Consider the following 72,089-nt stretch of genomic DNA (forward strand, 5'->3'; position numbering starts at 1 on the left):
ATTGGCCAACTGTCTGCTGGTCTGTTTCATTTAATTTTTTATAGGACTGCTACAACAACACCTTGGGGTAGCACTGTGGGAGGCCGTTTAAAATATGTTAATCAATTCACCCACCACTCCACTGTTCGACGCCCAAAAGCTCCAATAGCTGCAGCTGCGAGACAGGAAACAGATGCATCTGCTTGATAATGTTTGGTGTATACAACCCAACCCACCCCAACCTTCCCCTGTCCAATGAATTTCAAAAATATATTATTGAATCCGATTAGACAATTTAGCTAACTGCAGATTGATACTTAAGTGACCAAAATCATTTGTCTGGCACAAAAACCTGAGCTGAAAATCAATACTGATATGTTTCAATGGATTTGCTATTTGTCAAAATTATAATGAACACCACTATGGCAGTCTCCACACTTTAGCAGAAATAAAGATGGTATGAATGTTAAAACAAGCTATTTTTAAAAAAAACCTCAAAAATCATCGATCAACAAGGGCAAAATATTGCCTTTATATAGTACCTTTATGTAATAAAATGTCCCAAGGCACTTAAAAATGTCATTAATAGAAAACCTTTTTTGACACTGAGTCACATGAGGGTGAACAAACAATTCTTCAAAGAAATAGATTTTTAGGACCACCTTAAGGGAGAGAAAGTTAGAGAGATTTAAGGATGGAATTTCAGAGCTTACAACCAAGGCAACTGAACACAGAGTCTTCAGTGATAGAGTGATTAAAATCAGGGTGGAACAAGATATTAGATTTGGAAGAGGGCAGAGAGAGAGAGTTCAGGCCATGGAAGGATTTAAAAACAAGGATCATGACGTTAAAATTGAGGCACTGTTGGATCAGGAGTCAGTGTAGGCCAGAAGCAAAGGGTGAATGAGACTTGGTGTTAATTGAGATATTAAGTATCAGTCTTGGATGAGCATTAAACTAGTCAAGTCCAAAACTGATACTGGTATTAATTTAGAGTCTATTGTGTTGAAACATCTGTAATAATTTTTTGTATGCAGTAGGGAAACATCGAATGGAATCTTGACAGCTCCTTTCTGCTTTTATCTTTCAACTAGCTGTTCTTACATAGCACCTTTAATGTAACAAAATGGCCCAAGACCACTCACAGAAGGGTTATATGAAGCAACATTGACACAAAGCCACGTAACGATACATTAAGGCATTTGGCTTGGCTAAAAAGGTAGGTTTTAAGGAATGTCTTAAAAAGGGGAAAACAAAGCTAGAGAGACAGAGATGTTTGAGGAATTACAGAGCTTAGGACATTGACGGCTGAAGGCGTGACCACAAATGGTGGAGCAATTAAAATTAGGATGCTAAAGAGGCCAGAATTAGATTAGCATAGATATCTCAGAGGCTTGTGGAGCTAGAAGGGATTATAGCGAGAGTGAGAAGCAAGGAGCAAGGCCATTAAGTGGTCTGAAAACAAGGTTGCGAAGTTTCAAGTCGAGGTGTTGTTCAACTGGGGCCATGTAGGTCTGTGAGCATAGAATAGAATCCCTACAGAGGAGAAGGAAGTCATTCGGCCCATCGAGTCTGCACCGACCACGATTCCGCCCAGGCCCTATTCCCATAACCCAACATACTTACCCTATTCATAAATCAACGGGCCTTGATGAGAGGAAGGACACAGACAGCAGAGTTTTAAATGACCTCAACTTTGCAGAGGTAGAATATGGGAGGCCAGTGAGGAATGTGTTGGAACAGTCATGTACAGACATAACAAAGATATGGATGAGGGTTTCCATGGCAGATAGCTGAGGCAAGGGTGGTGTCAGGTGATGTTGTGGAGATGCTAATAGGTGGTTATAGTGATGGTGCAGAAATGTGGTCAGTATCTCACCCTAGGTTAAATGTAACGCAGTCATGCATTACATTTAGTAACCCTGACTTGGCTAGTCATTTGAATCTTTTCCAGTGGTAACTGTAAATGCAGTAATAGTGGATTAAAAACAAACAATATTCACCACCCGCGCACACTTTTGGAATGGGCATAGAAAATAGCAATGCAGGGAAGTTTCTCGCATTTTCAGCTGATCCCACTTTTCTCTAACTTTTAAGAACATAAGAACATAAGAAATAAGAGCAGGAGTAGGCCATCTAGCCCCTCGAGCCTGCCCCGCCATTCAATAAGATCATGGCTGATCTGAAGTGGATCTGTTCCACTTACCCGCCTGATCCCCATAACCCCTAATTCCCTTACCGATCAGGAATCCATCTATCTGTGATTTAAACATATTCAACGAGGTAGCCTCCACCACTTCAGTGGGCAGAGAATTCCAGAGATTCACCACCCTCTGAGAGAAGAAGTTCCTCCTCAACTCTGTCCTAAACTGACCTCCCTTTATTTTGAGGCTGTGCCCTCTAGTTCTAGCTTCCTTTCTAAGTGGAAAGAATCTCTCCACCTCTTCCCTATCTAGCCCCTTCATTATCTTATAGGTCTCTATAAGATCCCCCCTCAGCCTTCTAAATTCCAACGAGTACAAACCCAATCTGCTCAGTCTCTCCTCATAATCAACACCCCTCATCTCTGGTATCAACCTGGTGAACCTTCTCTGCACTCCCTCCAAGGCCAATATATCCTTCCGCAAATAAGGGGACCAATACTGCACACAGTATTCCAGCTGCGGCCTCACCAATGCCCTGTACAGATGCAGCAAGACATCTCTGCTTTTATATTCTATCCCCCTTGCGATATAGGCCAACATCCCAATTGCCTTCTTGATTACCTGTTGCACCTGCAGACTGGGTTTTTGCGTCTCATGCACAAGGACCCCCAGGTCCCTTTGCACAGTAGCATGTTGTAATTTTTTTCCATTTAGATAATAATCCAATTTGCTATTATTTCCTCCAAAGTGAATAACCTCACATTTGTCAACGTTATACTCCATCTGCCAGATCCTCACCCACTCACTCAGCCTGTCCAAATCTCTCTGCAGACCTTCTACGCCCTCCACATGATTCACTTTTCCACTTTTAACATGCATGTCAGTCATTGTCATCATTAAACAATGTAACCCGTCTCCTCAGTGGTCTACCATTTAACAGACCAGCCAATAGTTACAGTTACATCTACTTAACAGTTTATGGAGTCAGTGGATTTTAGAAATGGTTTTCTAAACATGTCATTTTTTCAAAATAGCGGTCACATTTTTATTTAATCAGATTCCATAGTTATCAAAATGAGCCTTTTGCACCTTTTCTGCTGAATTTAACTTGCATCTCTGGCATTGTTATGTTTTATTACCTGGAATGAAGCATTACATTTTCCACAAGCTTGAAATTATCAATAGAAAGGAACTTTGGAATGTCGATAATATTGCATCCTGATACAGACGTCTTGATTCTAGCAAGATAAATTAGCACCAAATATGTATTATATTGTGTGTATTTTTGTTAAGAAGTATATTTAAAACAGTTGTTTTTACTGATGCTGCAGATCACGTTAATCCTTTTTAACTCGACCCTTGAAGTCATCCATGGCGTTGAAAACACCAAAATACTGTCCAAGAAGAATTCCAAGTTTCACGGGAAGCAAACTATTAAAAAAAGAAGTCCGGTGACTACATTCAGATTTTATGCGAGCAACAATCAAATAAGAAAAAGTAAAACATTTCATGACTAACTTGGAATATATTTATCAAAGCCATAATTAAAACAGTAAAATATACAAAATGATTGGGTAAAATCATTTTTGCAAAATTTGTCTTGTTTGAATGGCAATCAGTCCTAAACTTATTAACTTTGACTATTAACTATGTTGGAGTTTGGGCCTAAAGATATTAGATTCTATTAGCTCTGACTATAGACCTCACTTTCTTAATGGTTTTGCCTAAATACCAATATCAGTATAGCTTAGTACGTGGCACTGGAAAACTGGGCGGAGAAATGGCAGATGGAATTTAATCTGGACAAATGCGAGGGGATGCATTTTGGTAGATCCAATTCAGGTGGAAGCTATAAAATAAATGGCAGAACCATCAGTAGCATAGACACACAGAGATCTGGGAGTACAGGTCCACAGATCCTTAAAAGTGGCAGCACAGGTGGAAAAAGTGGTGAAGAAAGCATATGGCATGCTCGCCTTCATCGGACAGGGCATCGAGTATAAAAGCTGGCAAATTTATCTTACAGTTGTATCAAATGTTAGTTCGGCACATTTGGAATACTGTGTCCAATTCTGGTCACCACACTACCAGAAGGACGTTGAGGCTTTGGAGAGAGCGCAGAAAGGCTTTACCAGGACGTTGCTTGGTATGGAGGGTATTAGCTATGAGGAGAGATTGAATAAAACTGGGATTGTTCTCCCTGGAAAGATGGAGGCTGAGAGGCGACCCGATAAAGTTTATAAAATTATGAGAGGTATAGATAGGGTGAACAGTTGGAAGCTTTTTCCCAGGGCAGAAATGACAATTACAAGGGGGCACAAGTTCAAGATAAGGGGGAAAAGGTTCAGTGGAGATGTGTGGGAGAAGTTTCTTTTTTTTTACAGGAGGATGGTGGGGGCCTGGAATGCACTGCCAAGTGAGGTGGTTGAGGCAGTTACGTTAGCCACATTTAAGACATATCTTGATAGGCATATGAACAAACTGAGAATAGAGGGATATAAGCGGTTGGTTTAGATAGGTAAACGTGATCGACACAGGCTTGCTGTGCTGTACTGTTCTATAATCAAAAGGTTATAGGTTTAAATGTAAATTTAAGGTCCAATCTCAATCTGGGCTGACCCCTGATTACAGCATTGAAGAAATGTTGCAATGTGCTGCCCTTCAGAGGAGTTACTGAGACTTGCTCAGGTGTTCACGTAGATGTTAAGATCCATCTCAATCTTCAAGGAAAACAAAGTTCTTCAGATATCCTGATTAACATCCCTATGAAAGTCAAGCTAACTAGGCATTTTTTCTGATTTCTATTTGTGGGATCTTGTGCACTAAATTGTCGCGATTTGTCCATAACAGTCATGAAATATCACAGTAATTATTATGCAAAGTATGCTTATTTGAAATATTTGAGAAATAGTATGAAATCAATAAAAAATTAGGCTTTTCATTTTTAATGGCAGTCAAATATTCTCAGGTGAAATAGTAATCACATAATTTTCTATGAGTCATTCACTTACCAAGGACACTGTTTTTATAATGAACTTTATGAAGCAGCGAGTTTAATTTCTCCAAAGTACATCTTTTTAATCTTGTGCATTTCTAATTGGTCAGTTTGGGAGCTTGAGTTTTTTTTTATTCATTCATGGGATGTGGGTGACATTTTATGTTTTACAGTCTTTTAGTACATTTCAAGCAGGTGTCTGTCGTGGTTGGTTTCTCTCCAATCTCATCCCATCCATTAGACAGACTTCCTATTTCCTTGACTGCATTCTCATTAATCTGCTTACCACCCAACTTGCTTTCTTGGCTCCCATGTGGATAGCTCACCATAATAAATTAAAATTGATGGAAGAGTTCATGGGGGAAAACACTCTGGAAATTATTTCAACACTTTATATCGTGAGGGCAGTGAGAAAAGTGGGAGGGGTTCCAACCTATGGGTCACAACCCCAAATGAGGTCACAGAGGTCACATTTGGGGTCATGAGCTGCCCTCCTCCAAGGCAAATGTAGAGAGAAGACTGGCCAGTCTGGAGACTCTGGCATGATAGCCCTGGAACCACTTGAGCAATGCCGCCAAACAGCAAGGGGCAGACATTGAGCCCAAGGCACTGTTGAAATTTAGAAGCCGCTTTTAAAGGTGAGTATCAAGCCAAGCTCCACAGTAATTCTCCTGACCCCAGCACAGATACTCGCATGTTAGAGCACGTAATGACTGAGTTTGAGAAAATTGCACCACTGGAAGTTGTACGAGGGGCTGAATAAAGAGGGTGAAAGGCTGGGAAATCATAGAAATCATAGAAACCCTACAGTGCAGAAGGAGGCCATTCGGCCCATCGAGTCTGCACCGACCACAATCCCACCCAGGCCCTACCCCCACATATTAACCCGCTAATCTACGCATCTATGGACTCTAAGGGGCAATTATTTTTAACCTGGCCAATCAACCTAACTCGCACATCTTTGGACTGTGGGAGGAAACCGGAGCACCCGGAGGAAACCCACGCAGACACGAGGAGAATGTGCAAACTCCACACAGACAGTGACCCGAGCCGGGAATCGAACCCGGGACCCTGGAGCTGTGAAGCAGCAGTGCTAACCACTGTGCTACCGTGCCGCTGGGAGCAGGCAAAATATGTCTATTCTTTATGCAAACATTGATATCCTACTAAAGCTGGCATTAGACAAAACTTGATGTAGAAACAAAAGACATTTTTAATCTACTGTGAAGGACCTGCAGCAGCTGGCAGAGAATGCACCATGATGCTGAATTTATGGGAATTCAAAGCAGACTGAATGCAGACTTCAGTCATTTGAGGACAGAGTACAAAATGAAACAGGTGCTGAACAACTTTCTCTCATGAAATATGCGATTGACAACACTGAGACTATGGGTACCCAGTTACATAATGTCATTGGTGTATTTGACAGACTAGATTATCACTTGGAAAGCATGTTGATGAGAAAAAGAAACATACTGACAGCTCTTTTACAGATCATTTGTCAACCAGCTGGGATGACTAGAACCAGCAGACGCCTCAAAAGAGTTGTTGGACATGGCTCCAGCTGTTGCAGGAACATTTCACGTGCCTTTCAGCCAGATGTCCAAGGCAACTACCATCCCAACAGCATCACAACACCCAACACAACCTGCACATCATAGTTGTTCCTCCCACTTGAGGACACTTTGACACAGCCTTGGATTACAGAGCAAGACAGCTACACTTCACCAGAGGAAACACTGATGTAGAGTTGAGAACACATAATTAGTGTAACAATGCAAAACAAATATTGACTATTTTTCTTCTACAGCACCAGGGACCCGAGTTCGATTTGTGTGGCGTCCCCATGTCTGCTTGTGTTTCCTCTGGGTGCTCCGGTTTCCTCCCCAAAGATGTGCGGGTTAGGTGGATTGGCTGTGCCAAATTGCCCCTTTGTGTCAGGGGGACTAACTAGAGTAAATGCATGGGGTTATGGAGATAGAGCCGGGTGGGATTGTGGTCAGTGCAGACTCGATGGGCCAAATGGTCTCCTTCTGCATTGTAGGATTCTAAGATTCTTTGTTCGCTAGGGTCCTGGTCCCGGTGCTTGTATGTCTCGTTTTTGTGTCAGAATACGTATTTGCTCTTTTGTTCTTATTAACGTTGCCTGATACAGTATCTAAAGGTCTTGCTTCATCAATGAGGGTCTGGTTGTTTCAGGTGAGTTCCTGACTCTATCACTTCATTAAGTTCTGCGAATGTGTTTTATGCATTCCTGACTTCTACTGTTTTATTAAGTTGCTATTGGGGGTAGGACTGATTCTGTGTCTTATGTCTCCCGTATTAGAGAGTTCCCAGCATGCTGTGGTGTATTGGCCAACTGTCTGCTGGTCTGTTTCATTTAATTTTTTATAGGACTGCTACAACAACACCTTGGGGTAGCACTGTGGGAGGCCGTTTAAAATATGTTAATCAATTCACCCACCACTCCACTGTTCGACGCCCAAAAGCTCCAATAGCTGCAGCTGCGAGACAGGAAACAGATGCATCTGCTTGATAATGTTTGGTGTATACAACCCAACCCACCCCAACCTTCCCCTGTCCAATGAATTTCAAAAATATATTATTGAATCCGATTAGACAATTTAGCTAACTGCAGATTGATACTTAAGTGACCAAAATCATTTGTCTGGCACAAAAACCTGAGCTGAAAATCAATACTGATATGTTTCAATGGATTTGCTATTTGTCAAAATTATAATGAACACCACTATGGCAGTCTCCACACTTTAGCAGAAATAAAGATGGTATGAATGTTAAAACAAGCTATTTTTAAAAAAAACCTCAAAAATCATCGATCAACAAGGGCAAAATATTGCCTTTATATAGTACCTTTATGTAATAAAATGTCCCAAGGCACTTAAAAATGTCATTAATAGAAAACCTTTTTTGACACTGAGTCACATGAGGGTGAACAAACAATTCTTCAAAGAAATAGATTTTTAGGACCACCTTAAGGGAGAGAAAGTTAGAGAGATTTAAGGATGGAATTTCAGAGCGTACAACCAAGGCAACTGAACACAGAGTCTTCAGTGATAGAGTGATTAAAATCAGGGTGGAACAAGATATTAGATTTGGAAGAGGGCAGAGAGAGAGTTCAGGCCATGGAAGGATTTAAAAACAAGGATCATGACGTTAAAATTGAGGCACTGTTGGATCAGGAGTCAGTGTAGGCCAGAAGCAAAGGGTGAATGAGACTTGGTGTTAATTGAGATATTAAGTATCAGAGTCTTGGATGAGCATTAAACTAGTTTTTCTTCTATTTGGTGATGGAAATTTTATTTGGGTGGCGCCATTGTAAGGTAATCAGTGCTGGGAGGGGGGCAGTGTGTACTGTTTCTAATTGTGTTGTAAAGAGTAGTCCTATTTGCTCTCTGGGTCTTCAAATAAAAGTAAAGTTTAATTATTAGTCACAAGTAAGGCTTACATTAACATTGCAATGAAGTTACTGTGAAATTCCCTTAGTCGCCACAGTCCGGTGCCTGTTCGGGTCAATGCACTTAACTAGCACGTTTTTCAGAATGTGGGAGGAAACCGGAGCACCCAGAGGAAACGCACACAGACACGGGGAGAACATGCAAACTCCACACAGACAGTGACCCAAGCCGGGAATCGAATCTGGGTCCCTGGCACTGTGTGGCAGCAGTGCTAACCACCGTACCACCCTAAATAAAGCAGGGACTAGGGAATGCTGCAAAATGGTCTGGATTATATACTAGTAAGGATGGTGAAGTTGTCAACATTTGGCATCATTACTCCTCTGAAACAGACACCGACTTCAGGAATCCGTGCTCCTGCGGTTAAACAGGGAAATTCAGAAGCTGTCAGTGATTCTACGCTTCTCCAGTAAGAGCTGTTGATAAATTCCACTTTTATACTTTTTGTCATTATGTAGAAACCCCAAAATAAGTTACATCCTGTTGAATGAGGCGTAGCTGGGTTCTTTAATGGAGCACTAAGTTCCTACTTATTGCTAAACATGCACATCGGCCTTGAATGAGCAATTTTACATTAGTTGAATGTCAAGTGTCTCTATGATTAAAAAAATCCACATTTTTAAACCTTTTTAAAAGTTTATGATATTGTGGCTGCCAGCTTAATCCCACATCACATCATTTGTTTCACTGATTGTTAAAACTTGAAATTAAAATTGAAAGGAGTCAGTGGTTTTACTTCCTTGCCTTCTGTCTAAGGAAATATTTCAATGTTTTTGGCTGCTTACGTTGCTTGATGATATCACTATTGCTGGATGCCCAGGAATCCCCTTGACTTGGCAGCAGATTCAAACTGAGAGCAGCAAAGGGGAAATTCACACAACAGAGTTTGCTACATTTTTTTTGATAGTTTTCTTCAAGGTTATCAGCAAGTGTTGTTACCTTGCTTCTGGGTCTGAACTCCATCTGATTAAATGCATCATGTTTCCAGATAATATTCATTAAGCTGCAGAAAAACATTTCTGAGGGTAGGAACTACCTAGTCATTTGAATCTTTTCCAGTGGTAAACTGTAAATGCATTAAGAATAACAGATTAAAAATGGATATGGAGCAATATCACTTCCTGTTCTTGTATTGGTGTTGACGCTTGCAGCCTGACTGTCTATTCCCAGTATTCTGCACTGAATATTTGGAAAGCCTGTCAGCTGCTAAAAGTTCTGGCTGATTCCAGTTACCGGCCTCATTTTGTTGCTCAGGATTGAATCTAGCATTGTGCCTGGCAATTAAAGAAACAATACTTGATGTAGTCTCACCACAGATTTTTGTTACACCCCTATCTACCCAAGAATGGTGAAAACCTTCCCTGGACTTAACAGTCCAGACATTAAAAGCCTAGGGGTAAATAACAGCTTCAACATGAAAATATTCAGAGGCAGTGGGGCTTATTTTCATTTTCTTTGTTTATTCTGTAGCCTAGCATTTAGTTTCAGAATTGAAAAATGTAAAACCATCCACTATAAATGCGGAATTCTGGTTTTTCTTGTGTTTAAATTTTCTATTTAAACTTCATTTGAAAAATGAAAAATTGTAAGCTATTCACTCACTGACCTCTCAGGTCAGAAGGGGGCAAGTGTGCATAGGAGTGGACCATGTTTTGTTCCATTCACAACTTCTCAGATAATGAAACCATCCATGTCCACATATAGCAAGATCTAGGCAACATTCAGGCTTAGGCTGATCAAGCCATGCAGCAGAAGTGCCAGGCAGTGACCATCTCCAACAAGAGTCTAATCATCTCCTCTCAATAGTATTATCATCACTAGATTCCCCCCAACATTAACATCCTGGCAGTCACAAATACTGTGGTACCAAGGACAGGTTCAAGACAGGGCAATCTGCAGTGAATAACTCCTTTCCTGTCTCCCCAAAGCCTTTTCATCATTTACAATGGAATACTTTCCATTTAAATGGATGACTGCAGCTTCAAATACACTCGAGAAGCTTGACACTATGCAGGACTAAACACCCTGATAAGGTAGAGGATGGGCTGCCAATTTAATCAGGCACAGGTTCAAGGCAAGAGGGGGAAAGTTTAAGGGAGATGTGGGGCGGGGGGGGGGGGGGGGGGGGAGGAAAGAGAGAGAGAGAGAAAGAAGAGTTTTTCATGCAGAGTGCGGTGGGTGCCTGGAATGCGCTGCCAGAGGTGGTGGTGGAAGCGGGCACATCAGTACCATTTAAGAGGCATGAATAGAGAGAGAAGAGGGATATGGACTGAGTAAGGGCAGAAGGTTTTTTTAAGTTTAGTTGGGCATCATGATTGGCGCAGGCTTGAAGGGCCATAGGGCTGTTCCTGTGCTGCACTTTTCTTTGTTCTTTAAATATTGATTCCATCCACCACTGTGCATTATGACCACAGGATTCAGCATCTACAAATGGACTGTTGCAACTCACCCAAACTACTTCAGCAGCACCTTTTTAACCCCATGTCCTCTACTACTTTGAAGGTTACGAGCAGCTGATGCATCACCTGCAAATTCTACTGCAAGTCACACACCATCCTGACTTGAAAATACATTTGTCATAACTTCTTCATTGCTGGAACAAAATCTTGGAATTCCACACCTTGTGGCATTGCATCTGTACCTAGAACACATGGACAGCAGTTCAAGAAAGCAGCTCACCACAACCTTCTCAGTGGTCAGCAATGCATGGTGGTTTTGCATGCCATGAGGAACTTTAAAAAGTAACTTTTTTGTTGCTTAATTAGATACAAAGACTTTCCTTATACTAAGCAACCATTTTTTTGCTGAGCGTAAGAGTATAAAACTGAAGAAAGCGAGCTCATGATCCCTGTCCATAAAATAAATGACCTAACAGCCATTCTTTTTGGTTTCACAAAATAATTCCTTGGAATAATTTAGTCACTTCATATGTACATCATCTGGAAAACAATTATGAAACGTATTACATGCGCGTGCATTCAAAGTAAATTAATTTCCATTTCATTCCATCTTCATTGCTGTGTTCATCAGGTTGGCAACTACAAGCTGTTTCTTATGATTGCAATTAAAACCCGACCAATCAGTAGTGCACAAATACAATATTCAATCATTAGTTCTTTGTCATACAGGAGCCTTTTTGTAGAAAACAATGTTATAAAAGCAGTTGTAATGGTAGCTATTCATCATATTGAAGAATTATGACTGCTTAAAAGACCATATAAAAGTGAAGAAAAATGCAGAACTACAGCATCATAGACCGAGATAAGATGTACTTACTTTCTAATAGCAAACAAAAAACTTAGGCTTCGTGGCATCACAAGAAGCACTTGTTCCCGTAAAATGGCATTAATAATCTTTTTGGCAGCATAGTTTGGATCTAAAATGGGAAGAAGATGTGGCCACCTGCACAGAAATGGAGTATAAATTATGAGGTAAATGCCTTAGTTCGATTGTTCACAATGTGTCTATCAAAAGATTATTATGCAGGTTTTCAAGAGTGAACGAGAAGTGGTCAGCCCCATTGAAAATAGTTCATTAGAAATCCTGCTAAGGCACATAGTTTAAAAAAAAAAATATTTCTTCAACATTGTTCATCAGGATTTCCCTGCAGTTGGATGATTTTGTTTGCCAGTGATAGTTATCAGTTGCAGCCAAATAGTAATAAATCTGTGGTGCTACTAGGTCAAAGAGTTTCAGTCAATGCAATACAGGCTCCTTGGTGGGGCTTGGTGTAAGCTATGGCTCAGCTGGTAGCACTCTCACAAGATTCTGCGTTCAAATCCCAGTCCAGAGCTTGAGCATCAAAATAAGAATCAAGGCTGGCACTCCATTGCATCAGTGAGGGAGCACTGCACTGTGCAAGGTGCTGCCTTTCGATAAATTGAGGTCCTTTCTGCCTGCTTGGGTGGATGTGAAAGATCTCATGGCATTATTTTGAGGAAGGGCAGGGCAGTTCTCCCCAGTGTTCTGGCCACCCCTCAATCAGCCTATATATATATAAAAGAACAAATTATGTGGTTATCACATTGCTGTTTGTGGGAGTTTGCTAAGTGCAAATTAGCTGCTGCGATTCCCACATTACATTTTAAACAGGTGAGAAATTTGGCAAGCTATCATGCCACCAGCAAAGGAAGGCTCTTCCTGCAAGCTTTCAAAAGGGAACTGGACTGGTTCCTGACTGATGCATAGATTGAAACATGATAAATGCAAGTGGATTAACAGTAAACAGATATATTTTGAGTGAGATCACCTGGACCATTTTGATCACTTGAGGGAATTGAAGAAGATGAATTTTAGAGATTTTTTTTCCCTTTTTGCTCTGGGGCTTTTCTGCCATTTTGCCTCGGGGGTTAGGAAGGGTCTAGTCATGATGCCCCAGGCATAATGAGTGTCAAACAAGCTTAATCAGCTGATGGTTTCCTGGCTGTAATTTTCATATATTAATTGAGTCATATTTTTAAGTTGCAAGTGAATTTAATACTAAAAATATTTTTAGAATGTATTTTGTCTCCTGCCTTTATAATCTTAAAGACCATAAGCCCACTTCAATACCACATCTTGCTTATCCCCACCCCCTTCCCCACCTTAACTGAGCACAAGTAAACATTCAAGTGCCCTAAAACCTATTCATCAACACAGCTGATTTTCTTGGTGTTCCCTCATAAGGCCGAAATGTTCTCCTGCGATACAGTACACTCATGCTGGGAGAGGGTCAGCATTTTGTACAGACCATCAGTGTGCGTTATATACCCTTCACACTAGACATTTAAAGATCCTACTTTCACCACAAAACATGGCACCAGATTGTCAAGGTGGGTTAGGTGTGTTTAGCAAGAAAATTTCCATATCTTTTCTCCATGCAGTTTCCTGTATTCCCACTGTGCATTTTTATTCCCCAGCCTAATGATTTTTAATTTTTGTATATGAAGAGATATCCTTAACTTTTTGGCTTAAAAGATCCAGGAGATTGTCTTTCACAGGGTGCAGACATTGCTGACTAGGCTAGCAATTATTGCCCTACGGGGGTACCTAATGGTCTACACCCTGGAGATAGCTGCAGAGATAGGGGATGTACGAGCTATGATTTTCCAAAATTCCTTATATTCGGGAATGTTCGCATTGGATTGGAAGTTGGCAACTGTTACACCGTTTTATTAAGAAAGGAGCGAGAGAGAAAGTGAACTGCAGGCCAGTTAACCTAATGTCAGATATTAGGAAAATGCTGGAATCTATTATTAAGGAAATCTTAACAATGCATTTAGAAAAACATAACATGATTAAATATGGTTTTACTGAAAAGAAATCTTGTTTGAAATATTTATTAGAGTTTTTTGAGGATGTAAGTAAGAGGATAGATAGAGGGAAAGCAGCGGATGTAATATATCAATATATTAAAAGAGTAACCATTTTTGTCAACGTTTTTGAGCTTACACTCATCAGGACATCCACAAGAATACAATGGAATAAAAATTAACAAATTTATACTGAATGAGAAGGGAGTGCTGATTGGTTGGCAAGTGAACTCTAATTGGTAGAGGCATGGCTATGGAGAATCAGCTGACAGTGACTTTAAATTTCAAACAATACTTGATATTGTAAGCAGGCAGATTGACTCAGATTGCCCAAGGCATTCCCTGAAGAATGAACCAGCAAATGGCTGTCATTTAGTTTGTTGAGGAGATTCAGGTTTAAAGTGTGTACATGTTCTGTCTGCCAAGAACAGGGCCCTATGTATTAATAAATGTAGCTTGCAGTACATGCAAATGTATCACACTGTTAGCCCCACTGACAATCTTAAATTGATTGTCAGTGGATTGTGAAGCAGAGTGCTTGGCAGTTACCGGCCAGTCAGTATTAACTGGTGCATTCTCCTCTCATACAGTATAAATTTGTTGATTTCCTTTACATCGTATTCTTTGTGTATGCTTGTGAATGCCGAGTGCAAGATGAAAAGCTTCGGCAGAAAAAGTCTCTTTCCTTCAGCAATACTTTTATTCTGTACTACCAAACAATTTGATGTAGTATACCTGGATTTCCCAAAGGCATCGAATAAGGTGCCACACAAAAAAATAATTGGGAAGATAAGGCTCATGGAGTTGTTGAAGTTATTGACTTTGCTCATAAGAATAGAAAAACAATATTTTTTTAAAATTCTAAGTATTGATGTTCAAAAGAGACTTGCTGTGCTCATACAAGAAATACCAAAAACTAGCATGTAGATGCATCAAATAATAAGGAAGCAATTTTTAAAAACATTTCTACTCCACCCTTAAAGTTGCAAAGCCAATGCTCAGAGTGGACTGGGCTAACCCAAATCCACTCCCTGCTTGCTCTAAAATCCAAATTCCAGTTGAATCCAATTTATGGTCCCCACAAGAGAGACAAATAAGATCCAAGCTCACAAGATAAAGCATTGCACCCTATCTTGGGCTTGATCAGACACTTGACTTTAGCCAAGGCAAAGGTCATTTTGGCCTTTATTGCAAAAAGATTGTAGTACAAGAAAAATTCATTTCCACACTTAGGAAAGCATATACTTTCACTGGAGGTGGTACAACAGGGAAGCTGAACTAAATTGGTCCTTGGGATTAGAGAGTTGTCCTATGATGAGAGGCTGTGTAAATTGGGCTTATATTGTCTGGAGTTCAGAAAAATGAGTGACAAGCTCGTTGAATCCTACAAGATTCTGAACGGGCTTGATGTTCGCTGAGAGATCATCTCCATTGGCCAGGGAATCGAAAGCACAGGGACATAGTCTCAGGATAAGGGGCCAATCATTTAGGACTAAGATGAGGAGAAATTATTTATCTCAAAGAGTGGTGAATCTTTGAAATTTCCTACTCCAGAAGGTTGTGGACTCCATTTTTCCATCTCAGGGAATCAAGTGATACGGGAAGTGGGTGGGAAAATTGAGTTGAAGTTCAAGATCAGCAATGATCGTACTGAATGGCGGAGCAGGCTGGGTGGGCCATGTGGTCTATTCCGGCTCCTATTTCTTGTGTTCCCTCGAATAGAAGATCCATCAGAAGTCGGTGTTCATGGATATATTTAAGCACACATTTAAAAAGAGTAAAAAATATTGAAATCGTAAACTCATGATCTTATCCATTGTATTCTGTTTATTTTATTCAGTTTTGCTGTACTCATTTCAGTCTTTTAATCCTATGTACTTTTAAACAATGTAACTTTAAAAAAAAATCCCTCATCACCAGAATTACTCCTTTTATTACCGACATTGGTTTCCTACCTCCACTGCCACATTTTCTACCTAATTAGATATTTTTATTTTGCCACTCCCTGGTTATGTCTCTTGCTTTGAGCATTTTGAATTATCCCATGCACTGGCAGCCAGTATATTTTCACTTGGTACAATTCAAATTCATTAGTAGGACTGATAATTTTTTATTACAAAATTACTAGAAATTAATCAGAATGCCACAACACTAAAATTTCAAGACTAAGTTTTAAATAACATTCAATCAATGTATTTTAAGCTCGAGTGAATAAAGTGGAAAGTAAAGATGACAAACGTACTGAATCAACCAGTCTACCTACTTGGTTTTACAGCCATCAAACATGCCAGTGTTTATGAAGTATGGGCAAACGATGGTAGTCTTGATGCCATTTTTCCCTGAAACTAGCAATTCTAGAGCAACAGACTGAGCAAAGCCAACTGCTGCAAACTTGCTTGAACAATAATCTGCAAAAGATGAAAGACACCCATTGTTCACTAAAAATACATGGGAATCAGTTCCACTCAGACAGAAGTCAGTTGTATAAGAATAATAGGGCAGTTTAAATAAATTTAAAGTGGATTAATGTTAGTTTCAGTGAGTGATTTGGTCCAGCATAAAATGTGACTGCTTCATACATGCATAATAATATTTGCACTTTTATTGTTTACTCTCTTAACATTTGTTCCCTCGAGTTTAATACTTTAGAGATAAACCTGGTGACGATTATAGTAACCTCACATTAAGCAAGTATGCAAAGTTCCTGAACAGAATTATTCATTTTATGCTCTGAGAATAAAAAGTTACGATGGTTCTAATTATTGATAACACACATAGCAATGATATTCAATATTAGAATTATTAGATGCCAGGTTATAGGAAATCTTCACTGACAAGCCTAGAAATCTGTGGGCAGCTATCAACAAGGTGAATAGTAAATATCGATCTTCCACTGTTGACAATAAAATCTGTGCCTGTGTATTATATGGTACATTGCTTCTATAATTATAATCCGCATATCTTTGAGAAAGCAAGAGTTTAACTCTTTGATATTAAATACTTCAAAAATAAGTACAAATTAAAATGTAGAAAACAATAGCAATTTAAAGCTATACATATCATGCTGCGTTGAACACTATTTTCAGTACAAATATTATGAGCACAAAATCTCCAGAAACCATAGAAGCTCCTCTTACCTGCCAATCCATTGACTGGAAACAATCCTGCTGAACTGGCAATGCTAACCAGGTGGCCATGGTTGCTGGCAATCATTGCAGGCAGGAACGCTTTATAGGTCTAAAAACAGTTAACTCTCAGAATTACTAAAAGCACTGTAGCCAGTAGCATATTGTTTTCACTTAAAACTACAAGGATAAATAAATGAGGAAGAGAACATAAAGACATTTTCAGAAACTACATTGACAATTTATTCTGCCTCCCAGAATAGCAAACTTTCCCAGATTATTTACATTAATTGCTGGTAAATGAAATAATCCAAAATCGGTGACTAACTGTGAGAAGTATAAAGCGGATCTATGGTCAGACACACTCCACTCTGAACCCGAGTGAATTTCTGTGGATTTCTCCTCAAAATCCTCCCTGATGATTCTTAAACAATGAACCACCTTGATTCACTAAACTCCGGCTTCCAGACGAGTGACTTCAAGTTCCGCTTCCAAAAGGCACACTTTAAAATCTTCATTTAAACAATGTTTTCGCTCAGCTGCTTCCATCAAGGATGCACTTCTAGGTTTTAAACCACCGTTACACAAACTCTTTGCTATTGCTTTTAATATAGATTCCCAGACTGTATTAAGATGAAACTTTTGATTTACCTCTGAAGTATGCTTTCCCACTTTAAATTTGGTCACTGTAGCGGTCTCGTTAACTCAGAACACTATCTGCTTTTCCCTTGAACTCTCCTGAACAGTACCTTGTTCAACTTCTTGGTATCTGTTCCCTTAACTTTAGTCTTTCTAAGATATTTTATCTGTCCCAATTCCCTGGTTGTCTGGACTTTATCTGATTCTTTAGGAAGTCTGCCTTTTTGCAGCCCCCTTGTCCATCTTTTCTTCTGGGTTCTGGCAGAGCTGGGAGATATTCCAGCTTCTTATCTTCAAGGGTGGCATGGTGGCACAGTGCTGAGCACTGCTGCCTCACAGTGCCAGGGACCCGGATTAGATTCCTGACTTGGGTCACTGCCTGGGTGGAGTTTGCACATTCTCCCCATGTCTGTGTGGGTTTCCTCTGGGTGTTCCGGTTTCTTCCCATAGTCCAAAGATGTGCGGGTTAAGTGGATTGGCCATGCTCAATTGCCCCTTAATGTCAGGGGGACTAGCAAGGGTAAATGTATGGGGTTATGGTGATAGAGGCTGGGTGAGATTGTGGTCGGTGCAGACTCAATGGGCCGAATGGCCTCCTTCTGCACTGTATGATTCTTCTATGAACTGCAAGGTATCCTACTAAAAACTAAAGTGAGAAAGCCTTCCTACCCTAAAGGTGTCCCCGGTGGCTAAGCAATGAGTTTATGCTTCTCCCAGCTTGTTTACTTTCCACACCATAATCCTCTCTAAGCACAACAGAAGCAGTTTTTTTCTTGAACCAAAACTCCTCCCAGATGCAAACACCATTGTTGAGCATGAATCTAACTATAGGTTTACCCTTCCTTACACAGCAACACTAGATTAAAATTATACTTTATTTCCAATATTTAATTATAATTATATAATTCCTTAAAACTATCTTTGTTATCCTGACAGTACTACAGAAATCCACTAAAAACACATACAATACTGAAAAGCAGGAATTACAACACAGACATTTTGTCTGCACTTTTAATCAAACAGCATCCAACTTTTATCCTACAATGCACTGCAGTTAAAACAATTAATCTAAAACTATTCACATGCTGGTTCCGCATTTTTGCACTGCTGCAAAGCAATTTGAAATGCACAATATTGTAAAACCAGTAGTATTCAGGTGAATAATCTAAATTTTCAGAAGGCATTAAAGATGGTACAAAAGATGTTGCTGAACATGATTAGGACTCATGGGATTGTGGGTAATATCTTAGCATGGACAAGTGCTTGAGACTCAGTTTATTATTCTAAACCTATGACTTAGATGAGGAGGTTGAATAAATATCTCCAACCTAGTTTTGTCTAAACTTAGATAAGTGATGAGAAAGATGCAAAGAAACAGGAAAGGACATAGACAGGTTAAGTGATTGAAAAGATGGTAAACAGAGAAATGCAAAATTATTCACTTTAGTAGGAAGAATATAAAAGTAGAATATTTTTAATAAGATGAAAAACAAAAAAATGCTGGTGCTCAGAGGGATCTGTATGTTCTTACATACGTATCTCAGAAAGTTAACACACAGATACAGTAAATAATTAGGCAGGGAAATGTTGGGGGTGATTCTCCTGGCCCACTGCACTGGTCGAGAGGTTCCAGTAGGGATTGCAACTGGTCCCCATAAACGGGGATCAGGCGTGACCACCCCACTGGTGGGAACAGCAGCCATTGAGGCCCCCCCAGGAGGTCAAGGGGAATACCCCTTGGGCAGTGCCAGTCTGGCCCCCTGGCACTGCCAACCAGGCACTGGGCAGTGCCAAGGAGGCGTGGTGAGTGGGTGGGGGGGACCTTCTGCACACTCTGCAATGGGATTGGTGGGGGAGGGAGGGAGAAGGCATTCAGGACTACACATGGGGGGAGGTGGGTTGGGAAGCCATTGGAGAAGCCGCCGATTGAGGGGCCGGTAAATGGAGGGTGGGGGGGGGGGGGGCATGGCACATACACTGGCCTCCACACAGAGATCGGCACATGCGCAGTGGTCCGCTCAGCGCATTGATGCTGGCCTACCAGCAGGATGAGGCACCCCCCCTATACTGGCGTGAAACCCACCCCCTCCTCCCCCACTGGCACTCTGTGAAGCACAGAGTGTGTGTGCCTGCGTGCAGCACAGAGGTGCCAGAGCTTCATTCCACCAAGTACACCTAAAAAACAGGCAGGAAGATCTCCCATTTTAACTTAAGTTTCTTTTGGGAGAATCCCGGCTGTTTTGTTCGTTCCATTGCAAGAGAGTTGGAATATAGGAATAACAAAGTTGTAGCTATTACATAGGGCTTTGGAGAAATTACACTTGTACAATTTTGGTTTTCTATCCTAAGGAAGGAAACGCCTTGCAGTGAGTGCAAAAATGGATCACTAGGCTGTTTCCTGGAAAAAAAAGCCTGTCCTATGAGATATTGAGTGGATTGGGCCGATGTTCTCTGGAGAACGAGAGATGATCACATTGGAACATACAAAATTCTTAGAGCGATTGACAGAACTGATGCTAAGCTGGAGTGATTATAACAAGGGGTCATAGGCTTGGCAAAAGGAATAACCATTTTGGACTGAGGTGAGGAGAATATTTATTCTTCATTCAGAGGGTCTGGGAACCTTTGGAATGCTCTGCCCTAGAGGACTGCAGATTCTCAATTGTTTATAGTATTTAAGTCTGAAATCAATAGATTTTTGGGCACTAACTGAATCAAGGGATATCAAGAGAAAGGGAAAGTGGAATTGATCGGTCAGTCATGATCTTATTGCTATTGCCTTCTCCTGCTCCCATTTCCTATGATCTTACATGGACCAAGCTAAAAGCAAGGCCACCTCCACAATGCTTTGGGCATTACATCTTCTGTATATACCTACATGGAACCATCCTCAGAAATAAGGATGGATTTTTCTCTTTATTGCGCCTGGGGAATCCGCTAGAGGTACAATTAGAAAAGTCTGCCAACAGCATGTCAGAGATTTAAGCACCTTTTTAAAACATCGGCACATGACCTCAAGCGGGGCCAAAATACACCAATGCAGTTGCTCGAGTCTGCCACCTGTATTAATTAATGCGTAATGGGAACTTCTACAAAAATTCAGATTGCATCTAAAGCAGTAGTTCTGAGCCACAATATGATTTGAAGCCTTCAAGAAAAATATTAATGAAGTTACACAGATGCAAAAGAAAAAATATAAATAGTCATTTTGTGAAATACACCATTCTATATTGCTAAATTTATGCTGCATATTAGAAATTGAGAAAATAGCAGCTGAAAAATTTTTGATATAGTCTTCAAAAATAGGCACTGAGCTTGTGGTTCAAGCAGAGAGCAAGGTGACTTAGATTCCCACCGAACAAAGCCTCACCTCCCTGATACTTTATTCACTGGTTTCCTCTGTTCTTATTCATGTTTTACCATTATGGTGGGGGAGAAATAAGCGGGGTTGAGGTAGCAAAAATATAAATCACTGTAACCTGGCGATACATGTTACACTTTAAGAAGCTTCTGAGGATTAATATAAAGAAGCCAGCAATCGGTGGCTGAAAACATGAAAGACTTACACGGGCTGCAGGAGCCACCGAGCTGGAAGTGGCAGACTTTAATTTAATCCATCAGGGTGTTCTGGACAGGGTGGTGGTGGTGGTGGTGGTTGGGGGGGGGGGGGGGGGGGGGGGTGAACATGTTAATTGAAGAATTTAACTCTGATTAATTCATTGCTCTTAAAGTTGCGAAAAGTTTGGACAAATCAGACTCTTTCTGCTGTTTATAGAATTTAAGCATGTGGAACAGATTACTGGTTATGGAACAAAAAAAAAAAATCGAAACTGAATTTAAGAAGGCACTCCACAGGGTTGTCAACAAATAGAATTTAAAGTTGTTGGAAATGTAGCAAGGAAATAATACTGTGGGCTAGGTGGACCAAGTCTTCTGCCTACTGAGTATTTCCATCACTTTCTGTTTTCATTCCTAGTTTTCAGCATCCTTATGCATGCTTTTGTGTTACAAGCATATTTTATAGGTTATGCTCTGGAACGGAATTAAAAACACTGGAGTCTGTTGAACCTTGTTCAATCTTCCACATGGGTTGTGCTGGATGCTGATCCCACCTTCAGCTTATGAATTAGGATGTACAGCATCTTATAGTATAAAAGTTGTATTTAAACTTACAATATGATTGATAGAAATTGTTGCTGTGTAGCCAAGGACAACAAAATTCATAGGCCTGGGAAAAATTGTCACCTTTGTCATTTATGTCTTATTCTTCCCTTCTCAAGGTCTTCCTCTATCGCCTTCAACACAAGGTCATAAGCCATTAAGAGCATCTTTAACATAATATACAAATTACAATCCCTTACTCCTGCCAGTTCCAAAATTGTTACTGCAAACTTAGGAAATGAGAAGGCAAATTAAACTGATTTAGTAAAACTAGCTCTTATGAATTTAAAGAAAACTTCCATATTGTCAAGATCTGGTGTTGAAATTGCAAAGCTATTAGCTGTTCTAATTGTGAAATGACACTTCCTTACATATGACTAGTTCCTTCTTTGTTATTTAGAAATATAAACAGGATTCAATTCAGATATACTTGTGGATATACTTACTCAGCTGAGATTCTGCAGCCATTCTGTGCAAAGAGAATAAAATAAAGCCAGAAATCTCCCATAATCAAGGAAGGAGGAGGAAAGTTAAATAGAGCCTTCTCATGGTGTTATTTAAGGATTATACATTCTAAGAAAATACATTTAAACTAAAAAGACACAGAATCTCAGAATTCACACTAAAATAGAATTCTATCTCCCTTTAATTTAAATATATTTTCATTAAGAGTTATTTTCCATGAAAGAAGCTATCCAACTTAGTCACAACAATCACATCACACCATAAATTTTGTCGCTCTCCAGAAGCATTTCTAAACTTTTCATAAGTTGATGGTGGAATCAGCATCCAGCACAACCCATGCAGAAGACTGAACAAGGTTCAACAGATTCCAGTGTCATTTTTTAATTCAGTTCCAGGGCATAGTCTATAAGACATGCGAGTAACACAAAAGCAGGAAATGGAGGATGCTGAAAACTGGAAATACTCAGCAGCTCTGGAAGCATCAGTGAGAAGAAACAGAATTACCATTTCACAGATGCTGCCTGCCAAACAGGAGAGTAAATCGGCTACTTTTGTTACAACATCTACATTTCCTAAGCATAATTTTTGATGTATTATTCTACTTGTGGCGATTTTGTCATGGCAAATTCTCGGGTAAATAAAAGGCCATCTTGGTTCCCACAACTGGACTGTTTTCGTAGAATCAAAGGGTTATGGAGTTTATTTACATCTATAGCCTGCAACCGGTGGCTTGGGGGCCCATCTGACTTTTGATTGCAGTCCACAAGACATCTTGTTGACCGTTGCCCATGCGCAGGATTGCCACATTCCGCTGATTTCCAAATATGTAGCTTTTCCCTGCTGGTGTGAAGTCATACGTATAAAGCAAGGGCAAGTGAAGTGAGGTGCTTGTTGATTGCACAGAACATTAACTCAGAGCCACGCACTCCCTCTGTGCCCAAAGCAAAAATATTTATTTTGTTTTTGCCATTTGAAGTTGATGACAGTTCTATTAATATATAAATGATCAAATATTTTCCATAACTTATGAAATAGTCAGTGTGTATTAAATGCATTTAATCTTATTTATGGGATCATGGTTTGTGAATAAGCCTGATTTTGACCTTTGGGGCCCACTGAGATGAAGGAGGGCCATTCATGTGGCTCAGGTTGCATATCACTGGCCTGTAGACATCAAAACATTGGAGTGAGTATATACATTCTGTGCAATGGGAAGTGGGCTAAGACTCTTTATGTTGTTTCTTTCCATTTTCTTTAGGAGGTTAGAAGCCAATTTTGGGATGCTCAGTCTCAGTTTAAAAGCAGTTTGAAATTAGGTCAGAGTCTTACGCTGGCGACCAGAGGTACTTTCTAATTATAGAGGGGACGCACTGCTGAAGGAAAGGACTACGGAGCTTTATGAATATCCAGTTCATAATTCATATGTTTTTGAAAATAACATAGGTTTGGGTCTTTAAAGTGTGAAATGTAAGATAAATGGAAAATCCTGACTGAGAAACTGGTAATATTCCTGAAGTGAATGCAATTCAAAAAAGCTGGGAGTTCATGTCAGTTGCCCATTGTTTACTTTACAAGGTCAGAGGGAGAGGTACATACTTGATGAATGGGGTTGATTTCTCGACCTCTTAGCCAGGATGCCTATTGTTATCTTCATAAAAGAAGCTAACAGTTAGCAATTTTAGGAAAGAGAGCCCCAAAATTCCATTAGAAATAGAAAATTATGCAAATAATTGCCTAGAATGAAGGAAAACTTTGGGATTTAAATGTAGTTCATTTGCATTTCTACCTAGGAACAGATTGGGTGGTGCCTTGATTATAGAAGGCTGTTTTATTTGTGTGCTAGCTGACAGAAGCAGGCAGTTCAGTGCTTTGGTGAAGACTGCATCACTGAATGACAGTCAGCAGGAAGTGATAGTTAAGCCTACATCTTAAGCAGAGAAAATACTAGCTTCATCATACACTGCACCGAAGACGGGTGGGGCTCTATCTCAACTTGAATTTCATGAGGGAAAAGCTGCTGGGAGATTTACACAGTTTGAAGCTAGAGGAGGATATCTATAGTGGCTTTCCAGAACCCTACGGCAGAAAGCAGTAGCAGAGTTAGCTTGGAAAGTTGTGGGAAGGCAGCTGTATATCTGTAGGCAACCCGAACATGGAGCTGAGACATACGTCGTCGTGAGGTTTGTAAAGGAAAAGGTCAAGGGTCGTAGAGCTGAAAAGTATCGAAGAACCCCCATTGAATCTTACCTCAGAAAAATAACTGGAATACCAAGGAGAATTAAAGTAAATTCTGGAAAGCTGTGGCATAAATTTTGGTGGTCCCAGGAAAAGTAAATGCACCTTCAAGATTTCATTAGATAAGGGAACTCTTGGCTGACGCAGGGAGTAAAAAGAAAAACTGAGTTCATAATATATCTGGTTGTAAACTATAGGGTTAAGTTAATGGGTTGCATTGCTTGATTGTTTTTGATGTACAAAAATGTTTGATTTTTGTTGAAAAGCACAAAATCTCGTGGCATGGTTTGAAAGTGAATTGATGTGTTCAGATTTATTTTCTGAAATATTAACAGTCCCCAACAGGATCATAAGAGTGGGAAATACATGCCAATAATATCTGTGCTCACAGAAACTCAAAACTATGTGTATTGTTTAATTATTTTCCAGCAGATAAACTGTTTTGGTTGGTAGTTTTTTTTTAAAAAAGGAATTGAATCCAGATAGCTTTCTGCTCTTTCATCGATGGTTTAGTGCTGGAACCAAAAGGGAGGACTCCTGGAGGACTTGGCAGTCCAGATCTGATAGCAGAGTGCAAAAAAAAAAGGACCTCAATCTCCTACAACAAAGGTAGGGACTTGACTTGGCTCCATTGAAGGGAAACATAAGAGATATGTGAATTAACCCTTTCATTTAAACAAGACATCCATATACTTTGGTGCAGCTGCTTCTGCCTATTACTATCCCAGTACCAGGGTGGTCTTGTCAATACTAACAGGGACAAAGAGAAACTTGCGTGTCAGCCCTTTCACCTGGCAAAATGATATGATGTTCAGAGATGATATTATCAGCGTTGCATTCCTTCTTGGCAAATTTAAACACAGAGAAAATGAGCATAAAATTCATTGGAAGTGTGTGTTCACTAAGAAAAAGTAAATTTGCCAATAATAGTTACCAAGACATTTTTGTTTAATTGACATCTTTGAAATCGATCACTGTTAATTCAATATGTCACAATGACTGGTCAGGTCACATGAAGTTGGATTTTCTAATAGTGCAAGATGTTTAACGACAGATGTTGATGATATAAATTCAGAAGCTTTCAGAAGGTTAGAGGGCTGAATTTGTAAAGACATGGTTCTGGAAGTTAGAATGAAGTTTTCAGCAAGAGTAAAGTTGTTGTAGATCCAAGTAGAGATTCAATTGTTCCAGCATGGAATCAAGTCAGATTTTAGTGCTTAGGAAATACGGTGGCAGTGGAAATGTGGATTTGCATACATAAACAACCAGCAATATAACCAGAACCTCAGTTGACAGGAACAGATGTGAAAAGGACTGATGCAAACAGAGAAACCTCTGCAGCTTTCAATGACGTCCCTTCTGATTCAACACCAAGAAATTGAAATTCACACACAGGTGGAAGTTTTGAATTAAAGCCAAAATTAAATCTGGCAGTCATTGCCCTCCTCTTTAAAATTAAAACTAGATTGTGCTGGAAAAATTACAAAAAGTTCTAAACAAATCTTTATTGATCTGGCCAAGAGTAAAATAAAATGCAAATAATACTTGTTTTGTAATTTACATTTTATTGAAACTCACTAATAACAGGCTGTACAAGATCGTCGCCTTCTGATTCAAAATCAACTAATTTGTAAATCAACAGTACTGAAGTGCTTACCCAAAAATGTGCCAGAGTGTTCACTTCCATGGTTTTCTCCAGCAAGGCATCGGGTGAATCCATAAATTTTTTTCCAGTGACAATACCTGCATTGTTAATCAGAATACTGACATCTCCAACCTCTCTTTTCACCTGTCAAAAAAACACATACACCACTAAATGAAACACACAATCCATTGGCCGGAATCTTATCACTGTTCACACCAATGGGATTTTCCCATCCTGCTGCAGTGAACGGAGATTTGGCTGACCACCAAATTCTCCAACCTCGCTGCAGTGGGAGCATGGCGTGAATGGCAGGTAAGATCAAGCCCATCATTTAACTCATTTGCACTCAAGTCTATGAAGGGGTACATTATATATTAGGTAAGGGGTACATCAAGTATATTTCCAATTACATTATCTTGTATACTAGAAATCAGAAATATAACAAAATTAAAACAAAGAGCCTTTCTTCAACAGCCTATCATCTTGAATCCAGGGTATTGAACTATCATTTGATATTAGCAATAGGTTAAGCATTTGAATTAGACAAAAATGAAACCTTTGATTGCTAAAATATGATTTAGGAACAGAGGAACGCAGGAATAGGAGTAAGCCATTCAACTCATGACTATTTCTGTAATTCAATTAGATCATAGCCAATCTGTGACCTAATTCCATATTTATCCCATATTCTTTGATACTTTTGGATGACAAATATCTTTCACAGATTTAAAGCTTACAATTGATCTAGCACCAATTGCCATTCATGGAAGAGAATTCTGAAGTTCTATTACTGGAGTGTAATTGTGTTCCCTAACTTGATTAGGTCCTTTATTCCTATAGTCCTCAACCAATATAAACAGATTCTCTCTATCTATTCTGTGCTCCAGTCCAGAAAGTCAGTTGGTGAAGGGTAGTACTGGAGCCAATCTTTACTCAGTCTAACATTTATTGACAGAGTGAGATAATGCAAGCATACTTCTAATCAAATGACGCTACTTTATAGGTGCTCAAGTGAAACCCAAATTAATGCCTACCACCTGCATATAATTAAATACAATTGATGGGAAGAGATTTCTCTCTTTTTCATCAAATAAAATTCGAGAGTTACAGGTACAGTGCCTCAAAACAGTCAACCTTGGGAGTGAGGCCATGCCGAATTTCAGGTCTTGCTGAATTTCAGGTTGGGCTGTTCAGGCCATGGGCAGTTCAGCCCAAACCAGGTTGGGTGGGGTCAAAGGTCACTAGAAGCATGGGAATCGATCAGCACGCAAAACAGATAAGCCAGGTTGGGAGGGGTCAAGAGTCGCTAGGAGCATGGGAACCGACTGGTACGCAAAACAGATTACTAGTCCAGTGCCACACAGTGCAATGCAGCACTTAGCCAAATAGATCAAGTAATTTTTTAATATTTTATTCAGTTAAAATTGATGCTTGGCGCATTATTAAAAAATTTGGTTTTCAAACAACTCCAGTTTTTGGACAGCAGGTTTGAGGCACTGCACCTGTAATATGCACAACCAAAATTTCAAACTAAATATAAAAAACCTCTTGTACAAAGAATCACTGTTAAAACTTCCCTCTCCCACTTCTAGGACCCCAAACAATGTCTTTGTACAAGAACTGTGCAACAATCAGACAGCTGATGACTTCCACCAATCTGTTTAATTTTAGAGATTTCCTTTGTCTCCAGCATTTCAACCCAGGAAGATCAATTGTAACATTTTCTCAACTTTCACGTTTCAAGAAACAATGATCTATCTAACATTATTTAAATAATTAATAAGAATTTTTAAATTCTCATATGGTCTAAATGTGTTGATGATTTCCCTTGCACTGTATTCTTGCAAATGTCTGTGGTACACTGACATTTTATTGCTCCACCACGACACAAGCACTTATCTAGTATAAAGAACAGAAAAGTGAATTATAGTAGCTTGCTTTGTGAAGAATTTACTGAAGCTCTGTCAATGGAGAAGCAGCTAAGCTAAAGATACAAGTGCATTTGTCATTTACATTACAGAAGGAGGCTACTCACACCCTCAAGTATCTGCTCGCTCCCTGTGGAGCGATCCAGTAAGTCCCACTCACTCGCTTGATTCCCGTAGCCCTGCAAATTTATTTTCTACAATTACCCACCCAATTTCCTTTTGAAATCAATATTTCTAGTTCCACCACCATCAGACAATGAGTTCTAATTGATTACCACTCACTGCATAAAGGTTCTTTCTTACATTCCCCCGAATCTCTTGCCCAAACTCTAAAATCTGTGTTCCCCTCGTCCACGTACCATCAACTATTGGTAAATTTTTACTTTTCTACCTCATCTAAAACGTGTACATCGCGAACAAATCTCCCCTCAATCTCTTTCCTCCTTGGAGAGTGAATCCATCCTTACGAACCTAACCTTGTAACTAATACCCTCCCATCCCTGGAACAATTCTTGTAAATCTCCTCTGCAGCCCCTCCACACATCCCTCCTAAGGGTGGTGATCAGAACTGGATGGAATATTCTTGTTGGGGCCTAAACCAGAGTTATATAAAGATTTGGGCATTATAAAGATCGTGGAGATTAACTTAGCTAACAATCAGAAACATAGTGTAGATCTTAATTCAGCCAAAGATTGGGCAGAATTTTACAGACTGGAAGATGTGGCAAGCCATTAAAAAAGCCCATCGACTTCAGCAGGACCAGAAGATGAGAGACCGTAAAATTCTGCCCATTGTTTTGACTTTCTGATTTTGCACAGGAATCTGAGCTAATGAGGATTTTTTTGGTTGATTATAACCCTAATGAGTTAATTCCTATGCAATTTTATTTGTATATAAATGTAGAATTACTCTAAAAATTAGTATTCATTATGTACTGACATACAGGCCAATCTAGAAAATCAGCAAAAGCTGAATAGTTTTAAATGAAGCTGGCACAGCTCCAAAAACTGACAACATAATTTTGGGCCTGAGAGGTGAGGACAATAGTTAAAATACGAGCTCGTGTCCTTACTATTCCTTCACTTGGAGAAATAAAAATCCTACAAGGAAAAAAAAACAAATATAGAAAGCTGAAAATTGCAGTTGAATTTTCGGAGAGGATGAGGATGGGGGTGATGGTGAAAAACATGTGGGAGCGTGCTCTTAGAAGGATTTGAATTGTTAGATTATTATGAATTCTGATTGATTTTAAGCACTTTTATTCTTAAAGCAACATTTAAAATACAAAGTATAAAAGTGAAATTGCAACAAAGCAACTTGATGGTAAAATCGGGCACAAAAGGTGGGATTTTCTGGTCATGCCTGCCCTGAAACCAGAAATTCCCACCTGAGGCCAATAGACGTTTAAACAATCCATAAAATTTTCTGTCCCATCCACAATAATTCCAGCTGCAGGCAGTGCTGGAAAAATTACCCCAAAGTATTTGTTTAGCTTCTCGTCATTTTCTTTCTCCCCAGTATAAATTCTCCTGTCTATGCCTGTGATTGATCCACATTTATCTTTGCTAATCTTTTCATTTGTACATACCTATGGAAGCTTTTACACTCTTTTTTAAAATATTTATCACCTATTTACTCTCGTATTCTATTTATTACTGTACTGATCCTCCCTTGTTTAATTCTAAAACGTTCCAGTTCTCAAGCTTATTACATTTTTTGATAACTTCATAAGCCTCCTCCTTTGAACTGATGCAATCTTTTAACTTCTCTTGTTAATAGTCATAGAGCCATTGAAGTTTACAGCATGGAAACAGGCCCTTCGGCCCAACTTGTCCATGCTGCCCCCTTTTTAAACCACTAAGCTAGCCCTAATTGTCCGCATTTGGCCCATATCCCTCTATACCCATCTTACAACTGTTTAAACGCTTTTTAAAAGACAAAATTGTATCTGCTTCTACTACTACCTCTGGCAGCTTGTTCCAGACACTCACCATCCTCTGCATGGGAAAGAATTGCCCCTCTGGACCCTTTTGTATCTCTCCCCTCTCACCTTAAACCCACACCCTCTAGTTTTAGACTCCCTACCTTGGGGAAAAGATATTGACTATCTAGCTGATCTAAGCCCCTCATTATTTTATAGACCTCTACAAGATCACCCCAAGCCTCCTACGCTCCAGAGAAAAAAGTCCCAGTCTATCCAGCCTCTCCTTATAACTTCAAACCAGGTTAGGAGGTGTGGGATAGAGGGAAATTTGGCCGATTGGATAAGTAGCTGGCTATCTCATAGAAGTCATGATGTGGAGATGCCGGCGTTGAACTGGGGTAAACACAGTAAGAAGTTTAACAACACCAGGTTAAAGTCCAACAGGTTTATTTGGTAGCAAAAGCCACACAAGCTTTCGGAGCTCTAAGCCCCTTCTTCAGGTGAGTGGGAATTCTGTTCACAAACAGGGCATATAAAGACAGAGATTCAATTTACATGAATAATGGTTGGAATGCGAATACTTACAGCTAATCAAGTCTTTAAGAAACAAAACAATGTGAGTGGAGAGAGCATCAAGACAGGCTAAAAAGATGTGTATTGTCTCCAGACAAGACCGCCAGTGAAACTTGGCAGGTCCAGGAAACTGTGGAGGTTACAGATAGTGTGACATGAACCCAATATCCCAGTTGAGGCCGTCCTTGTGTGTGCGGAACTTGGCTATCAGTTTCTGCTCAGCGACTCTGCGCCATCGTGTGTCGCGAAGGCCGCCTTGGAGAACGCTTACCCGAATATCAGAGGCCGAATGCCCGTGACCGCTGACGTGCTCCCCAACAGGAAGAGAACAGTCTTGCCTGGTGATTGTCGAGCAGTGTTCATTCATCCGTTGTCGCAGCGTGTGCATAGTTTCCCCAATGTACCATGCCTCGGGACATCCTTTCCTGCAGCGCATCAGGTAGACAACGTTGGCCGAGTTGCAAGAGTATGTACCATGTACCTGGTGGATGGTGTTCTCACGTGAGATGATGGCATCTGTGTCGATGATCCGGCACGTCTTGCAGAGATTGCTGTGGCAGGGTTGTGTGGTGTCGTGGTCACTGTTCTCCTGAAGGCTGGGTAGTTTGCTGCGGACAATGGTCTGTTTGAGGTTGTGTGGTTGTTTGAAGGCAAGAAGTGGGGGTGTGGGGATGGCCTTGGCGAGATGTTCGTCTTCATCAATGACATGTTGCAGGCTCCGGAGGAGATGCCGTAGCTTCTCCGCTCCTTCTTCACCGCACGGGACCTTCAACCGATGCTATACACTAGATACATCGATGACATTTTCTTCCTTTGGACTCATGGTGAACAATCACTGAAATAACTCTACGATGACATCAACAAGTTCCATCCCACCATCAGACTCACCATAGACTACTCTCCAGAATCGGTTGCATTCTTGGACACACGCATCTCCATTAAGGACGGTCACCTCAGCACCTCACTGTACCGCAAGCCCACGGATAACCTCACGAGCTCCACTTCTCCAGCTTCCACCCTAAACATGTAAAAGAAGCCATCTCCTACGGACAAGCCCTCCGTATACACAGGATCTGCTCGGATGAGGAGGATCGCATATGACACCTCCAGACGCTGAAAGATGCCTTCATAAGAACAGGATATGGCGCTCGACTCATTGATCAACAGTTCCAATGCGCCACAGCGAAAAACTGCACCGACCTCCTCAGAAGACAAACACGGGACACAGTGGCCAGAGTACCCTTCGTCGTCCAGTACTTCCCCGGAGCGGAGAAGCTACGGCATCTCCTCCGGAGCCTTCAACATGTCATTGATGAAGACGAACATCTAGCCAAGGCCATCCACACACCCCCACTTCTTGCCTTCAAACAACCGCACAACCTCAAACAGACCATTGTCCGCAGCAAACTACCCAGCCTTCAGGAGAACAGTGACCACGACACCACACAACCCTGCCACAGCAACCTCTGCAAGACATGCCGGATCATCGACACAGATGCCATCATCTCGCGTGAGAACACCATCCATCAGATACACGGTACATACTCTTGCAATTCGGCCAATGTTGTCTACCTGATACGCTGCAAGAAAGGATGTCCCGAGGCATGGTACATTGGGGAAACTATGCAGACGCTGCGACAACGGATGAATGAACACCGCTCGACAATCACCAGGCAAGACTGTTCTCTTCCTGTTGGGGAGCACTTCAGCGGTCACGGGCATTCGGCCTCTGATATTCGGGTAAGCATTCTCCAAGGCGGCCTTCACGACACACGACAGCGCAGAGTCGCTGAGCAGAAACTGATAGCCAAGTTCTGCACACACGAGGACGGACTCAACCGGGATATTGGGTTCATGTCACACTATTTGTAACCCCCACAGTTGCCTGGACCTGCAGAGTTTCACTGGCTGTCTTGTCTGGAGACAATACACATCTTTTTAGCCTGTCTTGATGCTCTCTCCACTCACATTGTTTTGTTTCTTAAAGACTTGATTAGTTGTAAGTATTCGCATTCCAACCATTATTCATGTAAATTGAGTTTGTGTCTTTATATGCTCTGTTTGTGAAAAGAATTCCCACTCACCTGAAGAAGGGGCTTAGAGCTCCGAAAGCTTGTGTGGCTTTTGCTATCAAATAAACCTGTTGGACTTTAACCTGGTGTTGTTAAACTTCTTACTGTGTTTTCTCTTTAGAGCAGAGGAGGTTGAGAGGCGACTTAATAGAGGTTTATAAGATGATGAGGGGGATAGATAGAGTGGACGTTCAGAGATTATTTCCTCGGGTGGATGTAGCTGTTACTAGGGGGCATAACTATAAGGTTTGTGGTGGAAGATATAGGAGGGATGTACGAGGTAGGTTCTTTACTCAGAGAGTAGTTGGGGTGTGGAATGGACTGCCTGCTGTGATAGGCAGTCCATTCTTGTTTAATAATATCCTTTCTATAATAGGGTGACCAGAATTGTACAGTTAACTATGTTGCATAACGTTTCCTGTTGGGTTTTTGTTCCTTATTAAAAGGGAACATAGGAATTAGGAACAAGAGTCAGCAATTCAGGCGTTTGAGCCCACTCCGCCATTCTATATGATCATGGCTGATCTCCATCTCATCCTAATTGCACTTCCCTGCCTTTTCCCCAAAGCCCTTTATCTCACTTTGGTCAAATATTTGTCTATCTCTTTCTTGAATCCATTGATTGATTCTGCATCCACTGCACTCTGAGGCAATGAGTTCCATAGATTCACAACCCTCTGTAAGAAGTAGCTTCTTCTCATCTCTGTCTCGAACATCCCCCCTTCTTACTTTACAACTATGACCTCTTGTCGTAGACTGTTGTAGAAGAGGGAACATTTGGTAAATATTTACTTTATCAATCCCGTTGAGTATTTTATATACCTCAATCAAATCCCCCCTCATTCTTCTGTACTCAAGTACAAGCCCAAGCTACTCAATCGCTCCTCATACGACAGCCCCTTCAAACCTGGAATCAATCTAGTGAACCGCTTCAGAACCGCCTCCTGTGCCACGACATCCTTCCTCAAAGGTAACCAAACCTGAACACAATACTCCAAGGGTGGTCTCACCAGTGCCTTATACAATTCTAATAATACTTCTCTACTTTTATACTCTAGACCCTTTGAAATAAATGCCAAGATTCCATTTGCCTTCTTTATAACATTCTGTACCTGCATACCCACTTCTTGAGACTCACGCACGAGGACATCCAGATCCTCTGCACAGACGCCTTTTGAATCTCTTTCCCATTTAAATAGAATTTGCCCTTTTATTTTTCTGGCCAAAACGAATAACCTTGCATTTATCCATATTAAACTCCATCTGCCAGATTCTGGCCCATTCCCCATGCCTGTCAATATTCATTTGTAAACATTTTATCTCCTCATCACAGCCTGCTTTCCCACCTATTTTCGCATCATCAGCAAATTTCTCTATGTTACACTCCGTCCCTGCTTGTAGATCATCGACATAGATTGTAAATAGTTGTGCTCTGAGAACTGAACCCTGTGGCATCTCGTTCAAACTTGATGCAAAATTCTATCATATTGTGGTCACACATCCCTCAAGGCTCCTTTACAACAAGACTATTGATCGACCCTTTCTCATCGCACAATACTAGATCTAAAACAACCTGTTTAGTGTCAAAGTAGGCTTACATTAACACCGCAATGAAGTTACTGTGAAAATCCCCTAGTCGCTACTCTCTGGCACCTGTTTGGGTACACTGAGGGAAAATTTAGCATAGCCAATGCACCTAACAAGCACGTCTTTTGGACTGTGGGAGGAAACTAGAGCACCTGGAGGAAACCCACGCAGATACAGGGAGAACATGCGGATGCTGCACAGTGACTCAAGCCAGGAATGAAACCTTGGTTCCTGACACTCTAAGGCAGCAATGCTAACCACTGTACCGCCCACACGTTTCCTAGTTGGTTCCTCAACATACAGTTCTAAAAAACGATCTGTATACATGCTAGGAATTCATCCTCCACAGAATTAATTCATTCCACTTGTAAAATGCTGGCTACGGGCACCCTAATTATGTTCCTGTGGCTATGGGGGAGGGCACCCTCATAGGTCCTGAAATTTCACAAATTAGCTTTAGAATCCAGGGTTAACGATTCTATCAGGTTCCTACCTCATCGTCTGACGCTCCAATGAAAACAATCCAAGTTTGTTCAACTTTTCTTCATAGTCCATATCCTCCAAACCAGGCAACATTCTGGTAAATTTCTTTGGCACCCTTTCCAAACCAACTTGTGAGGACCAGTTAGTTCAGATTTACCATTGTTTTCAAGATATTGCCTTTGCATATTTTCCAGGGAGGCTAAAATCGAGACTGAAATCATGGATTTACACCAAAAAAAGATGAGATAGTGGGACTTTTGACACAAAAATACATAAATATAAAAGCAAAATACTATGGATGCTGGAATCTGAAACATAAATAGCCTGCATGCATTATGTATTTAACCCCTCCTACCCCTGGGCAGCACAGTGGTTAGCACTGCTGCCTCACAGCACCAGGGACCCGAGTTCAATTCCCAGCTTGGGTGACTTTCTGCCTGGGGGTGTTCCGGTTTCCTCCCACAGTCCAAAAATGTGTGGATTAGGTTGATTGGCCATGTTAAATTGATCCTAATTTCGAGGGGATTAACAGGGTAAATATATGGGGTAGGGTGGGCTTGTTGTCGGTGCAGGCTCGATGGGCCGAATAGCCTCCTTCTGTACTGTAGGGATTCTATGATTCTTCTAGGCTCCTTTACAACAAGACTGTTGATCTACCCTTTCTCATTACACAATACTAGATGTAAAACAACCTGTTTAGTCTTCTTTCTAGTAAGTAATGCAGTTTTTTGTTTAAAGAGGGAAAGTCTTCCTCTTTACCTTGTCGGCTACTTGGTAGACAGAAGTCTTGTTGCTGCAGTCACACGTGTAGGTGTAGACCCTGGAAGCTCCACTGTCTCGGGCCTGCCGGGCTGTCTCCTGGTTGCCTTCCTCACTGATGTCCCAGAGCACGAGCGTGGAGTGCAGGCGGGCGAACTCGAGCGCCACGAGCCGCCCGATGCCACTGCCGGCCCCGCTCACCAGCACGATCTCCCCGCTCACATTCTTCCTCCGCACCGGCACCACCAGCAGCAGCAGCGCTTCCAGGCTATAGTACAGCGACAGGAACACAGTTACCAGCGACTCCAGGAGGAAATTCATTTCTGGTTCCTTCTTTGCCCACCTGCCTGTTGCGTCTGCGCGCAACCCACGGCGGAAAACCAGCGACCTTTGCCCGAAAGCCGACTGAGCAAATCAGCCGCTCCGCTGTGGCAATTCCCCTATCTTGGGCGGATAAGTTAAAGTTCGCATTCTGGCTTTGTCAATTAATTCACTGGTTGTCAGTGTCCCAATGCTGCCATCTACTGATTTCAGGAGCACGGCAGTCACACACTGTCTGCTCAGTGCTGCTGTGGTGATAGGTGTAAACAGATTAACAGCTCCATCGTTCTTTTCAAGATGTGGCTGGCGCTGGGTATAATTATAAGGATCTGGCACATATAGGGTTAATATGGGATTGTGTCCTGTCCCACCCACACAGTGATGCAAGAGAGCCCGTGACCTACACTCAAGTCAGTTGAGCGTTAGACAGAGGGTGGATTTAAAATTTATTTGTTAGTGTCACAAGTAAGCTCACATTAACACTGCAATGAAGCCACTGTGAAAAGTAGCAGCAATCATGGGATTTATTTACTTGACAAAAGAGCTTGTACTCTTTGGCCTTTTGGCTAAAGTTCAAGGGCAGGATTTTTTGGCCACGCTCGCCCCAAGACTGGAAAATCCTGCCTGAGGTCAATGAACCTTTGCGTAATCCATGTTCTGCCCGCTACAATTCCCGTGGCGGGCGGGATGGGAGAATTCCATCCCAAGTGTCAGATCAAGCCGAAGATGGCGTACAATGAATGCCCTTATCTTGTCGGCTTGGATCTTGTTTGTCCCTCTTGTGGGGATCGTGAATTGGATTCAATTGGATTTTAAATTTGGCTTTTGGTGCAAGCAAGGAACGGAATTTGGATTTGCCCACTCCGTTCTGAGCATTGGCTTTCTAATTTTAAGGATGGAGTAAAAAAAATTAAAATAAATTGCAAACAATTTGTTAGTTTGTAAAACTAACACCCTGGAATATGGTGCCAGCTTGTGGAAAAACCCAACACTGCAGAAAATACAGAGAAAAGCTACAATGTTGGAAGACTGTTTTGTTATTTATTTTCTCATTCTGACCTGAAAAGAAGCTTCAAAAGTAGAGGAAAAATCACCAGAAAAAAAAACTCTAAAGAAAGGCTTGGAAGCTGAAGGCAGAGATGTAAAATTCCTTAAAATAAAAGCAATGAACAGCAGATGCTAGAAATCTGAAATAAAAACAGAACATGCAGGAAAAACTTGGCATGTCTGGCAGCATCTGTGAAGAGAAACAATTTTCAAGCATTTCTTGTTTTCATTTAAAATTCGTTACTGTAGCAGAAGACTCCATTGTATTTCCTTTGGAAGTCCAGCTTCAAATCCCAGAGCACAGAGTCAGCAGACCGAGAAAGGGTGAGTTAAATCTTTTGAAATTCCAGACTGCAGTATGTCCTGAGAAATCATTAAAAATTTCAGAGTCAGAAATGCAAGTTGACAAAACCTGTCACTAAAAACCTGATACGGCGTATGAGCTCGCTCCAAACATTTTTATAAATAAGTAATTGAACACTGAAAGTGAATTGTGTCTTTTTAAACACAGCCACAGGCAAGAAAAAGTCAGGATTCAATAAATGCATGACTTTAAACATATATGCCAAGCAAGAGAGCTCTGCAGGCAGTTGTTCAGGCAGCCACTGTTGGAATTTCTTTTCAAGCTGTGTGCAAACTGGCAAGTGTGATTTGATTTGATTTATTATTGTCACATGTATCAGGATACAGTGAAAAACATTGTTTCTTGCACACTATAAAGACATATAAAGGGGGCATTCTCCCAACCTGCTGCACTGCTCTAGTAGCGCAACAAGTCAGGAGACATCAGCGGAGGCCATTTTGCGGGCCCCCCACTGCGCACCACGGCCTCTGCACATCTCTGGGGTCAAGATTTGTAGCGTTATCAGCTCTGTATCGGAAATCGGCGTGAAGCTGATTTCAATATTTAAATCCGGATTCCCAGCAATCGGGCTGGCCAGTGATCGGGAGGTCAGCAGTGCAGAGCCACTGCACATGTGCCCATCTCAGTGCTGACAGATTACCGCATGCGCAGTGGCCCTCTCAGTGCCGTGCTACCAGCCTCTCCAGCAGGAATAGGTCCCACCCTGTGATTTTCAGAGTGAATCCTGCTAGGACACTCTGCAGTGCTCAGAGTGTGGAAGATTCGTTCTGAAAATCCCGCTATAAAAATCAGCGGGAATTACTCCCGCTTTCACACGAATTGGGTGCTTAGAATTTGTTTAGAAGAATCCCGGCCAAATGTACCATTCATAGAGCACATAGGGAAGAAGGAAAGGATAGGGTGCAGGGTAGTATTGCAGTTACAGAACATTATTAGAAAGTTTAGAAGAGTTGGTGTTCAATTTTAAGAGCATAGAATGTGAGTAAAAGATGGATTTAGAGGGTATGCTGGGGACAGCTTGCAAGAAAAAGTGAGAGGGCATGGGATCCAAGGGGCTGCTGCCCTGTGGATCCAGAACTGGCGTGCCCATAGGAGGCAGAGTGTGTGTATAGATGGGTCTTTTTCTAAATGGAGATCGGTCACCAGCGGTGTACCCCAGGGATCTGTTCTGGAACCCTTGCTGTTTGTCATTTTCATAAATGACCTGGACGAGGAAGTGGAGGGATGGGTTGGTAAGTTTGCTGACGACACGATGGTTGGTGGGGTTGTGGATAGTCTGGAGGGATGTCAAAAGTTACAGAGGGATATAGATAGGATGCAAGACTGGGCAGAGAAGTGGCAGATGGACTTCAGCCCAGATAAATGCGTAGTGGTCCATTTTGGCAGGTCAAATGGGATGAAGGAGTACAATGTAAAGGGAAAGACTCTTAGTACTGTAGAGGATCAGAAGGACCTTGGGGTCCGGGTCCATAGGACTCTAAAATCGGCCCCGCAGGTGGAGGAGGTGGTTAAGAAGGCGTATGGTGTGCTGGCCTTTATCAATTGATGGTTTGAGTTCAGGAGTCCGGGGATAATGACGCAGCTATATAAGACCCTCGTCAGACCCCATTTGGAGTACTGTGCTCAGTTCTGGTCGCCTCATTACAGGAAGGATGTGGAAAAGATTGAAAGGGTGCAGAGGCGATTTACAAGGATGTTGCCTGGATTGAGTGGCATGCCTTATGAGGATAGGCTGAGGGAGCTCGGTCTTTTCTCCTTGGAGAGACGTAGGATGAGAGGAGACCTAATAGAGGTATATAAGATGTTGAGAGGCATAGATCGGGTGGACTCTCAGAGGCTTTTTCCCAGGGTGGAAATGGCTGCTACGAGAGGACACAGGTTTAAGGTGCTGGGGGGGAGGTACAGGAGAAATATTAGGGGGAAGTTTTTCACACAGAGGGTGGTGGGTGAGTGGAATCGGCTGCCGTCAGTGGTGGTGGAGGCAAACTCAATAGGATCTTTTAAGAGACTCCTGGATGAGTACATGGGACTTAATAGGATGGAGGGTTATAGGTAGGCCTAAAAGGTAGGGATATGTTCGGCACAACTTGTGGGGCCGAAGGGCCTGTTTCGTGCTGTAGTTTTTCTATGTTTCTATGAAGTAGCTTTGCTCTGGCACAATTTGTTTAAATGGGAAATCTATTTGGCTCCATGTGAATGGTGATGCCATCTTGAAAGTCAGAAAGCTCTTAAAGTGAACCTATACTTTAAAAAATTTAACCATGGATCAAAATTCTATTCATCCTGAACAATTTGGATTTATCCAAGAGCTAAATTAATGAGAAATTTGATGTCCTTGACAAGAGAACAACTTCATCACTATGAAGTGCATCGAAAAGTTAGTCATGGCACGAATCAATTCCTCCCGGACTACCTGGATCAATTACAGTTTGCCCACCGCCGCAACAGGTCCACAGCAGACGCCATTTCCCTGGCCCTGCACTCAACCCTGGAACACCTAGATAACAAGGACACCTATGTCAGATTCCTATTTATTGACTACAGCTCAGCCTTCAACACAATTATTCCCACGAAACTCATCTCCAAACTCCGTAGCCTGGGCCTCGGCACTTCCCTCTGCAGCTGGATCCTGAACCTCCTAACTCACAGACCACAATCAGTAAGGATAGGCAACAACACCTCCTCCACAATCATCCTCAACACCGGTGCCCCACAAGGCTGTATTCTTAGCCCCCTACTATACTCTTTATACACCTATGACTGTGCAGCCAAACTTCCCTCCAATTCGATTTTCAAGTTTTCTGACGACACCACCGTAGTCGGTCAGATCTCAAACAATGACGAGACAGACTACAAGAATGAGATAGAGAATCTGGTGAACTGGTGTGGCAACAATAATCTCTCCCTCAATGTCAACAAAATGAAGGAGATTGTCATCGACTTCAGGAAGCGTAAAGGAGAACATGCCCCTGTCTACATTAATGGGGACGAAGTAGAAAGGGTCGAGAGCTTCACGTTTTTAGGTGTCCAGATCACCAACAACCTGTCCTGGTCCCCCCATGCCGACACTATAGTTAAGAAAGCCCACCAACACCCCTACTTTCTCAGAAGACTAAGGAAATTTGGCATGTCAGCTACGACTCTCACCAACTTTTACAGATGCACCATAGAAAGCATTCTTTCTGGTTGTATTACAGCTTGGTGTGGCTCCTGCTCTACCCAAGACCGCAAGGAACTACAAAAGGTCATGAATGTAGCCCAATCCATCACGCAAACCAGCCTCCCATTCATTGACTCTGTCTACACTTCCCGCTGCTTTGGCAAAGCAGACAGCATAATTAAGGACTCCACGCACCCCGGACATTCTCTCTTCCACCTTCTTCCTTCGGGAAAAAGATACAAAAGTCTGAGGTCACGTACCAACCGACTCAAGAACAGCTTCTTCCCTGCTGCTGTCGGACTTTTGAATGGACTTACCTTGCATTAATCTTTCTCTACACCCTAGCTATGACTGTAACACTACATTCTGCACTCTCTCGTTTCCTTATCTATGAACGGTATGTTTTGTTTGTATAGCGCGCAAGAAACAAAACTTTTCACTGTATGTTAGTACATGTGGCAATAATAAATCAAATCAAAGGAGAATTTCTAAACAACTAGAAATTATCTATGTGCATTAGGAAAATGCCTGCTGGTTTTCCTTCATTGTACCAATAAAAACACTGCCGGATCTGCTTTTAGCTGAAGTAAAGCAGGCTTTGGTAGGATGGAGTTAACTGAAAAATACCAAATCATGGATGCATCATTTAGCCTGTGAATGCATTTGTTCAGCCTCCATAATTTCCCCTCTATAGCTCCAGCTTCCTTTGGAACTTTTAAGAATATTTTTTGAAATGTTTCTCTTGAAAGTATGATTCTTTGACATTAATGGATTTATATTCCAATGAAATGTCATTAAAAGTGCTAGGAAAATCCTCAAACTTACTTTTCCTGCTGTTGATGAGTCCACTCTAATTTCCTGGTCACCCAGTTGTTCCTCAAATTTCTGAGCTACACGTAAGGCTTTATACGTACCATATACATGCTCTGTACATATCTATCTGCAGAAGAACGCCGGCTGTGCTTTGTCTGGCACTTCCATGTCAATGTTAATTCTCCAAATATCAAGTTCTATTTGTTTTGCCTCCTTTACGATCTAATTTGTTAGTAACCACTAGAGCTTCTCTATCGTAGGGGCGCCTACTTTTTGTGTTGCTCCTCACCAGTTCTTTGGTCCTTGCCATTGTTAAATTGCATCCCCTACTAGATTTTCCTGTTCCTATCTGGACTACTACTACTTGACCAGTCTCTCCTGTGACAAAATTTCGTTTCACAAGTTCTTGTTCTTTTCCCTGGGCTATGGGCATCATTAGGTCCAGTGTCTGAACTTATACTACATTTCCTGGCTTTCCATATTTATACATCTTTCTGCCAATCCATTTTTTTGACACTTTGTCCCTTGCCTTGCACATTCAACCAGTTTGTATATTTCCCTGTGGTCTTTCCTGCTCTCCCTACGATGGTGGCTGCCCTCCACTCATTGGCCCCTTCTGGCATATATGTTCTAGTTCTAACTTTTAGTAGTCGATCTTTGTGATTAATGGCCCTATCCTAATCCTCACAATTACTTGGTCTACTCTCCATTAGCCCACTATCTGTCACAATCTGTTGTTTACATATCTGTGTATGAAATGCATGATGCATCTTAAGTTTCCATCATCCATCAATGTGTAATGAATTCCAGTAAGCCATGTGAAATGTATCCTTACAATTTGGTTACCATGTTGCAAGACTATCATTTTGACATCAGTGCCTATAACTTTTCCTGGACTTTCAATTGTTTCTGCCCTTCTCTTTTATAATACACCATGTCCCCGAGCTTAAACTTAATTTCTGATGGCCTGATTCAATACCTCAAAGCTCTCATTTTTTCTGAAACCTCTGCCTTAATAAATGCTCTCCACTCTGCATGCATGGCATGTTCTGCAAAAATTGAACAAATCTAATTTAACATCCCTCCAAAGCTTGGGGATGGTTCCACAATATTGAAGGTATCTTTGGATTCCTGCAATAAACTAATTGGTAGGGGTTGTAGCCCCCAAACATCTGAAGTGTGTTTTTAGCATGTATTGCCCATACTCAAGCAGTTGTCAATACACAATTTGGTTGTTCAGCTGAAATCTTCCAGAGCATTTCATCAATCGTGGCATGATTTTTCTCATATATCCCATTGCTAAAAGGACTTTCTGCTGCTGTGTGCATTGCTACAGTATTCAAATTTTCACACATACTCCCAAATTCATAGAAAATCATAGAAACCCTACAGTACAGAAAGAGGCCATTCGGCCCATCGAATCTGCACCGACCACAATCCCACCCCCCATATCTCTACATATTTTACCCACTAATCCCTCTAATCTACGCATCCCAGGACACTAAGGGGCAATTTTTTTTTTTAGCATGGCCAATCAACCTAACCCGCACATCTTTGGACTGTGGGAGGAAACCGGAGCACCCGGAGGAAACCCACGCAGACACGAGGAGAATGTGCAAACTCCACACAGACAGTGACCCAAGCCGGGAATCGAACCCAGGTCCCTGGAGCTGTGAAGCAGCAGTGCTAACCACTGTGCTACCGTGCCGCCCAATTGGTCCAATTGCTCCAGGTCCCTGGAGCTGTGAAGCAGCAGTGCTAACCACTGTGCTACCGTGCCGCCCAATTGTCTGGTGCTCACTATATTGTACTTATCTGGGAGGTATTAAAGTAATGAAAATTGTAAATCCGTTGGCAAATTCTGAATAATAAATCGGAGTCTACTCATGAACACCATGTCCTGACAAACCACATGAGAATCAATGCAGCATGAATGAGATTAGCTGAGAGTTTAAACATCTTTCTTTGAATGGCAGTGATTAAAACCAGAATATGAAGCTGTACAGGTCTACTCTGTAGATAACTGATTTTAATTTGAAGCTAAACCTAACCATGCAGAAATAACTTTACAAGGTTCTGACTAATTATATAATTATTTGGCAGGAAGACTGGAAAAACAGTGTACTATCTGTATAGAGAGAGATTGCACTACTCAGTATGGAGAAATCTGGTAGTCCTGTTTAATGAATCACAAGTTAGTCTGCAGGTACAACAAATGAATAGGAAGGAAAGTGGAAAGTGGGCATTTATTGCAAGGGAAATGGAACCTAAAAGTAGGGAAGTTTACTGCAGTTGCGCAAGGCATTGGGGAGACAACATCTGGAATACGGTGTACAGTTTTCGTCTCCTTATTTGGAGAAAAAAAAGTGTTTGAGGCAATCCCGAGTTGAGTTGAAGTTTACCTTCTAAATTCACTGTTAGCAAATTCTCTTCCCTTGTCCATTAAGAATATAGCTGGTGCTCCCAGCTCCATTCCCATCCATCTTTCCATCATCTTATTGATAATTACTTTTTTGTCTTTACTAAACATTACCATTAACAGACTTAATCTAGTTGCTAAATCGACAAAATGTGGAAGAAAGATCTTTTTACCTAACTTCATACTTTGCAACCCTTATTAAGTTTCATTAAAGTCTCTCGCCAGTGGAAGACGTACTACTGATTACGATGTCATTCTCCTGTATTTTTTACAATTATGACATTTTTCACTAACATCCTGGACAAATCTAGTGTATTCCTCATCCAATACCTCTGCATTCTTTAACAGAATCTTCAACTTATGGCTAGAGGGATGGTAAATTGTTGATGCAGTTTTGTAATAATTTGCTTCATCTCTAAATCGCTATCCCCATCTGCCATTAGTACCTATTTAACATTTTGTCTGGAAATGTTAGGCCTTAAAGGAATACAATAATGACAATACTGTATAAATTGCAAATCTACAGATATCCCAAAAACAATCACTTTATCATGCTCCATGTCCAACTTCATTTGGGTCTTTTTCATTAAATGCTTACTTAACAGTAAAGATATTTCACTCTATATAGCATAAGTACTGATAAAGTGATCTGCCCCTGCTATTTCACATGTAATTACAACACATTTTAGTGATTTTATTGTGTTACCACTATCAAACCTGAAAGTTTTCCTTACTTAAAGAGTCCATGTAACACTTTAGCCCATCCATTCTACATACCATGGAGGCACACCCACTATATAAAACTTCTTAATTGAACAAATTTTAGCCCTCTGGGTATACAGGCCAGCATTCCATTAACATAGTTGATTATTTTTTTGTATCTGTCCATGGCATTTTTTATGATTTATGCATATGGACCCCAAGTCTCTTTGGAACTCCATTACTTTTTCCACATGTTTCTTCCTCGGAGTGGGCGAGGGGCGGACAATGGAAAGGTCCATTGATCTCGGGTGGGATTTTACAGTTTCGGGAGAGAGAAGCTGTAAAATCCCGTCCTTCATCTTTGAACCTAGGGGATTTTATAAAAGCATGTTAAAAGTAAGTTGAATAGAAAAGGGAGATCAACAACACTACCTCCATATCTAGGAATGGGAAACAACAGCTATTTGTATTTATATGGTATCTTTAACGTAGTAAAATGTCCCTTCTCGGCCTTTTGGCTAAGATCAAGTGTAGTATGGATCGCCTGCACTTGGTTGAGGTCATTAGGTTACACTGAGGCTTCATGTGTTTCATATGAAGCAATTTTTAAAAGCGGCATCTCGGCCTTTTGGCTAAGATGCAAATGAGCTCAAGTCTTGGAGGAGGATCCTCCCCCTTCTCCAATCAGCTTGACTCATGTAGATCAGGCCTAGGACAGGGTGGTTTTGGTCTCCCGTCCTGTCTTGTCAGCCTGGATCTGAAATGTCTCAACTTGTTGAGACTCTGAATTGGATTTGATTTGATTGAATTGGAAAAGTATTTAAAAAAATGAAAAAAAAAAATGTCCCTCTTCTCGGCCTTTTGGCTAAGATCAAGTGTGGTCTGCCAATGCTGCACTTGGTTGAGGTCATTGGGTTGCATTTAAGCTTCATTTTCATATGAAGCAATTTTTAAAAGCGGCATCTCGGCCTTTTGCCTAAGATGCAAATGAGATCAAGCCTTGGAGGCGGAGACGTCCACCTACTCCAATCAGCTTGGCTCATGTAGATCAGGCCCAAGACAGGGTAGAGGATTGAATGCCCTGTCTTGTCAGCTTGGATCGGAAATGTCTCAACTTGTTGAGACTCTGAATTGGACTTGATTTGATTGAATTGGAAAAGTATATCAAAAAAATGTCCCAATAAGGGCTTCTCAGCCTTTTGGCTAAGATCAATTGTAGTTATGCGGATACTGCACTTGGTTGAGGTCATTAGGTTACATTTAAGCTTCATTTTCATATGAAGCAATTTTTAAAAGCGGCATCTCGGCCTTTTGGCTAAGATGCAAATGAGATCAAGCCTTGGAGGAGGAAGACCTGCGCCTACTCCAAACAGCTTGGCTCACGTAGATCAGGCCCAAGACAGGGGTTGCAGACCCTGTCTTGTCAGCTTGGATCGGGAATGTCTCAACTTGTTGAGACTCTGAATTGGACTTGATTTGATTGAATTGGAAAAGTATAAATAAATAAAAATGTCCCAACAAGGCACATCAAAGGAATATTCTCAAAAAGAATGACTCCAAGCCACATAAGGAAATATTAGAACAGATGACAAAGATTTTATCGAGTGTGTTAAAGAAACAGAGAGCGAAAGAGATAAGTGGACCCGGACTTGAATCCCGGACCCACTAATGAAATGTCAATGGGAATTTCTATATTGTAATCAGCTATCATCGCAGAGCTGATTACTCTGGAAATCTTAGTCGTGGAGACTTGCGGAGTCCGTGATGCCCAGCGGGAAACCTGTGAAATGGCCTCCGCTGATGTCTCCTGGCCCGTTGCACTTCTCAAGCAGTGCAGTGGGCTGGGAGAATCACCCCCTATATCTTTGATCCAGCATTAACTGCAATTTATCAGATTAGCCATCAGATTAAATCCATGATGCAACTCTCTGCTATAAAATACCACTGCAATAAAATCCTGGCTGGACTGAAAGAACATTGGGCAAAGCTCACTATTGATATTATTGTGCACATGAGCATAACAATTCCAAAAATATATTCAACACTTTGTGTTCTTGTAAATACTTTTGATGTTGAAAGAAGCATTTTTAAACATGAAATTGAGGTGACTGACAATGATAAATGTGCTCTATTCAACAGTGCTTGCACATATAATCAGTTGGCACAAAACAAGGGATACAGAGGATTAGGAAGGGTCATTGTGATCCATCTCTCAAATCCCAAAGTTCAAAGTACTATGCTACATATGCCAAGGCATGCTGAACAAATAGGAGTTAAACATAAATGTATTTGCAATCCCAACTTGTCTGCCAATTTCAGGTCTGATAAGGTCTGAGATTCACAACAGAATTTGTCTTTGTTTATATGATATTTTAAAAAGTGTTGTTGGCTTGTTTAACTGTGTTTGAGTGTTTGGCTATTAGTTAACTCTGTTATTACTGCAGTATTACTACTTTTTGTGTACAGTGTGATGTTGAAGTGTTTGTTATTGTGTTGTTGGAATTGTTTCAGAAGTAAATATTTTAAATACATCAATGTACTGGCGGATTGGAGTTTGAGACTATATATGTAAAATAAAACCTTTGAACTTTTGTTGCTCTAAGGCTCTTATTATATGTTTAACTGAAGGCCTCTATCATTTCACATTACCTTGCATTGAACTAAGATTTATCTATGAATATTTGAGCATCGGGTTACTGTTTAAATCAGTTGTTTACTTAATTTTCAAAGGCAGCATCATTCAGATTGAATTAAGAATTAAGCAGAAGGTTTGTTCAATGAATGGTTCTACTCAGACCTAAAATTAATCTTATGTTTCTAAAATTTATCTTTATATGGTGTCAAAACTATATTTACTTTTGACAACGTTCTAATTATTATTTGGCACAATATTTTCATTACTGTGAGAGATGTGGGAAAGAAGGAGTGTCTGAAGAGTCTTTACTGAAGATAAATAATCATTTATGAATATTGAACAAAAGGAAAAGATTAACAGACTGAAAGTTATCAGGTCTAAATGTTATACGTGCCAGAATGCTGACAGAATTCGGACAGGAGCTAAATAAAATAATTAACCCTAATTTTACAAGAAATTAACTGGAAGGTGTAAAAAGTTACATCTAAATCATTAAATAAAATCAATTCTTATCTAAATAGATCTAGTAATATATAAGATTGTTCCAAAAAGTATTTTAATTATTGAGTGAAAGAGCCCTTGAAAATATAATTGCAAGATTCCCTTTTGTTAACTCAAGAAAGGAAGACTTGCTTATACCAAAGCTTTCCTAACTTCTACTAAAGTACTTTATAGTTAATAAAGTAATTTTGAAATGTCATCAGTGTTGTAATGTAGGAAACATGACAGTCAATTTTCACATACAACAAGTTATCAATTTGAGAATAACCAGATAATCAGTTTTTAGTATCGTTGGTTGAAGGTTAATATTGCCCATTATATCATGAGAATTCCCTTGCTCTTTGAATAGTGCCTAGGGGTCTTTACATCCAAAAGACAAGACCTTTAACAAGCAGTCTCGTGGGCCCTGCACTGAAGTGACAGCCTGGATTATCTGTTCAAATTTCTGAAGTGGGACTTGAACCTATAACTTTCTGACTCAGAGGCACAATGCTCCCACTGAGCCATAGGAGTTGTTAATATTGTTCAAGAATATTACAATATTGTAAATGTTCACAGAGGCAAACAATTTCCAGAATTACACAATATCTGATGAACTTTTCAGTTAGAAACATAATTATTTAAAAACATCCATTCACTGTTTTCCAGATCATAAGACCATAAGACATAGGAGCAGAATTAGGCCACTCGGCCCATCAAGTCTGCTTCGCCATTCAATCATGGCTGATTTTTTTTTCTCATTCCCATTCTCCTGCCTTTTCCCCATAACCCCTGATCCCCTTATTAATCAAGAACCTATCTATCTCTGTCTTAAAGACACTCAATGATCTGGCCTCCACAACCTTCTGTGGCAAAGAGTTCCACAGATTCACCACTCTCTGGCTGAAGAAATTCCTCCTCATCTCTGTTTTAAAGGATCGTCCCTTTAGTCTGAGATTGTGCCCTCTGGTTCTAGTTTTTCCTACTAGTTGAAACATCCTCTCCATGTCCACTCTATCCAGGCCTCGCAGTATCCTGTAAGTTTCAATAAGATCCCCCCTCATCCTTCTAAACTCTAACAGGTACAGACCCAGGGTCCTCAACCGTTCCTCATACAACAAGCTCTTTATTCCAGGAATCATTCTTGTGAACCTCCTCTGGATCCTTTCCAAGGCCAGCACATCCTTAGATATGGGGTCCAATACTGCTCACAATACTCCAAATGGGGTCTGACCAGAGCCTTATACAGCCTCAGAAGTACATCCCTGCTCATGTATTCTAGCCTTCTCGACATGAATGCTAACATTGTATTTGCCTTCCTAACTGCCGACTGAATCTGCACGTTAACCTTAAGAGAATCTTGAACAATGACTCCCAAGTCCCTTTGTGTTTCTGATTTCCTAAACATTTTCCCATTTAGAAAATAGTCTATGCCTCCATTCTTCCTTCCAAAGTGCATAATCTCACACTTTTCCACATTGTATTCCAAATACTACTTCGTTGCCCACTCTCCTAACCTGTCCAAGTCCTTCTGCTGCCCCCCTGCTTCCTCAATACTAACTGTCCCTCTACATATCTTTGTATCATCTGCAAACTTAGCAACAGTGCCTTCAGTTCCTTCCTCCAAATCATTAATGTATATTGTGAAAAGTTGTGGTCCCAGCACTGACCCCTGAGGCACACCACTAGTCACCGGCTGCCATCCTGAGAAAGACCTCTTTATTCCCATTCTCAGCCTTCTGCCAGTCAAACAATCCTCTATCCATGCCAGGATCTTACTCTTAACACCATGGGCACTTAATTTGATCCTTCCATTAGTTTTGACTGTCTTGGATAGAACAGTAATTAATGAATGAATATTAGTGTATTGGACCTCAAAAACTGTATTTATTATATAGGGTACAAAATTCTGGTATTTATTTAAACTTTAGGTGATTATTTAAGAATGCATTAATAAATTATGAAGCATTTACCACAGACAACTCCTCTTCAAAGGCTTTATAGCAGTTGTTTTATTCAAGCCTGTGTATAGTAGTACTGTTAGAACACAAAATGACAAGGGAATAGAAATGATATTGAGAATCACAAGTTGCTAGACAACTTTGAAATTATGCAAGAACACTGGGGGCGATTCTCCCAACAGTGCTGAATTGGTGAGAAAACTGGTCCAGATCACGATGGTTTTTTCAGTGCTACTTCAGACCCGAATCTCCTCACTCTGTGCAATGCAGGGGTCACAATCGTGAATATTATTAAAAGCTCAGAGGCCTATTCACACCAAAGAGTCTGAAATCGGCGGGATGAGCGGGAACCTGCGCATGCGCACATTGCTGGGAGATCGCTGAAAAGACCCCCCAGCATCCAGATCACTGCCATCCAACCCCCACAGACATCGCTGGCCTCATTGTTGTCTCCCACACCCCACACCCCCCCCTCCACACCCCACACACACATCGCTGGCCCCCGCAGCCCCTCCACAGACATCGCTGGTCCCCACAGCCCCTCCACAGACATCGCTGGCCCCCACAACCCCTCCACAAACATTACTGGTGGCCACAACCCCGCCACAGACATCGCTGGCCCGCAACCCCCATACAGACATCGCTGGCCCCCCCTCCCCCATACAGACATCGCTGCCGCGCCCCCCCCCCCCGCCCCAACACACAGACATGGCTGCCTGCTCACCCCATGCCCCCATGGATCCGGATAATGTGGGTACCCCATCCCTCCATCCCTTGAACATGCTCGCCTCCCTGCTGCCCTGCAGAGAACTTGCGTTGTGCTGACATGCACAACCCCAGCTTGTGATCATTCCCTCTCTTGAATGGGAGCCCTGAGTATGGCACCCGTCCTGGACACAGCAGCTTATTGAATGGCAGCCAATCAGCACCCGAGGGATGAATGAACTCAATTGAAAGGAGCCTTCAAAATTTCTCACAAGTTTTGTTGCCAACGGGCCCTTGACTGGCCACACTCACTGCACTTGCACTCCCCCTAGTAAGCCAGAGCTGTATATAAGCTGCAGGAATGGACACACAGCCAGTCACGCCACAAAGATGTCTGTGTGCAAACCTGCACCCAGATTTTCAGAGGCCGACCAGGAGCACCTGTTAGATGCCATGGAGGAGAGGCGTGAACGGATCTTCCCCGACCAGGGCCCTCGCCCAAGGGGTGCATCCGCCATGGCATTGTGGGAGGAGGCGACAGAAGCGGTGAATGCCAGGAGCCTGACACCGCGCTCTGGCCAACAGTGTTGGAAAAATTATACGACCTTCTTCGAGCAGCAAGGGTGAGTGAACATCCCACTTGGAACCCTGCACATGCTTGGCATGGATCTCCAACCCTGCTTAGACACCTGAAGGGCATGCAACAAGTGACCCTTCCCCCAGAAATAGAGTCTAACCCCTTCCCCTCACCCCTCAACGAGCACCCTTCAGTGGTGACCGCTTTCCCTGAAACTGCCAGCACAATGCCCAGGACACAGGCACACATTGTGCACCATGCACTGCTTGCTATCCACCTTATGTTCCCACAGGAGAAGAACATTCACAATGTACATGAGACGACTCAGACTGGTGGTGGTGTGCCTGACCTGCGGCAGCTGACCAGCATCGTAGAGCGTGCCATGGAGCTGGCAAGGGGTGATGGGCCATCACGAATGGGCATGGGCAGCCAGGTCGGCTTCCAGCATGCAAGTGAGCAGAACTATACACTCAACCTAGTGTGTTCTTTATTGCAGCTCTGGACTCAGAAGAACCCGGCCCTTATGGTGTTGCCACCGCCCCCACTGCTCTGGAGCAAACTGCCCACGACCCCCTGGATGACACCTCAGAGGGAGGCACTGAGGAATCCTCCGAGGGCACCGGCATGTACCACACAACCCACCAACACAGAGACTATCACCACGGTGCGTACTTTTAGTGTTGAGGCTTCTGGGTCACGAACTGGTGAGCACATCACAGCCACTGATGCACATTGGGTGGAGGCGGGCACATCCGAGGGCTCGGGCACACGGAGGTCTGCTGGAGGCCAGGATTCAGCTGTCCCCAAGCCAGCTGCTGGGCCTCTGGGTTTGTTCCTCCCAAGGCTGGTGGAGATGCATCAGGAAACCCGGGAAGTTGTGGAAGGGCTGTCAGCAGCCATGTTGCGACTGCAAGGCTGTTTAGGAGAGTCAAACAGAGTGCTGTTGCAGGGGGTGGTGCCGACACAGCGTGAGACCCAGGCCAACACTGCAAGGGTGGCGACCGCAGTGGAAAGTCTGGCTCAGGAGTCTGTCCTCATGGGTGACAGGGTCCAGGCCATCCTAGAGAAACAACGGGCCACGGGCGAGGAGGCACAGCGTTCAATGGCCATGGGTGTCCGGGGCATGTGGGAGACACTGCTGGCCATGGCTGGGACTCTCGCTGGCATCCTGGAGACACAGCAGGCTGTGGCTGTGAGCCTCGACAACTTAGCCCAGACTCAGAGGGCCAAGGCTGAGGGATCACACATCATGGGGCAGACGCATCTAGACCTCCAGGACTGGCAGAGCCAGGTGATGGTGGAGCTTCTGGAGCTCGGTCCAGCTACCCTGGTGTCCCATGGAGTGCCCCCGTGGCCTTTGGACATCCGAAAAGAGAAGGAAGGGCTTGAACTCATGCTGGGACCTTCCACCCAGGAGATCCCGGACGTCCCGAGACTTTCCGACTCCCCCCTTCCTCTCAGCGCAGCATCTCAGGGCCAGTGAGATGAACAGGGTGGCACCAAAACAGTGCCATCCGCAAGTCAGCCGGGCCCTCCAGGTCCCGATCACCCAGGGGATGTCCGCCAAGGACATCACAGGCAATGGGGCATGCCTCACAGCTAGACACCTCCACCACCGATGTGCATCCTGGGGTAGCCACCACACCCCCCCCCACCCCAGTCCCAAAATGTGATGTGGTGGTTTGAGGGATCAGGTCAGTTTGGAGGGGGAATAGCGGCTGCACTTCCTCTTGGGGTTTGGTGGATGTGTGTTGGTTCCACCCCCCTCACTGCACAGCACCAGCTAGGTGAAGCGGGCTGCAATCAAGGCGTCCCTCGCTGCCCTTCCCTGCCGGGCACCTGCCATCACCGCCCGCCCTCTTCCCCTGGCTCTTCATATGGGGGGACGCCCACCTCGCCTCCTCGCCGCTCCTCCTCCTCCTGCTCCAGCTGGTCTCCCTGCTGCTGGGTGATGTTGTGAAGAGCACAGCAAACGATGATGATGCATGAAGCACGCACAGGGTCACACTGGAGCGGCCCCCCCAGAGCGGTCCAAGCAGCGGAACCGCATCATCAGCAGGCCGATGCACCGCTCAACATCGGGCGGCACGGTAGCACAGTGGTTAGCACTGCTGCTTCACAGCTCCAGGGACCTGGGTTCGATTCCCGGCTTGGGACAACTGTCTGTGTGGAGTTTGCACATTCTCCTCGTGTCTGCGTGGGTTTCCTCCGGGAGCTCCGGTTTCCTCCCACAATCCAAAGATGTGCGGGTTAGGTTGATTGGCTATGCTGAATTGCCCCTTAGTGTCCTGGGATGCATAGATTAGATGGATTAGTGGGTAAAATATATGGGGGTAGGGCCTGGGTGGGATTGTGGTCGGTGCAGACTCGATGGGCCGAATGGCCTCTTTCTGTACTGTAGGGTTTCTATGATTTCTATGAACGATGGACTGGATGGCTGCATGGGCCCTGTTAGCGCGAGTGGGCGAACACGACCACTTCGGACTCAGAGTCAGGTTCAACAGCGGTACAGCTTTATTAACGTCGACGGAGGTGTAATCAGGACATACAAACAGCACTGTCCCGAAAGCACTCTGAAGGCCTGCCGCAATGGGCTACAGTTATACTCCAACTTTGACACTTTGTATGATTCAAATGTTAATATTTTGTTTACAGTATTTGACTCTGACCATTCTGTGGTTGATGTGTAAATAGTTTGTTTATGGTGTTCTGATATGGATGAGTACATGGGATTTAATGGGATTGAGGGCTATAGATAGGCCTAGAGGTGGGGATGTGATCGGCGCAACCTGTGGGCCGAAGGGCCTGTTTGTGCTGTGGCTTTCTATGGTCATCCTGTTTAATGGGTTTTTAGGTGCGGAGTTGATGTGTTTAGTCTGGTGATTGCCCAGTCTAGGGAGGTGATAATTGTCTGAGATCTCCGGAGTTTCTTATACAATAGGTGTTTAATTGGATATCAGGAAGTCCTCCAGGTCTCAGAGACCTTCTGAAGTGTTTGATAAGGGCTTCCTGATATCCTTGGAGCCAATTTAATTAAATGCTAATGTGAGTTCCTGAGTCCTTTTGTCAGCCTTGTTTCTGCGTTTTAAAAGACCTGCTTGTCTGTTCACACTTTGTGCCTGGGTGCTGCTTTGTCCTGTTTCATTTATTTGATTTTATTCTAAGAAATATTTAATCTAAGGAATCACAGAAATTTGTGTCCGCTTACAGGCCCCATTGTAGCGGGTCTCTGCCTTGGTCTCGGGCCTCCACACAGACGTCATCAACCATGATCTTAGCGGGTAACCCTTGTCACCCAGTAGCCGTCCCGGGAGCCTGGGCTGGTCTTCAAAGCGCTCAGGGATGTCCGACTGCCTGAGCACAAAGCTGTCATGGACACTCCCTGGGTTGTGTGCAGCGACCTGCATGATCCTCATTTGATGGTCGCAGACAATTTGGACGTTCAGGGAGTGGAACCCGTTCTTGTTCACAAATTGCTGCGGTCCTGCATGTGGGGACCGCAAGGCGATGTGTGTCCCATCCACTGCTCCCTGGACATTGGGAATCCCAGCAATGGAAGCGATGCTGAGAGCCTGGGCCTCCTGCTGTGCACGGCCCACATCGAAATTAATGAACTGCCCTGCCCGGGCACACACAGCATCTGTGACCTGCCGCAGATATCTGTGCACGGAGGCCTGGGAGATCCCAACTAGGTCACCACTGGGAGCCTGAAATGATGTGGAGATGCCGGCGTTGGACTGGGGTAAACACAGTAAGAAGTTTAACAACACCAGGTTAAAGTCCAACAGGTTTATTTGGTAGCAAAAGCCACACAAGCTTTCGGAGCCTTAAGCTCCTTCTTCAGGTGAGTGGGAGTTCTGTTCACAAACAGGGCATATAAAGACACAAACTCAATTTACAGAATAATGGTTGGAATGCGAATCCTTACAACTAATCAAGTCTTAAAGGTACAGACAATGTGAGTGGAGAGAGCATTAAGACAGGTTAAAGAGATGTGTATTGTCTCCAGACAGGACAGCCAGTGAGATTCTGCAAGTCCAGGCAGGTTGTGGGGGCTACAGATAGTGTGACATGAACCCAATATCCCGGTTGAGGCCGTCCACATGTGTGCGGAACTTGGCTATCAGTTTCTGCTCAGCGACTCTGCGCCGTCGTGTGTCGTGAAGGCCGCCTTGGAGAACGCTTACCCGGAGATCAGAGGCCGAATGCCCATGACCGTGGTCTCCCAATGCCCGCCACATCCCGAGCCGCCTCTTCCTCCTCCTCTGCCGCCACCATAATGGCCAGATCGATCAGTCCAAGATCCATCTACACAGTGGGGTTTGGAAAGAGCATTGAATGACGGATTATTATCATTGGCTGCATAGACCCAGCACCTCCCCAATCCCTCACTTGGGCAGTACCTCCACTTGTGGGTGCTGGCAACACCAACCTTCCATGGTGCCTTGCGTGGCCCAATTAGGGTTGTGTGAGATTCCCATCATGACATATGCCGGCACAGATTATGCAGGTCGGTGTGCAGCCGTGGACAATGCGCACCCTTGAGCCATTGCTATGTGTGCAACTGCAGCATCTGTGACAGGCATGTGTTGCTGATCCGTGTCACAGGGCAGAGGCAGACTGCAAATCAGCATCAGATGTGTGCCCAGTGACAGCAGAATCCATGCAGTCTGTGTCTGAGCCTCAGCACCCCGGCCTGGAGCAGCAGCTGCTTCATCTGGTTAGGCCTCAGTCGGCACATGGTACACGCCTCCCCCACCCCGGAACCCAGCACTCAGTCGAGTCCCTGACCACACCCCACAGCAAGACAATGCAACTGCAAAGTGCCCTGGAGGGGAGGGCTGAACAGGACTCCTTGAAGGTGCCTCCCACACTGAGCTACAGCGCTGCCTTGGAGGGGAGGGCTGAACAGGACTCCTTCACAGAACCGCACCCAGAGACCTCTGAGAAAATAGAAGCCCCCCCCCCCCCCCCGCAGATATCACTGGTCCATGGGCCAGCACCTGAAGACAGCAAGAGGAGACCCATCAGACACCTCCGGGGCTTGCCTGTAATATCCCCCGCACACTGCTAGCAGCACTTACCTCCTCACGCCAGTTCAAGGCTGCTACGCCAGGTTGAGACTGTTATAAACCTACTCTGATTCACGCCAAAGTGACATCACACCAAAGAGGTGGGAGATGTGGGCGGAGATTGCTGTGGCGATTCTGATAATGGCTTGCTAAAGCCTGGTATGTAATGCAAATCAGCGGTATGCTGGTTTTCAGTGCAGTCCTGGCAGTGCCATCTTTTTCCTGTTGGGAGATGCGCACGGGTCATACACGCTCGCGGGGAACCCACGAAATGGCCGACATGCTCATCTCCCGATCTGACCCGCCATAAAACTTGTGAGTCACGATGGGAGAATCGCCCCCACTATTTCGAACCATAGAATTGTGTAGCATGGAAGGAGGCCCTTTGCCTATTGTACACATGCTATCTACTCTGGAAGAGCAATCTACTTTGTCCTTTTCCCCCATCATTTGATCAAGCTCTTTTATGTATAGTAATAAGCACAAAGCCTTAAGAGCTGGAAATTACTTCAAAAGAAAACTTTGCAGCAAATGTTTACCAGGACACTATCTTCATGTAAAAGTGTTTGCCAAACGTTTTTGTTTGGAGAAAGAGAAGGGCTTGGGCTTGGAAAAAGTGTTGAACAGCTTTTATGATGATGTTGGATGATGCTGGCAAGTTAGCATTCTTGGGTGCACCTAATCGATTAAGGGCAGATTGGACAATCAGACACTGAAACCATAGTGCTTAGTTTGTGTCTCCTTAATTTTCTGAATGACCATTTACTTGTAGCAGGAAAAGAAATGAAAATCAGGTGCACTGACCCCTTACTTTAGAACTTTAGTTCCAGGGCCCTGATCCCAACATGGGATTGAATTCTGGATTGGGAACCCAAAGGTGGCCTGGCACGACCCTATTAGAAATTTTTGAGAAAGCAGCCAATTAAGATGCCACCTCCCAAGAGCCAGCTCACTTAAAGCTGTCAGACAGGCTTTACAACCATGGAGGCTGATGGGAGTGTCCAAGGCTCTGGGCAACTGGCAGCGGTACAAGTGAGATGAATGCTGCTGCCATTTCCAGGAGACAGCGCAGGCATATTAAGATGGAGGTACCCTCTGAGTACTTGTATATGATACACAATATACTGTCATCATAGCTGCCAGGCCATCATAGTCAATTCTGTCTAATGTGTCCTTGGAGATAATTTTCTAATGAAGGGTTCATATGGAATCAAGATCCTGACATGCAATGCTTCCGCCAATTGTAACCATTATCTGGTTCCCAGGCTACAAATATCTACTTGAAATCATGAAGTGGATTCCTGCCTGCTGACCGCCCATCCCCCCCGCCTGCCTTGAAATTACACAAAGCGATAACTAATATATAAACACTTAACACAATCATTCAAAGTTCATTTTTCCATTATTTTAGTTTAGTTATTAATCCTTTAATTTTCAACAAATTAATTTGTCTGATTAAAATTGGTGTGGAGGTGAATTTCAGGTCAATCCTTACAGTGCAGAAGGGTGCCATTTGGACCATTCTAGTCTGCACTGACTCTCTGAAAGAGCATCTTATCCAGGGTGTGAGGCAGCAGTGCTAACCACTGAGCCACTCTATGTGTTAAGAATGTGTTCCTAATATCTTATGTTATTTCAGGGGACATATTGGCAGGAATTTTCCTGCTTCGCCCACCACAGGAATCAGAGCAGGCGAGGGGTGGACCATGAAAAGGTCCATTGACCTCGGTTGGGATTTTACAGTTTTGGGACGAACGAGGCCGTAAAATTCTGCCCATTTTTGAGGTTTTACTCACTATCAATCAAGTCTGTATCATTGATACAATAATAGCATTCATACTGTAGTTCAATTATTGTAGTATTGCTGCATTTTGAAGAAACAATCTATGACAACATATCTGGCAGTTTTGAAGAGTTATTTGTAAACCAGTGATATAATTAAGCCACCCCTCATGAATTATGCATTGAAAGAGCAGTAGAATCCAATAATTGTTTTCATGCACAACAATGCCACTGAATAGACAATATGCTGATTTTCTGCTGCTGTTTCAAGCATATATAATTATAATCACAAACTTAATGAAGATTCTTGTTAGCTGGCCCTTTTAAGCAAAAATGTATGTGATCTATCTACTCTGGTTGGGGAACATTCAAGTTTAGTATGAAGTATCACACTGAAAACTTTGGAGAAATACTTCCCATATACAGCAGGTAAATGGTTTAATTGGGCAGAATTTATTGGGGCTCTTGCAAATGGGTTGGGATGTAGTGGGAGCGATGGACAATCAAGAAGGATCTTTAAAATGTCCAAGAATAATATAATTCAATGAACATTCTTTAGCTATCCCCAAATTCACTAATCAAAGCAGCACATCTATAGACATTAAGCTACGGCTTTAATGAGAACCATAAACTTTTACAAACAGATTTCCTCTTGCTATTCAAAGCTACACTATTCAGCTGTTTTTGAATAGAACTCGTAATGTTTACAATGTTGAATACTTTCTGCTGTATGTAAATTCAAGAACCAATTTCCATCAAGTACATAAGGTTAATTAAGTTTCATGCAATTTACAAGCAACCAGCAGAATCACATTTCTGCTGATTTCTTCATTTTTCCAGCATTCTGTTAGAGTTGTACCTGTTAAACGAATAAACACAGGCAACAATAAATAGGAGCACTGTGCAATCTTAAGAAAAAACAAAGATAGGGAAAAGTTAATAAGATTTGTAAGAAGTATTCAAAGTGATTTTTCTTTGATTAGGCTTCCCAAGCCATACACAGTTTCCAGCCTGTCAAAACTGGCCACTGGGAGAGGAACTATTTTGCCTTATGTTACTTCCTCTCTAATTTCCTGTCTAATTTTCCATCCTTTCTAATAGAAATTACTTTTCAACATTCACATACCTGAGAGTTAAAAGTTTACTGTATGGAACTGTCAGGGGTATTATCTTATCTGTTGCAGTGTTAGAGCTTCAATATGCTGTATCACAGCGCCACCCATGGGATTACAGAAGGCTAATACTTGTCACACATCCAGAAAATGTTCTTGTCCTTTATTAAAATATTGATTTCATTTCCTATTTCTTGTTTAGTTAAAAAAAACCTACATTAAAATTCTGCATATCCTTTCCAAAGTCTTAGTCAAGGGGCAAAGGGGAAATTCATATAGTCTATACAAAAGGCAAATTGTTGATTCAGTGTTATTCAGAGAAAAATTTTGGATAGCTGATATTGAAATACAGAAATGGCAGCATTGTATTATTGAAATGAGGTGGCTGTACCCACCAAGTTCTGTCATGCAGATCAAAACATCATCCATGTTAATGGATGGTGCCCTTGAATCTTTGTAGATCACCATGGCATTTGTCCCAGTGCCATTGTCATCAAGAATAGATATTCTACAAAAGCTTGAATGCCTAGTATTTGTGGGGATCTGATTTGCACTCAATGTCAAATAGCTAAAATTGCTGGCACAACTGGAAGATAACAAAAACAGACTGTGGACTATAAAAACTCTGCATTTAATTTAGTATTGTGCAGTTTTGTTATTGCAAACTGAGCATAAGCGAGGTGGGTCAATTCAGGTTCATTTCACCTAACAACATTTGTAACAAAATGTATTGTAAGGTGGCTAAAATCAATTTCATGCTAACTAACTGAACTATGGAGCACTTTGATGTAAGTATCCAATAAGCTCTGAGTACCAAATATACATAAGAAAAGCTTTTGAGATCAGTTCAGTTGCACTGAATTTACCAAGAATAAAAGAATCTTAAATAATGTTAAGATTTTGGTGTTTAATTCACAGCATTTACGATAAACAGGCAGATAAATTATTCCACTTTCTTAATAATATTGGGTTCCATATTAGAAGTTATGCAATGTTGCACAAATAATTTTAAAATCCAGTAAAAGCCAGCGTACAAAAGGAAGGATATCCTTATCCTATTCCATACTTTACTATCTACATAGAACTTTTTGAAATAGTATCACAGTACTATTGATGAAACAAGTCTTTTGTTGCAGTACCTTGCTGCCATCCCAAGCTTAGTGGACCAATTACAACATGGTCAGTAGAAAATGGTGGTTGAGCAGTTGCATAGGTATTTATTTTTATAGTTGAATAAGTATTTATTTTAAGGGGACCATGCTTTCGCTCCCATAAAGCCACTGCTTAATTATTATGTTTGATTATAATTACTCTCGGATGATTTTACATATAAAGATATAAGAAGCTAGATAATCCATTATAAATTTAAACTTTATGTATTTTAACTTGTCAACATTTAAATTATTTGAGATCTTTTTGGTAGAAATTCAGCATAACTAGACTGACTTCAAAAGATATTTTTGTATGAATTTATAATATTTATGTGGAGATGGGGTAGGCACAGTAAAAAGTCTCACAACACCAGGTTAAAGTCCAACAGGTTTATTTGGTAGCACGAGCTTTCGGAGCGCTGCCCCTTCATCAGGTGAGTGGAGAATTGGGTTCACAAACAGGACATATATAGACACAAACTCAATTACAAGATAATGGTTGGAATGCGAGTCTTAACAGGTAATCAAGTCTTTACAGGTGCAGATAATGCGAGTGGAGAGAGGGTTAAGTACAGGTTAAAGAGGTGTGAATTGTCTCAAGCCAGGACAGTTAGTGAGATTTTGCAAGCCCAGGCAAGTCGTGAGGGTTATAGGAAATGTGACATGAACCCAAGATCCTGGTTGAGGCCGTCCTCATGTGCGGAACTTGGCTATCAGTTTCTGCTTGCGATTCTGTGTTGTGTGTCTTGAAGGCTGCCTTGGAGAACGCTTACCCGAAGATCAGAGGCTGAATGCCCTTGACTGCTGAAGTGTTCCCCGACAGGAAAGGAACACTCCTGCCTGGTGATTGTTGAGTGGTGTCCATTCATCTGTTGTCGTGGCGTCTGCATGGTCTCCCCAATGTACCATGCCTCAGGACATCCTTTCCTGCAGCGTATCAGGTAGACAACGTTGGCCAAGTCACATGAGTATGTACTGTGTACCTGGTAGACGGTGCTCTCACGTGAGATGATGGCATCTGTGTCGATGATCCAGCACATGTTGCAGAGGTTGCTGTGGTGTCATGGTCACTGTTCTCCTGAAGGCTGGGTAGTTTGCGGCGGACAATGGTCTGTTTGAGGTTGTGCGGCTGTTTGAAGGCAAGTAGTGGAGGTGTGGGGATGGCCTTGTCGAGATGTTCACCTTCATCGAAAACATGTTGAAGGTTCCGGAGAAGATGTCGTAGCTTCTCCGCTCCGGGGAAGTACTGGACGACGAAGGGTACTCTGTCTGCCGTGTCCCATGTTTGTCTTCTGAGGAGGTCGGTGCAGTTTTTCATTGTGGCGCATCAGAACTGTCGATCGATCAGTCGAGCGCCATATCCTGTTCTTATGAGGGCGGCTTTCAGCATCGGTGTCTGTTGTGTCGTGGTTCCCCAGGACGACAATTTATTCACATCAATTAAAACAGAGAGTCTGAGCAGCGATCTTCCAAGCAATAGACTTTATTTCTCAGCACAAGAGATAAAGTCGGGAACGTCCGGAACACTCCAAAGAGCCCTTGGGCTTACACTCTTTTATGTACATTTCAGCCTCCTATCTCAAGATCCTTATCTCCCTTTTACTGCCTGTCCTTGGTTGTTATCTTACCCTACAGCCCTATCTTTCTTTGGCCACCATTAATTTTAGTTGACCCTTTATCTGTTTTCTTTACATTTGGTCGTTCCCTGTTATATCTCTTCGTTTCTTAAACCATGGTGGTTATAACTCTTGCTCTTATCTGAACTTTTCTGTTTGTATAATAATCGTGGTTTTGTAAGCTAAGGCGAATGTGTTTAGAAGAAAAGACATCCCCCTGCTGATTTATGGTCCACTAATGTGTTTAGCAGAAAAGACATTCTCTCTGCTGGTTTATAGTCCACTATTAAGTTGAACCACCGAGCAGTCTTCCTTGTTTTCTTAAGTGGCTATTGTTTGCTTTCCTTAATTAGTGATTGCTATATTACTTCTCTAGTTCCTTCACTTTGACTATATCGACTACACTTGATTATATTAGGTCACACGAAGTTACTTTAGGTTACATATCCATTTTCACTACTTATCTAAATCTGCTTTATTATTTCACTAAAACCTATGAATCTGAATTCCATACTAAACTCATACAATATCCAGTACAATTTCCCTTACAAGTGAATCTGAATTTCATACTAAACTCATACAATATCCAGTACAATTTCCCTTACAAGTCCCCCCTTTGAGGCTATTCCCTAGCCTCATCCCAATTACCAAGCTCAAATAATCCCCTCGCTCGATCCCATTTGTATTTTATTTTAATCACTCTTTGCAGGCGATGTGGAGGAGCCGAATATTTTGGTCAGGGATCAGTGTCCCTATTCTAACTTTATCATAATTTGTCTATCCCGGTTCTGATTTTTGGGTTGCTCCTCCAGATTGCCTGCCCCTGACAGTCATCAGCCAAAAACCTTCCCACTCTTGTCTAGGGAAGGGAAAAAGACTGATTCCTGTGTACAGACTAAGTTCTCCTGGTTTCGCGCGGACTTCAGCAAGGTGCTGTTGTTTCCACAAGGTGATCTTCCACTATTGTAGTTATTTTACAGAGTGACGAGTTTCAACTTCGACCAAGGTCATTGTGAATCCACTCAGCGGGGGCGGCTCAAGATTTTCCCATTCCTCTGTTTTTTCTCTCGAGCGTGAGCTGCTTATCACCCGCGTCACCATCTGCCGCGCTGCCATTCTGGTAAGGAAGGATCTCAGGGCGGGTAAAAAACAACAAAATATCAATCCCAGAATGATTATTGTTGCGATTGCTACAGCTCCAGCTTTGGCAAACCACGCCCCCCATCTTCCTAATATTCTGTCCAGCCAACTCCATACCTCATGCCCAAACCCAGCATTTTCTTTCACTTCTTTCTTAAGATTTTTTAACTTATTCATGGCTTGTGTAAATGACCCCTCTGGATTAGTGTTATTAGGGATAAATGTGCAGCACTGATCCCCAAACATAACACACACCCCTCCTTTCTCTGCCAGGAGCCAATCTAACGCCTGTCGATTTTGCCACGCCATTTTGCTGGTCGCATCCAACTGCTCTCCTAAGGCCTCCAGGGCATCATTCGTATAATTAATAAACCTCTGCTGATTATAATAGATGTAATTGATCCACTCAGTATTCTTGCTGGGTGTGATCCAAACAAAGAGGGATTCAAACCCTGCAGCTATTTCGTTCCTAGCTTTGAACTCATTCGGGATGCCGCGGGGCTGTCCGATTGCGTCCAATTTTATCGTAGGGTCAGGGGTATATGCCCTCTTAACTTTTTGTGATTTAATTTCTCTTTCCACCTGTAGTATCACAATGCTCTGGGCAAGCATAACTCGAGCACATAGTCCCTTCCAATTCTGTGGTAATTTTGCCAATAGCCCTTTCTCCGGGCCACAAAGCCACCAGAGATCGGCCAGTTGATTTTCTTGATAGTCTAACACATAAGGAGGGGGTGGCGTTCCCCCTTTGATTGGCATGATCAGCCTACGGATGTCGGTTGTATTCCAAATCCTTTCACACTCTCCTGTGTAATTTCCCACACTACTTCCTGTGCTACTTTCCCTCCAATAGCAATCTTGGATTTGTAAGTTAGGCTCTACACTCCATTCCTTTGGGACCGCGTCCACTGCCGTTTTTGGCCACTTTGGACATCTGTGGGTCAAGTTGTAGATGCCCTTTTTTACCCCAGCAAACAGGATGCAGTGGTATTGACACAACGGCGGCTCACCTTTACAAAGGTTATCACATGCGTATCCGGAACAGTCTATCTTCTCATACGAGTAGTTCCGATTCCCTATCATATGATACCTTATATATGTGGTATATGGACGGCAATTTTCCTTTCTCCAGCTTTGTTTCCTGGTTCTACAGTCTCCTGATCCCCATGGTATATCAGTTACTTGGGTGTTAGGTTTCTCTGATGCACATACTACACACTCTTTCCCATCACTGTTTCTCTGACCTGTATACTCAGCCCATTTCCACCATTTGTTTTTCTGCGCTTTTTCCCAAATAGTATTTGTGCTCACTAATCGTTCACGTTTTATTCGTCTTAATACTCTATCTTCCTGATTTTGCACCCTTATGTCTTCTGTATCCCATTCTCCTTTTCTATGGGTCACGGAAGTTCCTAAGGGAAATAGTTTCCAACTCCCAGGTGGGGAATGGGGCCTCTTCCCTGTCCTCACCTCCCTCGGCACCTTGACTAATAGGCTCAGGCTGGGCATTTGTATCATCAGCCAGCTCATGTACAGAACTACTTTCATCATCCTCTATTCTTTTTGTTCTTCCTTGGCCCTGTTCCTCCTCCTCACGATTCTCCCCGTGTATTTCTATTTCTTCCTCGCTATCACTTCTATCCACTCTGTGTACTTCTTCAATTTCCCTTCTCTCCCCCACCCCTGGTACCGTTCTGGTACAATGGTTCAAGTGATACCACAGTGTACTGCCTTCTACTTGCAACGCCGTGGGAGACACTTTGGTGACTTCAAACGGTCCTTCTCGTCTCGGTTCGTTCCAACGTCTCCGGAACTTTCTGATGTATACTCGATCTCCAGGTTTGATCTGATGTTCTGTTACCGGATTCTCCTCCTCCTTGGCTTTTTCCTGTTCAGATATAGTTCTATGTATAACAGTTAATTGTTGTATATATTCTTTTGTGCTTTGATCTAAACATTCTAGCGTAGGACCTCCTGATCCCCTGATCTTAGGTACCGGCATTACTCTTCCTGTCATCATTTCATGTGGGCTCAAATGTGTGATTCTGTTTTCCTGACTCCTGTATTGCATTAGAGCCAATGGCAGAGCATCTATCCAGTTTTTCCCTGTTTCATTGCAAATTTTGCTTATTTTAGCCTTAAGGGTCCCGTTTGCTCTCTCCACCATTCCTTGGGATTGAGGATGATATACACATCCAAACTTCTGCTTTATTCGGAGTGCCGAGAGTGTCTCTCTCAGTGCCCTTCCTATAAAAGCAGATCCATTGTCTGAACTTAATTGCGTGGGTATGCCAAATCTTGGGATAATTTCTTTTGACAGGAAGTTAATCACCGTTCCAGATCCTTGATCTTTGGATGGCGTTGCTTCTATCCATCTGCTGAATCTATCAATAATCACTAACATGTATCTTTTCCCCCTCACCACCTTTCCCATATCCACATAGTCCATGCATAGATGTTTAAATGGTCCTTCAGGAATGGGTATATGCCCTATTGGGGCAGTAATGCCCTTCCTGATGTTATTCTGAGCACACACCTCACACTGACTCAGTATGTAGTCAATCGAGTTTTGCAGGTATGGTGACCAGAATCCTTCCTTCTTGATCTTTCTAGCCACTTCTCCTCTTGCACAGTGGTCCACTCCATGCGCTTCGCTAATTAGTACGGTTAGTAATGATGTGGGTGCTATGACTAATCCCTCCCCATTTCTCCATATCCTGTCCTGTTGTCCCTGTAGTGCTCCTCTATCTTTCCACATTGCCTTTTCAGCTACAGAGGTTTCCTCCTGTAACTGTGCTACATCCTCTAATGTGATCTGAGGTTCGATATCCCCCGTACCTGGCCCTGGGTGTGGCCTTGCTATTTCTACTGGGGCTATCGTAGCCTCAATGCATCCTGACGCTTCTTTAGCTGCCTTGTCGGCTTTGGTGTTTCCCTGTGTGATGCTGTCTGCTCCCTTTTTATGCGCCTGACACTTAATTATGGCTAATTCCCTTGGACCCATCATGGCCCTTATTAAAGCCCTGATTTGACCTTCGTGTTGTATTGGTCCTCCTCCGCTTTTCATAAATCCCCTTTGCTTCCATATTGCCCCAAACAGATGGCAGACCCCGTGGGCATAGGCCGAATCAGTATAAATTTCCAATGCTTCCCCGTTTGCTAGCTCACATGCTCTGGTCAATGCTTTAAGTTCTGCCAGTTGGGCTGAACAGGGCTGTTCACATTTCTCTGCTTCTATGACTTCAAGTGTTTCCCCTTTCTGTTCAACTATGGCATAGCCTGCGTGGTTTCCTAAGTGATCCCTGTAACATGAGCCATCTACATACAGTATCCTTTTCCCTTCTGTCACTAGTCCCTCTGCTCTTAAATCTTTTCTCAGTTTCATTAATGTTTTTGCTTCTCTTAAGCATTCATGTTCTTCTCCTTCATGAGGTAATGGCATGTAATCAGCTGGATTTACTCTGTTGCACTTTATAATCGTGATATCTGGAAATGTAGTTAGCATTCGATAATGATGGATCCTAGCAGGTGTCAGCACAAATTTTCCTTGCTCAATCAATTCAGCGACCTTATGGTATACATGTATGTTTATCGGATATCCCATTGTGACCGTGGCTGCCTTTTCGTACGCCCACCAAGCTGCTGCCAGACCTTGATAGCACGGAGGGTATCCCATTGCTACGTCGTCTAGCTTGGTACTGTAATATGCTACAGCCTGCCTTTGTCTACCCTTGCAATTTTCCTGCATTAACATTGCTGTAGCAAATCCAGCTTCTCTGTTACTCACAAATAAGTCAAAGGGTTTGTCATAGGTCGGTAAGGCCAATGCTGGTGCCTGTGCCATTTCTCTTTTCACATTTTCAAATGCGCCTGAAGCATCTTTATCCCATTTTAGTTTGGCTTTTAATTCGTCACACCCTGCCTCCTTCATTATCTTTCGTAGTGCCTGCGTTTTTTCGGCATAGCTTTCCACCCATTCTGAACTGAATCCTGTCATTCCCAAAAATGTCATCATTTGTCCCACCGTCTGTGGTTTCGGAACTTTTAGTACTGCTTCTATTTGCTGTGAAGCTATCTCCTTCTGTCCTGCTGATATTTCTCTTCCCAAGTATTCTACCTTTTTCTGGCACAGCTGCAGCTTTTTCCTGGAAACTTTATGGCCCCCTTCTGCTAGTCTTTCCAATAGTTTTAAACTATCCTTCCTGCACTGTTCTTGTGTTCCTGTGCATAATAATAAATCATCCACATATTGTATCAGTGTTCCTTCCAACTGTATTCCTTCTAAATCTGCTCTCAACACCTGATTGAATACATGTGGGGAATGTTTAAATCCTTGGGGCATCCTGTTGTATGTGTATTGTTTCCCCTTGTACGTAAATGCAAAGAGATACTGACTTTCTTGAGCTAGTGGCACACTAAAAAATGCCGAACATAGGTCTATTACAGTAAACCATCTACTTTCAGGTGGTATATTTGTCATCAAGGTATAAGGGTTTGGAACCTCTGCTGGCATATCTTCCACTACCTCATTAATTGCCCTTAGGTCATGCACCAATCTCCATTTTTCTCCGTCCGCCTTTTTCACTGGTAGTAGCGGTGTATTACACCTGCTCCGGGTTTCTTTTAATACCCCTGCTTCTATCAATCCCTTAATCGTCCCTCTAATTCCTTCAATTGCTTCTGTCTTGATTGGGTATTGCGGCCTATACGGCCCCTGGCATCCTGTCTTTAATCTGACTTCAACTGGATTAGCGTTTTTGACCCTCCCTACATCCGTGTCCTGTCTGGACCACAACTCCTGCGGGAGGGAGTTCAAATCCTGCTCTAACCTCTCTCTCCACTCCAGTTCCTGTTTCTCGATTTGCACTCCTATTGTTATCTGCTTCGGTTTCCCAAGCATTTTAACATCCAAAATTATTTTCGTCATTTGTCCATTGCTGGACGTCCAAATATCTACATTGTCTGTCTGGACAAATTCTAAATCTTGTGCTCTCAACACCATTGGCCCTAGGTCTTTTGATCTGTATCCCGGATTCACTTTCAATGTGACATGTGGCTCCGCCCCAGATACAGAGAACCATTTGTTAACCCATTCATTCCTAACAATGGTGAGGGCTACTCCCTCTAGTCCGATTAAAATACTTCCTGACTTTATTTCCTGTTCTCGTCCTGCCTCCCTTTCCCATTTCTCCTGTATCTCAGGTTCCTGCCCTTCATCAAATATCATTGTACTGTGTAATTCTGTTCTTGGCCATTTGGCTTGTGGAACCCAAGTGTTTATAAGCTTTCCCCAAACTTCCCATATCTGTTTTTTAACTTGTTCCTCTATATCTCCCAACCAATATACATTAACCCCTTCCTTTCCTGGTATTTCAAGTGGATACATTCCCATCAAATCAATTCCTTGTTCAGTGCATTCTAATTTCAGTCCTAAACCTAGGATTGCATCCCTTCCCAATAGATTTAAAGGAGTTTTATCACATACTAAAATAGGTACATGGGTTGTCTTATTTCCAATGGTAACAGGCACCGGCGTCGTCATTCGAGCTAATGTTACTTTCCCCGAGAACCCCACAGTTTTTACAAACTGGTTTGACAATGGTAAGTGATCCGCATATTTCGTTTGCATGCACGTACATGTGGCGCCGGTGTCTATCATCATGGGGACCTCGATCCCTCCTACTCTAACGTTAACTATAGGTTCCTGCTCTGCAGTTTCTGTTATCTGTACGTACTGTCCTACCATTTCGGGGTTCTCTGGGCCTCCCTATGGGGAATTCTGATGGTTTACCGGCCCTTGAAACATCGGGATGCTGTTTGGCGATCCTTGGATCAGTTGTTGGCCTGTCTGCTGCTGGTTTTCTCCCTGTCTGGGGAAATTCCGCGGGCAATTCCTTTTTATGTGCCCTGCCTCCCCGCACCCCCAACACACACCTGAAGGGCCAGGCAGTGGTCCCTGTCTCGGAGTCTGATGATTAACCTGTCCCTGTCCTCTCTGATTCTGATAGGGTGACCTACCACCTCCCTGTCCTTTCCCATTTCTATTCCAGTCAGTCTGACTTTGCAGGGCGTATGGGTTTTGATAATTTAGGCCATAGGCTCCTGGGTTCATGGACAGTGGGAAGGCAGAAATGTTATAGGTTACGACGGGCTGGCCTCCATCTCCGCTCCCCCCTTTGATTAGTGCAGGTATTTCCTCTGGCTTTTGCTCCACCATCATTGGTGCTATTTTTCTGGGTGCGAGATCCTCTTTTGCCTTCAGTTTATCCTTGCTTTTGATCTCCTCCAACTGTGCCTGAAGGAGTTTACGTTGTACCTCCTTCAGCTGTTTGTCTGCATTCTTTTCATCTTTACGATGTCTTTCTACTGCATGGGCAACATAATCCACAAACTCTCGGTAATTTTTTGAGTCCAAGCCCACCACTTCCTCCAGCCTTGTCTTAGCTGGGGCTGGCAAGCCCTCTAGGATTGCAGCCCGGAACATGGAGTTGGTCAGTGGGTCTATTAAAATGTCCCTCTCCGTGTCCCTTCTCCACCTTTTTAATTGATTCTCCACATACACAGCTGCATTCTCCTCCTCACCCAGTGGCTCTCCCTTTAGGGTTTTTACATCCATTCGATTGGGGTACATATCCCGCAGTGCCTGCCAGATGTCTTGGCGGTACTGGTCCATTAGTATCCCATCCACCGCTGGGTCATAAGCTGCGGTCGGGATGCCAGCACGTCTCATTACTTCCGCCATTTGGTCCATTCCTAGCACCTTTGTCAGGAGAGCTTTGATGTCGCCCAGTGCCATCCTTTTTCCCACCATCCCTGCCTCCAACTGTCCAATCCACCTTCCAGCCCCATCCAAAATATTGGGTAATTCATTAATTAAATTAGGCAAATCCTGACCTGACCAAGGGATATACTGCGGTCTGCCACCCTTCAGAATCACCGGGAATACCCTTTTCCCTCTCCTATCCACATCTGGAAACTTTACAGGTGGGTGCCTTTCCCGCCTTGATTTTCTTTGCACCCCTAACACTGATTGCCTCCCTTCGTCTTCACTACTCTCTTCTGTTTCTCCTTCCATCTCTCTATATCTTGTCTCTTTTCTCTCTCCCTTTGTGCCCTTCCCTCCTTCGTCATCTGTTCTATGTCATATTCTCCCTCAAAATTCATTGTGCCTGATATAACTGGGTACAGTCCCGTGGAGCTCTGTTTCTCTAAGTATGGGGGTGGGGCTACGTTTGGATCTTCCAATTTTGCTTTTTCCTCAAGTTGTACTGGCATCTGCATTCTACCTCCCCTCCATACCCCTCTTCTCTCTTTCCCTTCTTGTTGGAATAGGGCTAATATCTCTAACTCCTTTTCTCGCTTTTCCCTTCTTTTGCTCGTTTTATCCTTAATCTTATAGTTCTTTATCATTCCCTTCTGGTCCTCACACCTCTCTATGGACCATGTGCCTTCCTCCGGCCACTGTGTATTGGTCTTATTTGTTCTTTTGGCCCATTTTTTAGAGACGTGTTCTATATCTCCCCTAAGGGCTGGGAACTTATCCCCTAATATCTCCACTGGTGTCTTAACTTGGTGCGCCATTACTCGTCTTTTTGGATCACTGTCACAATTTTTGTCACTTAGTCTGTCAGAGTTAGGTATTACAGTGACTATTACTTGCTGTATTGTTTTTCCGTGCTCAGTCCCCTGTTTACCTTTCCTTTGGATTTCTTTTGCCAATATCTGTAATTCTAACCGGGGTCCTGATATCCACTTCCCCGTAGTCCCCTGTCCCGGCACTATTTTCCTCTCCCGGGCCAGAGGGTAGTAGGTTTTCACTTGCTCGTCTATGTGTATAAGAATCCTGTATCGGTCAGATCCCTTTATTAATTTCTCTAGGGTTTCCAATTTTATTTCGTCTATCCAATTCCTATCGACTACTCTTTCCCATTTTACATACGGCCACTCATTCTTTATCTCCTCTAAGTTAATTATGTGTGTAATCTTTTTCCAATCCAGTGTTGCTTCCGTTTTTGTTATTATTCAAAGATTAGTTATTTTCAATCTTGTCACCAGGCAGTTTTGTCAGGGTAATTTTTCAAGTTGTTAGTTATTACCCTACCTATATTCCGACTCTCTCTCTTATTTCTGTCCTTCACGCTGTTTTCTCAGACCAGTTTGTTCAAATTGGTCTTTTACTTCCTCTATTCTAGCTGCTACTCCCCTTTCCTGTGGTTAAAATCCACTCCTGTGCTTTTGGCTACTGTATTAGGTCAGAGAGTGATCTCTCACTGATCTCTCTCCCTCTCGGTTGACGTCCCTTACCCGAGGTCCTGGGTAGGTTTGGACTGGCAGGTTTTCCCACACTTACTCTCTTCTGGGCAAGTCGTGACCTGAAAAACCCGCTCCAAACCGCTCGACTTAACCTAATTGCATTACTTTAGCTTTCAGCCTTTTTCCCGTCTCACTTTTTACCCATTCACAGACAATACAGTATTCGCAGCGCGCTTTTGCATGCAAAAATTCTGCTCTTCGGATCAGACTCAGTCTCTCAAAATTTTTACACAATTTGGTTTTACCTGTGCAGGATATCTTTTTGGGTTGGGGAGATCCAGGACCAGCAGAGAGCCGGGCGCACCGGGCCTCGAGAAAACCCCTTTCTGACAACAAGGATTTACATGCATGCAAGTCTGCTTACCTTGTTGACAGAAGGCCGGCTGGGGACTTCTCGGTTCCGGTTGGACCACCGTCTCCGCTACTCCTTCCAGATGCTTTTCTGGGCGATCTCTCACCAACCCTGCTCGCAGCGCCAATTTTGTCGTGGTTCCCCAGGACGACAATTTATTCACATCAATTAAAACAGAGAGTCTGAGCAGCGATCTTCCAAGCAATAGACTTTATTTCTCAGCACAAGAGATAAAGTCGGGAACGTCCGGAACACTCCAAAGAGCCCTTGGGCTTACACTCTTTTATGTACATTTCAGCCTCCTATCTCAAGATCCTTATCTCCCTTTTACTGCCTGTCCTTGGTTGTTATCTTACCCTACAGCCCTATCTTTCTTTGGCCACCATTAATTTTAGTTGACCCTTTATCTGTTTTCTTTACATTTGGTCGTTCCCTGTTATATCTCTTCGTTTCTTAAACCATGGTGGTTATAACTCTTGCTCTTATCTGAACTTTTCTGTTTGTATAATAATCGTGGTTTTGTAAGCTAAGGCGAATGTGTTTAGAAGAAAAGACATCCCCCTGCTGATTTATGGTCCACTAATGTGTTTAGCAGAAAAGACATTCTCTCTGCTGGTTTATAGTCCACTATTAAGTTGAACCACCGAGCAGTCTTCCTTGTTTTCTTAAGTGGCTATTGTTTGCTTTCCTTAATTAGTGATTGCTATATTACTTCTCTAGTTCCTTCACTTTGACTATATCGACTACACTTGATTATATTAGGTCACACGAAGTTACTTTAGGTTACATATCCATTTTCACTACTTATCTAAATCTGCTTTATTATTTCACTAAAACCTATGAATCTGAATTCCATACTAAACTCATACAATATCCAGTACAATT

At 42.5% G+C, this 72,089-nt stretch overlaps 1 protein-coding gene across 2 annotated transcripts; it reads right to left on the bottom strand.

The window, feature by feature from the left end:
* Positions 1–482: 482 nt before the first annotated feature.
* Positions 483–36,097, bottom strand: sdr16c5b (short chain dehydrogenase/reductase family 16C, member 5b). Of its 2 annotated transcripts, XR_013498325.1 has the most exons (7): positions 35,483–36,097; positions 26,168–26,299; positions 17,023–17,122; positions 16,149–16,293; positions 11,871–11,996; positions 11,044–11,235; positions 9,534–9,660 (listed from the first exon to the last, which is right to left on the bottom strand). XR_013498325.1 is itself a non-coding variant. In XM_078216200.1 (6 exons), exons 1-6 carry the CDS (start codon positions 35,801–35,803, stop codon positions 3,461–3,463), a joined length of 918 nt encoding a protein of 305 aa, XP_078072326.1. In that variant the 5' UTR covers positions 35,804–36,097; the 3' UTR covers positions 483–3,460. The 2 variants fall into 2 exon arrangements, 1 of the variants encoding a protein (XP_078072326.1); XM_078216200.1 differs by lacking the exons at positions 9,534–9,660; positions 11,044–11,235 and adding an exon at positions 483–3,554.
* Between the last annotated feature and the right edge of the window lie 35,992 nt (positions 36,098–72,089).

The sequence above is a fragment of the Mustelus asterias genome, chromosome 7, assembly GCF_964213995.1.
Source record: "Mustelus asterias chromosome 7, sMusAst1.hap1.1, whole genome shotgun sequence".
NCBI lineage: Eukaryota > Metazoa > Chordata > Chondrichthyes > Carcharhiniformes > Triakidae > Mustelus > Mustelus asterias.

Excerpts from the sequence above, each read along its gene's own strand:
- sdr16c5b (XM_078216200.1), bottom strand. The coding sequence starts at position 35,803 with ATGAATTTCCTCCTGGAGTCGCTGGTAACTGTGTTCCTGTCGCTGTAC. Across the intron at positions 17,123-26,167 it reads ACACTCTGGCACATTTTTGG|ACCTATAAAGCGTTCCTGCC; the intron begins GTAAGCACTTCA and ends AACTGTTTTTAG. Across the intron at positions 11,997-16,148 it reads TTTGATGGCTGTAAAACCAA|GTGGCCACATCTTCTTCCCA; the intron begins GTAGGTAGACTG and ends ATTTCTGTGCAG.